General features: G+C 46.4%; 6 protein-coding genes across 6 annotated transcripts in view; all 6 read left to right on the forward strand.

The window, feature by feature from the left end:
* The first annotated feature begins 13,930 nt into the window (after positions 1-13,930).
* LOC135899559 (phospholipase A2 inhibitor beta-like) lies at positions 13,931-19,889 on the forward strand. Its single transcript, XM_065428859.2, has 3 exons — positions 13,931-14,977; positions 18,186-18,334; positions 18,634-19,889. Exons 1-3 carry the CDS (start codon positions 14,208-14,210, stop codon positions 18,804-18,806), a joined length of 1,092 nt encoding a protein of 363 aa, XP_065284931.1. The 5' UTR covers positions 13,931-14,207; the 3' UTR covers positions 18,807-19,889.
* A 7,004-nt stretch (positions 19,890-26,893) lies between these two features.
* Positions 26,894-32,403, forward strand: LOC135899558 (carboxypeptidase N subunit 2-like). The gene is made up of 3 exons (XM_065428857.2): positions 26,894-27,786; positions 30,310-30,458; positions 32,082-32,403. Exons 1-3 carry the CDS (start codon positions 27,128-27,130, stop codon positions 32,360-32,362), a joined length of 1,089 nt encoding a protein of 362 aa, XP_065284929.1. The 5' UTR covers positions 26,894-27,127; the 3' UTR covers positions 32,363-32,403.
* A 3,796-nt stretch (positions 32,404-36,199) lies between these two features.
* LOC135899611 (leucine-rich repeat and fibronectin type-III domain-containing protein 4-like) lies at positions 36,200-41,399 on the forward strand. The gene is made up of 3 exons (XM_065428919.2): positions 36,200-37,691; positions 39,215-39,363; positions 41,020-41,399. The coding sequence occupies exons 1-3, from the start codon at positions 37,039-37,041 to the stop codon at positions 41,184-41,186; spliced, it is 969 nt and encodes a 322-aa protein (XP_065284991.1). The 5' UTR covers positions 36,200-37,038; the 3' UTR covers positions 41,187-41,399.
* Positions 41,400-52,299: 10,900 nt separating this feature from the next.
* On the forward strand, positions 52,300-56,108 carry LOC135899610 (leucine-rich repeat and fibronectin type-III domain-containing protein 4-like). Its single transcript, XM_065428918.1, has 3 exons — positions 52,300-53,031; positions 54,204-54,352; positions 55,659-56,108. Exons 1-3 carry the CDS (start codon positions 52,388-52,390, stop codon positions 55,856-55,858), a joined length of 993 nt encoding a protein of 330 aa, XP_065284990.1. The 5' UTR covers positions 52,300-52,387; the 3' UTR covers positions 55,859-56,108.
* A 3,493-nt stretch (positions 56,109-59,601) lies between these two features.
* On the forward strand, positions 59,602-63,095 carry LOC135899609 (leucine-rich repeat and immunoglobulin-like domain containing-NOGO receptor-interacting protein 4). Its single transcript, XM_065428917.2, has 3 exons — positions 59,602-60,352; positions 61,641-61,789; positions 62,880-63,095. The coding sequence occupies exons 1-3, from the start codon at positions 59,685-59,687 to the stop codon at positions 63,044-63,046; spliced, it is 984 nt and encodes a 327-aa protein (XP_065284989.1). The 5' UTR covers positions 59,602-59,684; the 3' UTR covers positions 63,047-63,095.
* A 5,267-nt stretch (positions 63,096-68,362) lies between these two features.
* Positions 68,363-69,927, forward strand: part of LOC135899560 (toll-like receptor 2) — a 14,662-nt gene continuing 13,097 nt past the window's right edge. The window contains exon 1 of the mRNA XM_065428860.1: positions 68,363-68,875. Within this exon, the coding sequence (XP_065284932.1) occupies positions 68,632-68,875 (244 nt within the window). The 5' untranslated portion in view covers positions 68,363-68,631. The remainder of the gene's footprint in view (positions 68,876-69,927) is intronic.

Here is a 69,927-nt window from a genome sequence, read left to right on the forward strand (position 1 = left end):
AAAAGGGGGAGAGGACTGCCCCTTGCGGGGTGCCTCTGGGTCCGAGATCGAATGTTCTCGAGCCCAGAGCTCCTAGGCAAATAGTGGCTTTTCTATCCTTTAGGAAGGAGCTGACGTACTTGTAGAATTTTTGTCCTAGACCTGCTTCTTTAATCGATTCGAGGATGTGAGAGTGTGTTACCTTGTCGAAGGCCTTTTCTAGGTCGAGTGCCAGGACGGCCCTGGTGTCTCTGGAGGCCTTGTCAATAATCTTATGTTTTAGAAGCAGCATTACGTCCTGTGTGGACATGGATGGTCTGAATCCAATTTGGTTAAACGGAAATAGATTTCTTTCCTCTGTGAATTTAGCGGCCCTATTGAGAATGACGTGCTCGGCGACCTTTCCCACACAGGAAGTGAGTGAAATCGGCCGTAGCGAGCCAAGCTCTAAGGGTTTCCCTGGCTTCGGGATGAGGATTACGGTCGCGTTACGCCACTCCAGTGGTACCTCGCCTGTCTCCCAAACCTCGTTGATTTTATTTGTGAGGAGCTCGATGGCCCCATCATCCAAATTCTTTAAGAGTTTATTTGTGATCCCATCGGGACCCGGTGCTGATCTGCAATTGAGTTCGTATAATACCTCTCTCACCTCCGCGTACGTGAAGGGGGAGCCCAGAGGGTCCGTTTCGTTCTCGTGCGTCGCAGAGAGGTAGTCATTGTTTGAGCCGGGTTCGATACAGAGGTACCTCGAGGCCAACTCGTCCGTAATTTGTTTCTCGGTCATACCAGAGTTTTTTAAGTTGTGGATGAGCCTATCAATAGTGAGCCTCTGATTGGCTTTCGATTGTTTGTCCCCAAGCAGATGCTTGAGGATGTTCCATTTTGCTCCGCTCCTCATTTGCCCGTCGACGGCGTTGCATACTTCGTCCCATTGCTGCCGAGCGAGGGTTTGGCTATGTTCATCTATTTGCTTATTAAGTTCTGCAATCTTTTTGCGTAGGCGTCTATTTAACTTTTGTGTTTTCCATTGTGCCTGTAGCGCGTTTTTGGCTTCTAGCAGGTGTGCTAATCTACTGTCCATGCGCTCTACCTCTTTGTCCGTCTCTATTTCCTTTGTGGAAGCAGCAACGTCTTCTCGGAGGCGGGCGAATAATTCCTCTAACGAGCTGTATTTAGTCTCGTCCTTCCTTCTGATAGCTCTAAAGAGATCCCAATCCGTTACTCTGAATTTTCTGAGAGGTGGTGATGACACTCTTATCGCGAGGCTGCTGATGTAGTGATCACTGCTGAGGTTCTCTTGTAAATTGGTCCATACCGGTTCCTCCGCATTCCTAACCATGGTCAGGTCTGGCGTGGTATCCCTGCTGACTGAGTTGCCAATTCTGGTGGGGTATTTTGGATCGGTGACCAAGGTGAGACCGCAGGCTGCTATCTGTGCCGCGAGGGCCTTGCCCTTGGCCGTATCTTTGATGTAACCCCAATCTTGGTGTTGTGCGTTAAAGTCCCCTGCTATGATAAGCGGATGATCGCCTGCAATTTGACATGCCTTCTGGAAGAGAGCGTTAAACGTCTCCCTTCTGTCGGCTGGCGAGCTGTACACGTTCAGAATGAAAACGGATTGGTTGAGTTTAGCGTTTTGGATGAGCTCGATCATGATGTGTTCGACTTTTAAGTTCGGCCTAACGTCGTGACGTAAATAGGCGAGGCTCTTTGAGACGAGTGTCGCTATTCCTCTTTTGCCCTCCGAAAAGTGCGCTTCTGCATGGTAGTCGCGAAGAGCGATCACATCGGTGAGTGTTTCCTGGAGGAGGATTACTGACGGCCTTTCGTTAGCAGAGCTAAGTAGTTGTTGCAAGACTGCCTTCCTTTTGCGGAAGCTGGCGCAATTCCATTGCCAGATAACTAGATTGCTTGAGTTAGCCATTTTACTTACGTAGTGGGGGCGTACCGAGCAGCGCAAGCTGTCTGTCGGATTCTAAAATTTGGAGCCTCGCTGTGTGCTCGTTCAGTTGGAGCTTGATGGGGCTAATTTCAGAAACTATGTCCGATCTTAGCTGGTCAAGCAGTTGCTTAATCCCCGAGACGTTAAGCGTCTCCTCGTCGTCCATGGGCTCGGGGCTCGCCCTGCGTTTAGCGCCTCTGTTAAGAGAGGCGGCTGCTGCGACAGCTTGGCCGCCGATCGCGCGTTCTCTCTGCTGCATTTCCTGCAATAATGACTTAATTTCAGACAGTTCCTTTTTAAGAGACGCGTTTTCGCGCTCGAGTGATTGAATTTTGCCTAGCGTTTGCTCTTGGAGTTGCCCTTGTTGTGCGGGAGCACGGGTCTCACCTGTTTTGGCTGCCTTTTCCGCCCAGGTGGGTTGTGAGTCGATCCGGACCCGGGATCTGCTCCTGGATCTCGATCTAGAACGTTCCGCGGTGGCGTTCCTGGGAGCGTTCGTAGTTGGCGTTGTGGCTGGAACTGGGGTTCCTCGACCCCCAGCGTTGCTCGTTGCGTTGCTCGTTGCGTTGTTCTCGTTGCCGCGTTTCCTTCCTCTTCTGCGTCGTCTCCTCACGACATAAGGAACTTGATACCTGTTTTTGCAAGTTCGGTCGCCGGTGAGGTGAGCGTCTCCACAAAGCGCGCACTTGGGTTGCACACATTCGTGTCCGTTTGTGGTTTGCAAAGTTCCGCACTTTTCACACACTTTTTCGGTCGGTCTGGGGCAAACGTCGTGCCTGTGACCGACCCGTCCGCAGTTGCGGCAAGTGTCTATTTGCCTCTTGTACAGCGTGCAGCGCACCATGTTGGGGCCGCAGCGCACATAGTTGGGCACTTTCATGCCATTGAACAGTATGATCACGGTAGTCGACTCTTTTATGCGCCTGACTCCGAGCACCATCGGGTTTCTGGGTGTGACAAAAAGGCTTTGCAGTGCAGCTTCGGGCAGATCGGCATCGACGCCTCTGACCACGCCTCTGCAGGTATTACCCGGAGGCGTAATGTATGCCGCGATAGGGTGCCGTTTGTCCGCCAAGATAATCTCTCGGACCTGGGAGTATGCAGTGGCGTTCAGTTCGGAGGGTGTGCTTATAACAAAGATATTCTGCATTGCATTCGCACACACAATATCCTCCTCGGCTGCCACCGGGGGCAGCTTGGCCGCCATTAAAATGGCGTTCGTGACTTTGATCTGACTGCATTTTCGCACGTCCAGCCCTCCCCCCGGGCGGACGACAACTCGAAAGTGGGATTTAGGCAGGCGCGGTAGCCTGGAGGCTGCGGCAACCTTTCTTAGCTGGCTGGCTTGTTTGGCGCCAACGCGGGTGCCTTTTTGCGTTGCCTTGCGCGTCTCGTTCTCGACGCAGGTTTTGTCCGCGTTCCGCTGTTGGACTCGGCGTCTTCTTTGGAGATTTGCTCTCCCTGTACCATTGCCTCGTAAGGCATGGCGGAATGTTTTAGAACGCTCTTGGGCGTCGGCTCAGCGAGCGGCCGCACCTTCCCGCGCTACGGCGGAACCGATGTCGTGCCAAGCCAAAATAGGCTTAACCCTTGGTGTCGGAGAAAGGACACACAAAAAAGGTTTCAGTGGACCTACCGTGTTAGATGCGCCATCCAATTGCTCCTTGTAACTTCCCGGAGTCGTTGCAGCAGAAATCGTGAGGAAAAAGTACATTGGAACAAGTAGGACAACTTCGGTTGGCGGAGCTGATGCAGACACGTCCGCACGTCACGCCGCCATCTAGCGTCCCCGAAAAGGTCCAGGAAACTCAAAAGAAACACCTCAAATGATGTGAGTGACAAAGCTCTGGCAATGACACTTTAGGTGTGTGTGTGTGTGCGGGGGGAGGGAGCTGAGCCCCCCCCCCCCGGAAAACTTCGGAGGGGGTTCGCACCCCGGAGCCCCACCTTAGTCGGCCCCTATGCTGCCCTACGCTCAGGGTAACGCAGAGGGAAAGCAGAAAGAGGAGTGGAAACAATTGTACAGAGATCATCATGGGCTGCGTGATTCTTATGAAGCATTGTACAATACAGGATGCATAGCACTTTGCAAGGCTCATTATTATATATGGCAGTGGTGAGCGAATGTTAGAAATTTCGAATATCGAATTCGAATATCGAATTCGAGTATCGGCTGATATTTCATTTGCCCGTAAATGGACTAACGGCTGTACTTTCCCGTATGCTTACCGAACAATCATAGTGAAATGTTTGACAAGGATATGAAAAATATAGGACACCGAGCTCCTGGACAAAATAGCGAATCCTTCAACCAGCAACATCAGGCAACCAACCAGAATCTTAAACCTTCCTAAAAGGCTTGCATCATATTCGCAAACTATTTGATTTCCTCTCGATTCGATGTCAGCACTATTGAACTCGCGGTGGGTTCGGTTTCGAAAATCACTGCTCGCACACTAAGCCGTATTAGTGAGTCCTTCTGTTGAATCAGTGATTGAGAGAATATTAAAGTAAAGATAATATGCTTCAACCTGGCAGTGAAGAAAACATGCATATGTTCAAACGTGCTTTCGTAGATGGCTCGAAAGCACTTCTTGTGACACCGGCTCCTACCCAAGTAACCACGGATATCCGGGCGACGTCCGACGGACGTCCTTTCTGGATATTCGGGATGTCCGTGGGATATCCATGAATGTCCGACGTACGTCCGAGGGACGTCCCTGGGAAATCCAAAGGTAATCGCTTTGGCATCCGTAGTACGTCCGACGCGGACATCCAGCATGGACATTCAGGGGACGTTCAGGACATATATATATATATATATATATATATATATATATATATATATATATATATATATATATATATATATATATATATATATATATATATATATATATATATATATATATATATATGTGTGTGTGTGTGTGTGTTTGTGTGTGTCTTCCCGGGGATATTCCAGATATACACATGCCTTGAAGCGACAATAGTGGCCGGGACACATTCAAGCACCGGACCATTATATATATTACATTGGTCTAATGCTTGAATGCATTCTTGTTTTAAATAAACGAGAAATGAACTTACACCAACTTCCAAATACAATTAAACGTTTATTGTCACCTTATACATATACATAAAAAGACCAATAAGCAGATATATGCGTACTGTTCAAAGAACAAATAAATACACGGATAAAGAAGAAAACTTGCAATTTCAATAGCACAACAACAAGGTAGAGAACAGCAGAACAAAAATACTTATTGCCCACCCTGCTTTGACATTTGAGTTTGCAGCATGGAATAAAAAGAAAGAGCAAAAACACATCAATTAGCATTATTAAGCAGCGAAAGCAACAGAAATGACATGAAGGAATTAATCTTGACTACACCACTTCACTAGCACTCTGCGACACGGGCACAAAAAATGATATTAACTGGCTAATGCCTTAAACTTTAATGTCATTCGCGGAGTGCCACACGGACATGCTTAATGGTATTGCAGCTTAAATGTTGTTCGCGACGTAGTGCGTTCTCGTAAGTCAACTTGCCGTCAAATGCGTACTCTCGTTCCCAATGTCTCCACATTCTGACGTGGCTAAACGAACTATTAGTGAAGAACAATCAATATATTCTTCATTTTCTTTAAACAATAGCTCTTTCTCGTGGCGTAGTGCGTTCTTACAATTATTAAAACTCACTTGGCCATCGAATGCGTACTCTCGTTTACAATGTCCCCGCCGTGGCCGTAGTGACCATATTCTCACGATATTAAACAAACTTGTAGAAAAAAACAACTAATATATTCTTCACTTTTTTAAAAGGAGCTTTTTATTTTCGTAGAGATCAGCAGGCGATCTTGCCGCTACTTACGGCTACAGCTCTGATCATGAACGCATTAGCCAGGAGAAGCTGTTTGCCAGGAGAATCAAAGGGCGCCGATGAAGAGTCCGCGGTAGCTAAAGCAAATGTAGACTCCGGGGTCCTGCTTACCAGAAAACCCGCATTGACTTGTGCGTACACCTCTCCTAAGGGATCCTGTTCCGTTCTCACAGCGAAGTGAACCATCCGAAGCGTCACGTAGAGTATATCCATCAGGGAAGCAAGGCACATTGTCCTTAGTGCGCGTAGTGTCACAACCACCGTCCTGAACTTCCGATGTCGCCTCGGTGCAGCGACCAGCATCACAAGGCGTACAAATGTTTGCAGGGACAGCCCGAACGCAAATGTGAATGCATGCGTGCGGGGTATGCGCGCCACTGCACAGTTCTAGACTTGCGAATTCTCGAGCTGTTGACTGCTGGCTGCCGGTGCGAGATCCGAAGTCCTCGAATATCGTCTTTGTTTCCAGCGACGCTCTTTTTCGCGCGTGCGGCTTCTCCCGCAGTCTAGGCATCCTGGCACCTGTGAAGAAAACACATTTCAATACCCAAACGAATTAAAAAAGAAATCGATGTAGCTGTCATACCCTGGTAGCTGAGTAGGAGACTTCGGCAGGCACGGAAGGTGACAAACGCTGCTCCGCTGCCCTTAAAACGATCGCAGAATGAAAAATGGCGTGGCGACGATGGCTGACGATGGCTAGAGCTTGGATTGGGTTGGATGACTGCAGCGTTCTGCTTTGCCAAGGTTGTAACACTTCCACGTGCATCTACGCAAACATAAATAGGTTTTTAAAATATTCTATTATTACACAGTGAAATATTTACTTATTCTGGGAATATTCGGTATCTGATTTTCGAGTTTTTAGTTTCTGCTAAAGCTGTCGGCGCCAGAAAAACATAGCCTTTGAGATTACCGTCAATGCATGGCGGCTCTGACGCATTATAGCTTTCGTAATCGCTTTCAACGCACGCAGCCACCAAAAGCGTAGCCTTTGAGATTTGTTTTTGTTACCTATAATGATATTATTGTATGCACAATTGAACACTGCAGACAACTTCCTGTTTTAATAAACCAGCCAAAAACAGGCGCACACAGGAAACATACGAGAAGACAGGAAAGAGGCTGGAAGAGGCCTGTCTTGTGTATGTTTCCTGTGTCCGTCTTTTTTTTTTCTGGTTTTTTCTTAATACAATGCACCAACTAGCCCAACAACGTGTTTTACTTCCTGTTTCAATGATAAACCTGAACCTACATGTTCGGAGGTCAGGACCAAAACTCTATGATCAGGAACTTTTCATAATGAGGGATAACTTGAGTGCTTGGCTCTAGGTCGAATAAGTGGCTTCAAATGGGCGCTTATATATTCTGCTAGTCATCCACAAGCATTTTTTTTAAAGCAAACTACAAATTGTTTGTATGACCCACCGATAGAAAAAAAAAATCGTATTTTAATACTGCGATGTTAAAGTGGGCAGAATTGATATCAAGTTGGAAATATATTTATTTTGCTTTGAAAAAAGAATGAACTGTGTCCGATAGAGAACAAAAATAAACAAATATAATATGAACGAACTAAAATTTCCGGCAATATATTTATGCTAGTTTATATATAACTCACTAGTGTATATCCTGGGCATGCCCATTTATGGACAGCCAGCGGACGTTCAAAATGGGATGTCCCATGGACATCCCGGTGGGATGTCCTTCGGACATCCAAACAGGATATGGACTTTTCCTGTACGTCCCACGGACGTCCGTGTTGGATATCCGGATGGATGGACGTTGGGACTTATGGTGGACGTCCCACGGATATCCGTGGTTACTTGGGTACTTTGTACGACATAGTTGAGCATGCGAGCCACAGCCACGGAATACATACTGCCATCTGTTGGCAAGCTGCAAAAGGAAGCTGCATTCGAGCGTAAGGCAGCAGCACCATGGCGGGAAGCCCCTGCCTTTCTCTGTCTTCATTTATGCACGCGAACTCAAGATTAATGGGACATGGCGAGGATTAGGATTAGCATCACAAAAACGTTGTGTACTTCGCTGAAATATGCAGAACATCATTACGGAAGCGCATACGTGCGTAGGAGGCCACTTCCGCTCAAGAAAACGCACGCAGCACGCTGTGTTGTCTTTCCCTCTGGCTTATTTCCGAAGCACATAACTTAGTTAATACAAAATCAGGTCTCCCACCAATCAGGTTTCCTTTCGGAGGACTGTTACTGAATTAACGTCATTGCCACTAGAACCTTCAAATGGCGAGCAAAATATAAAGCCTGCCAAAGTGTTGGATTAATCATGTAAACCATAATACAGTGTTCACATTTGATATCATTTACCAGCGAAAACTGCCTCGATTCGCCGTTTGGTGCCATGTGCTTCGAGTGTGCCTTAGTGGCGTGTTCCACGTGAGGAGAGTGCGGTTTTTCTTTTTATGCACCGCTTTGAATGCCTACCACGTCCAAAGATCTGTTTCCGACCGATGGAGTGGTATGCGAAGCGCTCGTGCATGGTGGAAAAACAGCGAAAGTTTACACGGACGAAGAAAAAATATGTATACACACATGTCAGCGCCGAATTCACTAGACCTGTGTTGAAGTCTTAGCGATATATACCACTCATCACAAGTAAAAAGTAAACAGGCAAAACGCAATAAGAAACAAGCAAATTCACGCGTACTTATATTCATTTGCAGGTTAAAGACCCCAGCTGGTCAAAATTAATTAACCTGTAGCTTTCCGATATGTTGCTGCTTCGGGTCGCTGCAAACAGGCAGTCGGTCACCAACCCAAAGGCGTCCCCACCTCAATAGCTGCATTTGAGGCGCCGTATGGGAAATGGCCGCCATGGGAGTGGCCCAAACATCACTTTTCTGTTGGACAACCAGGCCTCCCAGAGACAACTCGCAAATCTCTATTGGGCCCTTCTATTCGATATGTGAGCCTCCAAGAGAGCCGGGCACCAGGCCAGGAAACATCTCGACCCATTAGAAAAAGCCGGTGGAGTTTCCGGCGGCACCGGGATTTCAGCTCGTTACCTCCCGCAGACGAGGCGGATGCTCTACCGCTAGACCACCACCGCATGGGAAGTAGACACCATGCGTAAGTCAGTCAAATTACAGTGAACTAGTGGTATAGTGTACATTAGTAAAGTCAGCCAAGTTAGGTGAAGTCAAGCCAGGCGAGTCAGGCCAAACCAAGCCAGCCAGTTAGCCAGTCCCCCTTCTCTTTTCCGAAGGGTGGTATGTGGCGCAGGGGCAGATTGTATCAATCTTGTTTGTGTTAGACGGATGAATTCTTATGGTTGCAAGCTCCCCGATGTCCTCCTACCGCCTAGTCCTCTGCCCCCTTCGAGTGTGCTTTCCTTAGCACCCACTAGTTCGTACTGCAGCAAACCACCATTATTTGCTCTACACACTGCACGCCCGCCCTGTCCAGTCACGCTTCTTCCTCTTAATCTCAACTATAATCTCAGCTACACCATTCTGTAATCTTAATCGGGGCTGCGCTTACACCCACTTTAATTGGACTCGTAGAGGAGCGCGCTGACATCAAGCCTTAATCGATGATGAAGGGTTTCCCGGCTTTTTGGGCCAGCATCGAAAGCCAGCATTGACTCTGTAAGGGACCTCTTGCGTATGGTACGGTTCAAAACAGTGAAGTTCTGACACATACTTCGATGTCCGGGTGTCGAATGCGAAAGGTTAATTTCTGCTCTGTCGCCGACAGTTTGCGTCATCCTAGCTTCTGTGTCAGCTTGCACTATCAGCAGTTCCTGTACTGAAGCGAACATTTGTTATCCTCTGCTTTGTGCCGCGGCCGCCATGGTGACGACATTCACCAGCTGATCCTCGAGTGTCCTATAGAGATGCTACGCACTGGCAGCGCGAACAAGAGATTCATAGAAATGATCCGCATAGACGTTTATCAATAACCAAGCTGTTGGGACCATAGAGTTTCAAACAATAATGACTAGAGGGAACTCTGGCGCTAGTGTCTACGGGAACTGCATGGGAGAGGGTGATCCAGCATGTGAATTATGGGAAGCGCATGGATTTGCCTAAACTTCGTCCTTCTGGCTTCAAGCCGCTTCATGACTTTGTAAACTCGTCATTTTCAACAACGTACTGTGTAATAAATAATTAAATAGACATTACTAAAATTGTCCGACGCCAGGGTTCGAGCACAGGATCTCTAGCACAGAAGCCTGATATTGAAACCGTTATACCACGGACGCATGCACCGACAAGCGATGTGACACGCCCTTATGAATTTATCGCGAGCATGCCACTGCCTTGAGACGCTTGCGTTTCGATTTGGCCACCTCGACAAGATCAATCGTTGCAATTAGTCGCAATAGGGCGTGTTTGCAACGTCTTATGCACTTCTAAGAGAATAGATTGCTTTGAAATTGACGGCAATGAAGGTATATAAAGCGCAATACACAAGATCAGACAAATCCATGTACTTCCCATCATTGCCATGGTGGGTCAACGACTGCCTACAGCGCCAAAGTTCTCTCTAGTATATTGTAGGAAACTCTATGGTTGGGACTGTGGCCGTCGAAAGCAACACAGCGGAAAGTACTGAACCGGCTTCAACGTTTGTTCCGAGGACAATGACATACTCTGCATTTATTATACGGCCGGCTGATGCGTGCTGATGGACGATACATTGCCAGGTTTGTAAATGTACACTGCCACACTGCGCGCAGCAGCGGCTAGCGACGTGCATATTGAACTTTTTACTTTTTTAGAGCGCAGCTCTTAGGAGCCCGTTCCTGCGTTCCGCGTCGGCGTTGTCCCTCGGCGTAACCGAGGGAACGAGCACTGCGAAGGATGAAAGAGCAAACGCGGAGCGCAGCGGGGGATGAAAGACGGCGATAGCGAAGAGAGCGCGAGGAGGGAAGCGAAGGAGGAATGCATAACGAACGCGTGAGAAGAAAAGTGTAGTGCCGCGCAAGAGGGGATCTGCGGCAGGCGACGACCGCTACGAGATGGCGCCAGAGTAGCGTGCCGTCGTCCGTTCACCGATGGCATGCAGAGAGCGCGTCGACCGATACCATATATGGAAACGAAGCACTGCATGAACGGAGATCTGTCTGCGGCGGCTGCTGTTAATCGCGCACACGCGTCACCCACGCGCTGCCTCTCGCGATCTCCCTATTAGCGAGATATTCCCGCTACACTATTTGATAGAGTGCGAGACAGATTGTCCGTGCCAGCCCATAGATCGCGAAATGAAAACACACGTATACAGCTGCGTTCAAATTTCTCATTAGGGAGTATCTTAATCATCGGTGAATTTGTTCATCAATACATGCTTGCGTTACCTCATCTGTGCTGGATAGTGGTAGAACAAGAAATGTCACTGGGGAACCGACGTTTCGACAGACGAACTTGTCTTCATCGGAGTGAAGACAAGTCCCACTCTATGTTCCGGTTAACTTTTTTCGTGTTTGGGTATCTCATCCGTGTACATCTCTCGACGCTGTGTCCATCATCTCAAACTACATCGGAACCTTGTTTACTCTACGTATCTTCGTTCCCGAATTTCGGAAATTGTACTATTTTTTCTATATTATTTTGCCCACTCGCTCCGATGTCAAAAGGAAGAGTCGTCCCAGATTTAAGGGGACTAGATCTCCCTTTTCCTTGTCATTTCAATAATGGAACCAGCAGTTTCATAGTGAGGCGGACTCCGTTGAGGCGCGATATCTCAATCTTGACCCAACTCAGTAAACGGAGAGATGATATCACAGGCAAGCTGACCGTATTTTGTTGCCTGCGTCACGTAACTGCAGCCTATCAGTTATTGCTTTAAAAGGTCGACCTTGAGTCGCATAGCATTTTGCATTGTGTATACAAGAACTTCAAAAAAAGATATGCAGTGGGTCGCCTCAAGTATACTGGCCACTCTGGTTTTGTGCACCATTTCGATTTCTGTGCCTTGTGTATTTTGATCGAGCGGCCATACCCGTCAAATTTCTCGAAGCACTGAAGAATGCCCCGCATAGGCATGCCGGCAACTGATCCGCCAGCGCACCTCCTTTTATCGTCCAGTGCGCCTCCTTTATCGGAGGTCAGGGGAAGGACTCGGCAAGGAAGTTCGTTCGTTCGTTCGTTCGTTCGTTCGTTCGTTCGTTCGTTCGTTCGTTCGTTCGTTCGTTCGTTCGTTCGTTCGTTCGTTCGTTCGTTCGTTCGTTCGTTCGTTCGTTCGTTCGTTCGTTCGTTCGTTCGTTCGTTCGTTCGTTCGTTCGTTCGTTCGTTCGTTCGTTCGTTCGTTCGTTCGTTCGTTCGTTCGTTCGTTCGTTCGTTCGTTCGTTCGTTCGTTCGTTCGTTCGTTCGTTCGTTCGTTCGTTCGTTCGTTCGTTCGTTCGTTCGTTCGTTCGTTCGTTCGTTCGTTCGTTCGTTCGTTCGTTCGTTCGTTCGTTCGTTCGTTCGTTCGTTCGTTCGTTCGTTCGTTCGTTCGTTCGTTCGTTCGTTCGTTCGTTCGTTCGTTCGTTCGTTCGTTCGTTCGTTCGTTCGTTCGTTCGTTCGTTCGTTCGTTCGTTCGTTCGTTCGTTCGTTCGTTCGTTCGTTCGTTCGTTCGTTCGTTCGTTCGTTCGTTCGTTCGTTCGTTCGTTCGTTCGTTCGTTCGTTCGTTCGTTCGTTCGTTCGTTCGTTCGTTCGTTCGTTCGTTCGTTCGTTCGTTCGTTCGTTCGTTCGTTCGTTCGTTCGTTCGTTCGTTCGTTCGTTCGTTCGTTCGTTCGTTCGTTCGTTCGTTCGTTCGTTCGTTCGTTCGTTCGTTCGTTCGTTCGTTCGTTCGTTCGTTCGTTCGTTCGTTCGTTCGTTCGTTCGTTCGTTCGTTCGTTCGTTCGTTCGTTCGTTCGTTCGTTCGTTCGTTCGTTCGTTCGTTCGTTCGTTCGTTCGTTCGTTCGTTCGTTCGTTCGTTCGTTCGTTCGTTCGTTCGTTCGTTCGTTCGTTCGTTCGTTCGTTCGTTCGTTCGTTCGTTCGTTCGTTCGTTCGTTCGTTCGTTCGTTCGTTCGTTCGTTCGTTCGTTCGTTCGTTCGTTCGTTCGTTCGTTCGTTCGTTCGTTCGTTCGTTCGTTCGTTCGTTCGTTCGTTCGTTCGTTCGTTCGTTCGTTCGTTCGTTCGTTCGTTCGTTCGTTCGTTCGTTCGTTCGTTCGTTCGTTCGTTCGTTCGTTCGTTCGTTCGTTCGTTCGTTCGTTCGTTCGTTCGTTCGTTCGTTCGTTCGTTCGTTCGTTCGTTCGTTCGTTCGTTCGTTCGTTCGTTCGTTCGTTCGTTCGTTCGTTCGTTCGTTCGTTCTGGCTATTCGCTTACATTGACAATCATCGTCGATAGTTTCTGCACAATTAGCAATATTTATTTGTTCGGTGGATGGTGACGTTTAGCATTAATTGCTAAACGTTCGCTATATCCGGTAAGACTGCTCAGTGAGAGCAGGCGAGATTTTGTGGAATGGATGCATCGGGACACTTCGGCGTCACCTGGTGCACTCCGCCCCTTCCGGGTGCGCAGTCAAGCTTGCCGTGGTGGGAGTGAATGTTTAACGGGTCATCTACAAGGACGTATTCTGTATGGTGATAACTACAAGCATAGTATAGCTGCCCGAGACCAGCACACGTATGTTTTAAAAGTTATAAAACTTGATTTGGTCTAGCCTCCACCTAGATAGCACAATGCCTTTAACTTACGCTCCTTTACGAGAAGCCGGCCTCACCGGATAGCACGTTCATCGTGCCATGGTGCCATGCCTGGCAGTAATGAAGTCGGTCCGCTTATGTAATGTCGCAGCCCGAAGCATCCGGGCGCTGGGTTATCTGCGTGGTTTGAAAGACGGCGGACGGTCAACGAAGCGCTTCGTTTGTAACGTGTATATGGAAGTGATCGCCTGCTTTCAGTGGAAAAGAGTGAATCAGCCTCCATGATAAGCAGCCAAAACAACTCGAAGCGATTGCGACTCTGCTAGCGGCCTTGTCTGCAAGAGTAAAGTTTCTGGGCTTAACGAAGAAAACCGTATGGCCGTATCTCGAAGCACTCTATGGCTGCTGTCGTGGTTGACGTCAGCCATTCGTCACTATCAGCGTTCTACGAACCTAAAAAGGAGGCCGGACACTTACACAACGAGCAGAAATGCCCCGAGTACCAGGAATTAGTATCAGGCGAGATTGGCGGGTTCTGTCAGGGCCGTGACCTTCTTTCGCATGTGTATTTACTCGCATCTGCTTCGAAATCACCGAACATAGCGCAATGAAAGCGACGTTACGCGTTTCTTTGGAAGTTCAGTTCCTTCCATGGGAGACGATCGCCGAAGCACTCGCTCGCCAGAACACCCTGGTCGACATATCAAAACACACCAAAGTCAGCATGCGTTCGTAGAACTCTGCTGCTGACGAATGGTTCTGAGGAAGCGAAGCTTCGAAGCATGTCAGTATAAAGGACGAAACGTGCGCTTTTGTGTGCGACGACCACAAACTTCAACCCTTGCCGACTACGGGCACTATCTGGCGCCTAGCTGCACAATGTTCGGAGGCCGTCTGGCAGTGGCACTCATCGTCGTCTTGCTACTGAACCTGACGGCGACTCATCCGATATGCTACTCAAGAGAGGGTCCCAGCCATTGTTATTACTTCTGCGAAGATTTCACCAGGGCTCAGGACTTCCTACAAGTAGACCCCTACCATGCGAAGAATTGCACATATTTCATTCTCAAGGACAGTTCTTTGGAGCATTTGCCTTCTAGCGCTTTTGTCGGCACTGGAATTTCTGTGCTGCACTTCAGGAACGTCAGCGTAGGCACATACGGCGATCGGCGGAGGATCGCAGCGAGTCCGTTCGATGCCCTCAAGGATTCGCTGCGCAAGCTGATCTTCAGCGACCAACCGAAGGCCCTCGAGTCCTGGAGCCTGCTACGCGGGCTCAAGAGACTGAACACACTCCTGCTGCTGAACGTGAGAGAGGTAAACCTGACGGCTGACTTCAACCATCTGCCGCCAAGCGTGAAAGAGATCCAAGTTCTGGGAGCACACATAGATCGAGTCGATCAAGACTGGCTGGCCGAGCTGCATGGTCTGAACGCCGTCGCGGTCAAAGAGACGAACCTGGAGAGCGTATCGAGGTCGATGCTGCCCAGGCCTGCGCCAAAGCTGATGATCCTCGACTTGGCGTAAGTTCCTCTGTGCCGATGAGAAGCGATCGTGCACACAATAACCACTAAAGTAGTCCCGATAGGTGACTGATAAATGTTGTAGTCGAATCGCATCACGTGATAGATTAATTTGAAAAGCGGTGAAGGCGAGTACGCCACGTCATTTCCATTGTTCATTAGTGTATCGGTGGTTCACGAAACATTGCGAAGAGGTATTATGAGGAACAAAAGAAATATAGAATTTGGTTATCACACTAGGAAAAAAGTGAGAAATAGCTAACACCTTTTTAATACCGTAACTCTCAGAACGTCATTTCGAGAATCATTCACAATGACATGGTATACTTTAATCCGCTTGATATTGCAAATGACTTTTGCGTTGCTTTCTTCAATAACACTTCTAATTCCGCTTCATGCTGTAACATGTCCTTTAGCCGCTTACAGCATTCATTTCTCCTTTTCCCGACAGCACCTGATGAGGTAATTTTTATATTTAAGGCTTTTAAAGCCATTAGCGCTGGCCTCGATAATATTAACGCTTACCACATTAAAGTTATCGCACAACATATCGCTAATGTTCTATCAGTTATCATTAACCTGATTTTTAAAACCGGTGTTTTCCTATGGGAACTCAAACGCGGTCGAGTCACTCCTGTTTTCAAAAAAGGGGATCGCATGCTTACACAGAATTATAGACCCATTTGAGTTCTTTGATTTTGTCATAACGTTATTGAGAAACTTATCGAAAAGCCTCTAACAAAATATTTAGATAAATTTAGTATTCTTTCCCCTTATCAATTTGGCTTTATTTCTGGGTTTTCCACTAATCTATATCACTTATATTTCTTACTGATTATCTCAAAAAAGCGAACGATGAAGGTAAATTTACATCCTGGATATTCGTTGACCTATCCAAGGCCCTCGAAACTATCACACGATTCTTTGTGCTAAACTTGAAGCCATCGGAATAACTAGTCCGCCCCTACTTCTAATCCGCAGTTACTTACAAGAGAGAAAGCAAGTCGTTAACATTTCTGGGTACTACTCTAAAAAAAACCTACTGCCAAGATTGGTGCACCACAGGGGTCCATACTAGGCCCCCTACTTTTCCCAATTTATATTAATGATCTGCCTAGTTGCCTCTCCTCATCGAAGTGCATTCTGTACGCTTACAACACTGCTTTATTTAGTTCTAACAATTGTGTAACAACGCTAACAAGTAAGCTAAACGAAGATGTCGTGAACATTTCCGCACGGTGTGAACTTAATAAGCTGCATATTAACCATAATAAAACCAGTTTTGTCGTTTTTGCCTCTCATCAGCGATCGCCTGAGCTCCTTCAGTCTAATTCCATCAACAACCACCTAACCATTGCAGTCGATCATTGCACCTATTTCGGTGCGGAATTTAATAGCCATATCTTAAATTTCAACTTCACTTAACTAATGTAAAAAAGAAAATGGCATGTGGAAGATGCGTTTTAATCAAAGCACGACCATGTTTCTCATTTTCTACTGTCCCGTCACATTATTATAGTTTTGTTCATTGTCGATCATATTAACTGTAACATTGAAACATGGGGTAACATTTATAACAGTCACCTAAATTCGTTGCAAGTCATTTAGAATCGAGCTATTCGCCTAATAACGTGTTCACCTCGTAGAATGAGCGCCAATCAGTTATAAAATGCGCATAATATTTGGATGTGACTGATCTTGTTAAATATAACCTGGCCATATTCACTTTTAAGGCAATAAACAATAATATTTCGGTAACCATCATACCAAAGGCATCCCTTGCTAATATAAGCAATACTAGATTTGCAGGCAATATGAAGTTCGTTTTACCCTATGTTAGCACCAACTATGGTAAGCAGTCATTACACTTTTCAGCTTTATCTCTCTGGAACACATTACCATTTCCTTTAAAATTGCTCAAAGCTCACAGATTTCATACAGAACTTAAGCACTTTTCTTTAGCTTCCTCCGACTTTCCTATTTGAGTGTAGTATGTGTTCTGTTTTTAACTTTAACTTTGTTTCTATATTTGTCTCCCGCATTTTTTTTCTTTCTTTAAAGCTCCCTTTGTAGTTTCACTTTATGCTGACTAGTCCAAAGCATTGTTATTGTTTAATGCATTCATCTGCTGTTTTTCCTGTTCATTGATGCCTTGTCTCCTAAAAACCTTTATTATCGTAAATTTTACATGTTGCCGTTGTTTGTATTATTAGTTCTTGTCATCATGCACAGGAGGTCCCATTTCAGTTTCTAACTATGAGACCTCCTTTCGTATATACTTTACATGTAGTTATCCCCATTTTTGTCATAATTAAAGTGATTCTGATTCTGATTCAAGCCTAGAAAATATTTTTCTTTCTTTTCAAACATTCACCTGTCTTCTAACGGAAGTGTGCACCTGTTCGTGTCGTTTTATGTCGTCTGTGTTCCCACTGCTGAGCGACAATTCTCGTCTGAAGAATGCACAAGCTATCCCCAAAACGTGCTTCATTGTGATGTGTTCTAACGTTACGGGTCGAGCTTGCGGCTTGAAATACTGCTCCAGTGTGATAAGTGCTGTTTGACATGAAGAAGCACAGCGCTGACGCCATTCGAGGTAATTGAAGTTGCGGAAAATGTTAGACATAAACACACGGTGCGTGGAGACAAGCTCAAGCTCAACTTTTTTCTTCACTCATCGCGTTTCCAACCAACCCTTGTCGGCAGCTCGCTTCTGTACTCGTGTCAGAGCCTGTGAGTTGTTTTGTGCTCTGCTGTTACAATGAAGTACGAAAACGCCACAACCTACTCTTTCTTATCTGGTTTTTTGCAAAATATTGTAATTATCAACATAAACCAGCGTTCGTGAACCAAGTCCGTCCTCTAACAGGTACAAGGGCTTGGTTTATTCCACGATACGGAGACAGAAAGCTCTGTAGCACAACTAACGACATCGATGTCAACGCTACGTTCCTGCTATGTGCATGGCGTACGCAGCTCGCAAACATTGTGCCGACGCGGTATTGTGAGCTTCTTCGGATCTCGTCCCTCAAAGTTTGCTTAGGACCATATACCCTGGCATAACGGAGTAAATCTTGTACGAATGTAGCGTCCAAGAGCACTGTCATGTCAGGATGGGTGTTTGTGTTCGCGGCCGGAACGCTGCATTGTCATGGATATCGAATTTTCTCCTCGCCGTCTCGAAAACGATGTTGTATCTTCAACACAGGGACAACCGTATCACATCGCTGCCTGAGGACCTCACCACCGATATGCCTGCACTGCGAGAGTTGGACGTCGGCTACAATGAGATCACGACGCTACATGAAAGCACCTTGGCGCCACTGAAGAGAAAGAGAGGTTTCGTGAGATTGATCGGTGAGATGCGTCGAATCCTTTCCCACTGGTGACTGGCACGATCAGGCTTCTCCTGCATTTTCGCGGCCATGCAATGAACATAGTCCGTTGCGAGTTTTATGGCTTGTTAACACGAAAGTAGAACTATTCACAATACGGCGGTAGCGGATTATATTGTCACACGAGGCTTCGCCTACATAACAATAAAAAAGCTCAGAATGTTTGCTATGACAGCGCAGATCACCCGGTATGTTTCCTCATGAGATATAATTTCTAATTGCTTGAGCTAGTCCTAAAGTCCACGCTGAATTACGTCGCAGGAAACCCTTTGACATGCGACTGTCGGCTGGCGTTCCTCCTCACGTACCCGAAGGAGTGGAACTACTACCCATGCGCCAAGCCGCTGTCTTTGGTGACCAGGTCCATCCAGTCTCTCACGGCAGCGGAGCTATGCAGTGACACCGGGGATCATGACCGGAGCAACGCCATCTAGAACAGGGGACATTTGAGCTCCGAGCCCTGACATCATATAGCGGACCTTTACCATTAGTGATGGCGGCGAGCAGCAGCGCTTATCCTGATCTTTAAGTTTGCCAAGCCTCACCAGACAACGGTGAAATCGGGCCACGTGTCGAACGTTGCAGCTGTAGAGGTTCTTATAAGTAGCGAGAGAGACAAATGACGCTGCAGTGCTGGTTCATGCATGGAAGTGCACAGATGCGGAGGCTTCGGGATGTCGCTTTTCTCACAGAGTCAGGACTCCTTGGGGACACGTTTGGCGACAACTGCTCCTTCCTTTACAATAGTGGGGTCTCTGATGAAGCACATTGAAAGACACTGTTTAGCCTTTCTTAGAGTATAGGAATTGCTTTCATTAATACACGCGCACAATAATGTCGAACATAAACGGTACCACTGTATAGGGTCGCTAAAGTTCGAGGAAAGACGCGAAGGTACAACGCTCAGAGAGCGATCATTTCGATTGTATGTTTCAGTTTTCCTCGACTACTTGTTATACTGCATACCCGCAAGTTGTAATGAAAGGTGCATTATAGGAGTGCTAAAGCTTGTTGGGAAGACGTAATTCCAAAGAAGTTTCATGGCTTTATTAGCGCTGCCGTATACCCATAGCCGCCGTAAACATATTTTATGCCAAGCCAGTTACAGCGCAGCCATGTCGTTGTATTACTATCTGTTTTGTTGTCTAAATCTTCCGCCTTTAGGAAGGACTTCTCTTTCGAAACCCAGTTATTATATTCCCAGCTGAATTACAGTCCAGCACGAATAGCAAGAAGCAAACAGACTATACTTTAGACTTTTCCAGGTCATTTGACCATGTCGCTCATTGTCGCCTCATATAAAATTTACCTGCCCTTCAATTTTAGGCCCTTGACCAGATGCTCAGTCGAGTTTCAAGGCCATCAAGGCATTACTGAACTTTTTAAAAATTACCGGCTTGGATTGCAGACTTTGAGCATTGCAAATTGCATGCCATATGTTCTATATCTTCCTTGTACCGTCATCGTCACCCATCATGCACCTCTTTCTTCCCTCTCTCTTTCCCTCTCCCCCTTCCCCCAATGCCGAGTAGCTGGCTAGAGGAATATACCTCAGGCCGACCTCTCGGCATTTCGTATCATTAAACTTTTTTCTCTCTCTCTCACTTCGACTCGACTCTTCAACATTGTTAAATTATGGGGTTTTACGTGCCAAAACCACTTTCCGATTATGAGGCACGCCGTAGTGGAGGACTCCGGAAATTTCGACCACCTGGGGTTCTTTAACGTGCACCTAAATCTAAGTACACGGGTGTCTTCGCATGAGGCCGCCGTGACCGGGATTCGATCCCGCGACCTTGTGTTCAGCAGCCTACCACCATAGCCACTCAGCAACCACGGCGGGTCTTCAACATCGTCTTCATTGATACATTTTTTGTGCCTTCGGCGTCAATGTGCATAAGTACATAGATTCACTTCATCCCTTTCAGACATTACTTCGGGTGTACCACAAGGGAGTGTCCTAGGCATGCCGTTGTTCTTATTCTACATTAGCGGCCTGCCCACTAACATAGCATCTTCCTTGGGAATATTTGTCTCAAAAAAGAACAAACAAACGAAGGTTAAAAATTAAAAAAAAGCACTGAGTACGTAATTTAATAAAACAACATAGAAATAGTGAAAAAAACGAAATGCATTGTGGTACGGGTCTCATTTTTAATCAACATATTTAGATCCACATATTTATCGCCATATATACAGCGCTGCTGGTCATCTACATTGAGTGGAATGGCTCTGAATCTTTTCACTACCTAATGTAACGATTGTGTATTTCTTTGTTTTCTGTGTACAGATCTGTCTGCTATAATTACCACTAGTACGTTTTAATATGTTTATAAGTTGATGTATTGTGTTCCTGCTTTAGAAACTGTTTTTGTAACCTCCCCTATTACCCAATGCTTCCACCCGGGGCCTATAAGATACCGCAAATAAATAAATAAATAAATAAATAAATAAATAAATAAATAAAAATATTCCGTCATTCTAATTAACGCTTTACACGGAAGTCAGTCTATGCTCGTAAGCTTGTGTGCTATACCAAATCCAAATACTATGAATGCTAGAAGTATAAACTTAAACAGATGTCTGAGTTTCATGAAGTCAAAATTTGGAATTGTCACTTCAGATAAACAATATTGTGGTGTAGTTTCTTTATCTAAATAGGTTGTGCTTGCGTAAACTTGAGTGCTTAAATGTCAGCTTGTTTCGCAAATCTCCTAATGTACGTAAAATGGGTGCTCTTTAGATATGCACTTGCATATATACTCGCATACAAAAAGCTGTGTTTACGCAATTCGCATGTTTGTTTGCGTATATATGGAATGTAATTGAATGTTTTAACAATTTATTTCGCTTAAGACCCTTTCCGTATTTATTTTTCTAGCTGCTACTGTATGTGTGTGTTAATTATGTGCATCCACAAGCCTTTGGCAGCTGACCCAACAGGCTCTTTGTACAAATTCCGTGGTATGAATGGCGAATAAAAATGAATGAATGGAAACAGAACTTTCCGTATCCCTGCATAATTCCCGTTGTGTCAAAAGACCATTTAATAGAAAACTACGATTGCGGCTCGGAGCACTGAGGCTCTGCGTTCCCCACAAGGACTGCCTTCGGCGCGAAACACTGATACAATCACTGATACAATAATATTCGCACATCGTAATTGCATTTCACTCGCCACTGTGTTCTGCCCCAAGGGTTTGTTTTCGTGTGCCCTTCTTCATCATTCCACGTACGTCTTGATGAAGTTCTCGAGCATGCAATAATAAAAAAAGACAGACTAAAATTACTCATTTCGTTATCCTAAACACGGCTAACTGCAGTCTGTAATTCGCAATAAGTATGCACACTGATCGAGCATACCGGTGATTTATTCGCCCGATAGACTCGTTTTAACGTGCGTAGTTGTTAAGGACGCCACAGATCTACATGTGGCCTGAGCGTGTCGCGTATCGCTGACGCTACCGAGAACCGATCCCCGCCTTCTCTCTTTATTTCCTCCTCCTCCTCCTACCGAGAACGATGAGCAATGCGACAAAACGCAGCAACACTACGATGACTCCACTCCACCAAGTTCATCTCGCACCAAGTGAGCTGTCTTGCGACGATTAGCAAGTGCACTGTTGAAGGTCAACGCTTCCTGAATAACACAGGGTCTCATAGTTTGTAAACAGGGACAAGGTGCCTCAGAAAGGCCAGCCTTACTGATGCACCTTATCCCTGTTTACAAACTTCATACCACAGTGCGCTATTCCATGTGTCAGCCCCTTTCTTGATTTTGGACAGGGTCTCAGAGGCGCTTCAGCTTCCCAATACAGTGGTGTACATCCGCGTGTACAAGTGACACCATTCTCGTTTTCCTCCTATACGAGGAGGAGAACGAGACTGTCGCCCGTACGCAGATGAAAACCTATCAACTCGCCGAGCCACAGAAAACTCCTGCAATCCTTAAATCATTAGGGAAACTTTCGAGAATCCCCCGGCGTGCAGGAAGCTGTGGCTCACAACTTCTGTTTCTTTTCAAACTTCGCCGACTGCATAATTTTCCATCTAACATTTTAGAAGAAGCGCGCATGCGATCTCTGGCTGCTTGCTCCATACCCCACACCTATACAATTTTCTTTAAAAAATAATAATAGAGGGATATCTCTGGCACTGTAAGTGGGCAATGCAAATATGGAGGTTAAGCAGCGTGGGAATAATGGTTAGTACGTCGATTTGCCTAAATGTATTCCTTCCGGCTTCAAACGGCTTTGTGACTTTACAAATTGATTCTTTTTAGCATTACATATTGCGTTACAAGTGCAACAATTCGCAAATATTACGCATGGGCATGCGCAAGAGTTGACTGTCTGGTTGCGTTTAGAAAGGTATGTGTGTTTGGACATTTATTAAGATATAGAGCGTACTCAGTAATGTCGCAAGATCTTTTGAATCCGCAGGCACGAAGATCCATCTACAATAGCAGCTCTTCAATAATAGCTGAGCGATCGCAGTGGCAGAGTTTCGGATAGTAAAATTTGTCGGATAGTCTATGCCCACCGCGCCGGTGCAGAGGATCACCCCTGCACATGAGGCATGCCTCTGAGGTCATAAATTTCGGCGTGACGGTGCAGGTGGTGAATGTGGTGAAAGGGAGAGAAGAATAGATACGTTCAGCCCATTTCTTATCTAATATAGGACCGTTTCGCAGTAAACTGTGCGAAAAAGAATGTGTATCAAGGAAGTAGTGTCGACGCAGCGAAGTGCTCGAGCACAGTTAACCAGAATTACGACGTTAAATTAAGGAACAATTAAACACACCCTGCACAAATATTTTGCGTCTCAATCTATTGCAGTGGTGGTTCAGCAGTTATGGCGCTCCCCTGTTGAGAAAGACGTCCGGGACCCCCGTTAATTAGATGAGTTCCTAAGGGATGCTGGCCCCTTGCAGCGTACAAAAATTAAAGAAAAAGATAAAGAGGGGAACACATGGCACAGGGTAACGAATAACTCACAGTATGGGTGTTCGTAAAGCGAAATTTTCGAATTGAATCGAATATGAATAGCCGAGGAAAATTACCTTCGGATATGTGACCGCATACCGAATAACTTCTATTCGCTAAAAAAAAAGTGAAATATAAAGGTTCCCTTTGGCGTGTATTTGGCATGAAGGGGCTAACTTACGTTATTTGATGCGTCTAATGCCAATAATCACTCAACTTCGAATCTGGTGATAAGCTTTAAATGAATGGCAAAGAGAAGGTGATCGTATCTGGTGCACCCTGACATTGACAACAATGAACCACTGGAACAAAGAAACAGCACAGCACGAGATGCATGTAGTGTCAGTCGTAAGGCCGAAGTAAAATAATATGCATGATTAGGGCTATAGCTGAAGGGCCAGAGTGCCTGACTCTTAAAGTTGTAGCGCGGTGCATGGCGTTAGTGTGTGCATTTTTTTATTTCTATTTTTCAATCCTACTCTCCTTTTATCACATTTTATTCCCTTAGACCCTTTCTCCAGCACAGGTTAGCCTGCCGGTGTTTACACTGGCTAGCCTCTCGATCTTGTCCTCTTTTTCCTCCTCCTCTACAGTGCGGTACTACAGCACAGCGCATCGTGTTCAAGGAATCCAAACATGGTTAGAGTGATCAAAAAGTAAATTGCTTTGCGTAAATTGAGACGCCAAAAGTACAGACTGCCTTAGGCGGGGCATGCTCACTTGAAGAGTGCAATCTATGATGCATGAGTGATATCCTTCATGCATTCGTTCAGAAACAAGTTCCCCTTTCATAAGTAACTCGATAAATGCGTACCTTACTAACGGAAGTCAATTGGTGTGTCAACCCTTTTTCACCATTTCCTGCTTCTTCCGGCTTCCCCCAAGGCAGCGTCCTTGGGCCCTTGCTATCCTTCCTTCACATAACTGATATTAATGAAATTGCGCAACCTGTACAAATTGTACTTGTTACGAATGATTGTATTTTGCTTACAACAATTAATATCCGGGATGATAAACTGCCACTGAATTCCAACTTTAATCATAGTTATGACTGGTCTAAAAATGGGACATGAAACTAAACGTAGAAGAAGAACAGTCTCCATGAAGATAACCAATAAAATTTACAGCTTATCATATCAGTACAGCCTTTACGCACAGTCCTTTTAATGAAGTAAGTGCGTATAAATTCCTTGGTGTCACAGTGACTAACTTAAGCTAAAATGCCCATATTTCTAATGTACGCGTATCGTCCTTTCATAAACTCTCCTTTGTGCGACAGAGATTAAAACGCGCACACTCAGTTACACTTTTAGCTTACACGGAGGTTAAGACAGTTTGGGATCCATTCACGAAGACAAACATTGCTGCCTTGGAGACGGTACAAAGTAAAGCCCACCGATTCATCTTCTAAAATTTCCGCATTACTGACTCTCCTACATCCTCAGTGAACGACCACGGTATGCCAACACGTGAGGCTCGGAGCCAATACATGCGGCTAAAGTTTCTTTCTCTGCTAAAAAAAATCAGAAGCTGTCAGTAAATCCCGATCCATATATCTAAAGCCCCTAACAACGCGACTAACAAGGCATCTCAATGCACCTTCATTAAACCCTCTCCGCGCTAAACGAACACCTTTAAATATTCTTTCTTCCCCAGAACAGCAACCGGCCGGAACTATCTGCCAACAAACTTGCTAAACAACACTGACATTTTTGATAACTTGCTGTCATAATTTTTGTTATTTTTGTGGGCTAAAGAAATTGCCTTCGTATATATAACCGATTACCGAATAACTTCTCTTCGCTAAAACGAGTGAAATATAAATGTTCCCTATAGCGTGTATTTGGCAAGAAGGGGCTAACTTATGTTATTTGGTACGTCTAATGCTAATAACCACTGAATTTTGAATCTGGTGATAAGCTTATAAATGAATTTCATTGTGTACTGCTCCTCCTGCCTGGGCCTGATGAAGGCCGGCAGTATTGTTTAAACAAAAATAATAAGACCTGGGTAACAACCGCGGTTCTCCTGCAGCATAATTATGCTGAAAAATCTCCGCTTTCGTCGGTCTTTCTCCCTGTAGGGTGCGACAGCTGTTGTTCTCCCTCATACAGTAGTCGGATGGAACGAATATTCGACAACACCCAATGGTCGTTTCTCGAATCCAATACGAATCGAATAGTAAAGACTATTCGATGCGCATGCGAAATTTTGAATATTCGCATGTCCTTAGGGGTAAGTCAACCTTAATAATGTAAGTGACCGAAAGGCACGTTTATGAATTCGCATGAACGCGATTTTAATGAACCAAGGCCGTGCACTGCCACAACGTTATGAAGAGTATACAATTGTTTCTCGCCTGTAAAAAAAGGACCAAGGAGGAGAGATGAATAAAGATGGTGAGAAAAAGTAAGAGAGAAAAAGTATGAAAAAAGTGAAGGCAACGTCGCCCTGTACACAGCAAGGAAGGTGCAGCGCTATAGTGCCGAAAGCTACAAGGTAACACTTTTGAGTCTACTAACGCGAAACCGTTTAGACAACAAATGTACATAAACTTAAGGCTTCTTGTTTTCTCTTTCTTCTTTCCTTCTTTCGTTCTTTTCTTTCGTCATTTTTTGCAGCGTTATACGAAGCCGCATGTATATGTCTACATTATGAAGGTGTTTGATGTTTGTTTGGGTACACATCTCTACGACTTCCACAGTGAAAACGAGTTTGCGATTGGAGCCGTGGCGACGTCGCCTTCATGACCATCCTCCCCACATACTCCTTCCAATTGCCGTGCAGTTCGCACTGCAAAGCGAAAAGTTACGATTGCCCTAACCACGTTGAACCTTGTAGCCCCAGGAAGCGCGAGTTGTGCGATGATTCACCGATGCCGCGCGCAGCACGGATGGGTTGCGTAAGCTCTCAGACTTCGAGGAGGACAGCGCCAGGATTCTGTCAGCTAACGTCTGGCCGGTTGTCCCGGGCCTGCAGGAGTGACAGCGCTTATAACGGCGCAACGCAAGCAGAAGAACTGCCTTCGCAGTACGCGCTCGTTCGCGGTCTATAGTGCCGTGACATCATAGTTTATGCCTCTACTACCTCGGCCGCTTGGCTGCGCAGGGAAATAACGAGTTTATGCTTCCGTTTCTTCGTTGTTGTTCTTTTATCTTAACGAAACCACCGTGTCTCCTGCCAGTCGGCGTTCGCGATCCGTACTGCACGAAACAAAAGCAACACACACGTACAGTACAGTCGAGCGCGTCCCTGAAGAGAAGAGTCGGCGACAGAAAGTTCAAGAGGCCGCGGCAGAGCTAAGACAGTGATGACTCGTCTAGCCGGCCAAGGCCTATTAAGACCAACGCCACGAGGGTTCTCTTGGCGGCCTCGGAGAGGTGCGTCGCGTCCTTCGTCGAACGCGCGAAACTTCCGTGTCATCTCTAAGCTCCTGCGGCGGTGTGGCCTTGTTAGGGAATTCGAAAATAAACGAGCAACGCCACAAACACAGAAAGAGCATTAAGCAAAACGATAGAAAACGCGTAGGGACACAAAGCGCGTGGCTCCGCGCCGTCTGAGCAACTTAGGCCGTGCACTGCGCGTCCACGCCAACCAGCAGCAGCGTACAGGTAAAATCTTTCTTTTTTTCGCCTCACTTTCGGTTCTCCTCCCGACCGACCGCGTTTATAAGGGCTGGCACCCACCGGCACGTTCCCTTTAGCCGATAGGCAGGAGGTAGACAGTACGACGGCGCGGAAAGTGTTTCGGCGCGTGCACAAGTGGCGATCATGGCAGACCACGCGGGAAGCACTCTGCGCTTGGGCGCGATGATGTTCTTGGCCACGGTTGTGTCCTGGACGTCGGCGGAACCTTCCTGCTTTCAAATAGACGGCCACAAGTACCGGCGGCTTATCTGCCGAGAGTTCGAGTCTCCCGATGACTTCAAGAAGCACGTGCCGCGAAGCGAATCGTCCAAGGATACCTGGTTCCTCCTCATCGACAGCGCCCTGGACCGCCTGCCTCCAGCCGCGTTCGCCGGTCTCAACGTTTCGGAGCTGATCCTCAGCAACGTCACTCTGAGCTCGCTGGACGGGCCGGAAGGTGGCGAGGGACCGTTTTCGGGCCTCGAGCAATCGCTGCAGAAGATGGTCTTTCGGAGAGACAGCACGCTGCCCTCTTCGTGGTCGCTGCTGGGCAAGATGGCCGCCCTGCAGGAACTGCACCTCCAGCGTTACGTGAACCTGAACCTGACGCGCGACTTCGGCAAGCTTCCGCCCGGGCTCAAGCTGGTGTTCGTGTTCGACTCTATCCTGAACAACGTGGACAACGACTGGCTCGCGGATCTGAACGACCTGGAGACGGTCATCGTCCGCGTCACCAACCTGCCGGTCTTCGCTCGCTCCATGCTTCCGAGGCCTGCGCCCAAGCTGAGGACACTGGACCTGGCGTGAGTTGCTGCTTAAGCTTAGACAAGAGCCGCGACCGCCGCACCACCTCGGTCACACCTGGCGAAATGCTAGGGGCAAAAAAACCAACAAATTAATAGCGGAGAAAGGTGAGAGTGAAGAGAAAATGAAGAAGATTATTGCGAGTATAAAATAACGATGTTCGCTCCTATCCGATGCTCGCATAGCGCTGTAGTTGTCGACAAGTGACAGTAACGCACGCACAAGAAACTTCTCCCTCTGAACAATCCTCGGTTCTTAGAACCTCGTCAATTTCTCCACGAGGTTTCCAACACGCTTCGCGTGGTACATAATCTGTTGACTGCTAAGCCTTCTAAAGTCGAGTTCAGTAACAGTACCAATATTGTGCAAATTTTTCATCAGAAAAATACATCTGTCAATTGAGCAACCATATACCAGACCAGCGCTTAGCGTTGCCTGCGACAAGATTACCATAATTTTTTTTTTTCTTTTTGGTAGATACCTTCGTCCCCGCAGCAACGTGTTTAGCGTTAAGTGGGACGCGTTGTGCATGCGTAAGTTGTGCGAGCTCGATAGGTCATACCGCGAATAGTATTAGTAGGCTAACCATTTCTTACGAGCTTTAAGTGTCTGTTGACCGACTGCCGGTAGTTACCCGACTAAATGTCTAACTCCTCAGTTCCAGTGATTCTTCAGAGCAATAAATAATTCACCTGTTTAAGAAGAGCAGTGGAATGGTTTAGGGAATGGCCAATATCATCAATATGTATTCAATATTAAAACAATTCACAGCAATTATCTGCAACTAGAACTAAGCGCAAAAGGAAACAGTCAACCAAAAAAGAAAGCGCAATCCATGAGAGCCTTGGCGTTAACGACACATGGCTGCTCCGTTGCCTATCATGAACGCCGAAGTGGAGAGGAATTCCTTTACATGGTGCATCGTTATAAGGACGAGAACCGTTTGTGGCCGGAATTCCTTGGCACGGGACTTCGTGCGCACAAGCAGAAACAACAGGATTTTCCAGCCGCTGGATCATCACTGTAGTGTAAGCAACACTGCACCTAAATGGGCGCATCGTTACTGGAACTTGCAGGGTTGCCGAAAATGTGATCGGCGTTCTTCGGAGTGCGATAAAAGCTACACCGTCCACATCGATTCATTCAAAATTTATCGTGCTGATTATTCGTCTCATATTCGAGTAGAACAACATGTTTCACGATTTACTGGATGCTTTAAGTGACTAAGCTCGCAAGGCATGGCCACAATTAGTACATGACCGGGGTTGTTGGAGAAATATGGGAGAGGCCTTTGCCCTGCAGTGGGTGTAACCAGGCTGATGATGAAGTGATCGCGTTTTGCTTTTGATCTGTATTGTGCTTGCCTCCACAGTTTTACGAGCACGTCGATGGTTGAAAGCATACAAAGCAACAGAAAAAAAAATAATTTTTAAATATCGCTTGACAGGCGTCGCATGTTAATCCTTGATTGACACGTCTATGAAGAACTGCTTAATGTCTTAATGTCTTAAAGTGTCTTAATGCTAAAAAGAAGGGGAGATCAGGCGATTAACTTAATCCGTTGTGATATTCAATAACACTTCCAGGAAGACACCACTTGTCCCAGAAAACAAGATTTGAGTAGAAAAATATTAGTGAGTCACAAGGACTCAAATGCAATCCACTACGGCATCCCTGATAGTACCAGTGTAAATTAGGATCAATCAATCAATCAATCAATCAATCAATCAATCAATCAATCAATCAATCAATCAATCAATCAATCAATCAATCAATCAATCAATCAATCAATCAATCAATCAATCAATAAAAATAATGAAAGCTTTTATCGGATTAGATGAAGTACACGCCGAATTTCTTTATTGGTGTCGTTATATCTCTAGCCGTTATCTCAGCAGAAAGGTAGCCAATTTCTTGAAAGCATTTTAAATAATTTAAGAAGTTTTAGAAAGTGCCGATGGACGTAACTGCCCTTCTTATAAATTCTAGAAGGCGTATGTGACTTTGTTTCTTCCCAGGATATTTAAAATATTCTCGGCGCTTAGGAAGAAAAAAAAAAGAACTCTTTTGAAAAATACTTGACAACAGGACAGGAAGGATGTTGCACAGGAAAGTGTCGTCTTTCTCTCTCCTTTTTCTAAATTTTCATTCAGCCCGCTTATGGGCTAGAAATGTTTCATAAGTCTACGTTCCTACCAGCCCGCGGTTTTCTGCTCTGAGCACTTATACTCTGCGAGGCGCAGTACGAAAAGCTCGTAGTCAGTTCCTGCATTACCGCTTTCTTCTTGTTCACTAAGCTCGCAATCCACACGCTATATATATGGTGAAACTGGGAAGCTCGCGACTTGAATACAAATCTCGCGAAAGCTATCCACATACCTGCAGCTCGTAAACTGGCCATCGGGTATACACGCGGCCGCAAACTGCTCGGAAACCTTTTCCCAGAGACTCCCGAGCCGAAGATCGCGTACTTTGATAAACCCACTGCCCAGAGCAATTTGCATATTTTTTTTTGTACCCAGCGAGAACAACCTTCGCGCATTTCCGCGAGGACTCGGCGACGATCTTCCTGCACTGCAGTTCGTCAACCTCGAGGACAACCGAATCACGACGCTCGACGAAAAGGACGTCGCACCTCTGCACAGGGACTCCGTGATCGTCCGACTCATCGGTAAGCAACGCCCAGGGCGATTGCTGCGTTTTGTTCGCGCGTTTGCTCTGCGCGGCCACGTGATCTGGACGCCCCTTCGCGTTTTCGCAATTGGGAGGGCGTGACGACGTATATGCACCGTGAAAATCCCTATAGCTCGTCCACCCCAGCTTTCTGGCATGGTTCTTAATATTCAAAAGGTCTTAATAATATTTGGGGTTTTACGTGCCAAAACCACTTTCTGATTATGATGCACGCCGTAGTGGGGGACTCCGGAAATTTCGACCACCTGGGGTTCTTTAACGTGCACCTAAGTCTAAGTACACGGGTGTTTTCGCATTTCGCCCCCATCGAAATGCGGTCGCCGTGGCCGGGATTCGATCCCGCGACCTCGTGCTCAGCAGCCCAACACCATAGCCACTGAGCAACCACGGCGGGTTTTTTCGCGCGTTTGCTCTGCGCGGCCGCATGGTCTGGACACCGTTTCGCGTTTTCGCAATTGGGATGGCGTGACGACGTATGTGCACCGTGAAAATCCCTATAGATGGTCCACCCCAGCTTCTGGCACGGTTCTTAATATTCAAAAGGTCTTGCCCCTTTTTCACGGTGGCCGCAATGCCGCGACAAAGCGCGTAGTTCTGGCCCTCTTGGTGAACTAGCCCACGAAGGGAGCAGACGTAGATGTAATTACAATTTGAGAAGGACGCACGGCGCGAGGTTGAAAACCAACAGAAGAAACAGGAGGAGGCAGTTTCTTAGGGTATTTATTCTGTTGGTTTTTAACGTTGCACCACACATCGTTTTAGGCTATGCACCAACAAGCCCGACATAGTACTCTGGTAATTATGATTGTCATTCCAGTGACACAACTTTGACGTCGCAAGTGCCGCAGTAACGTTTCCCTTTTTGTATTGTTTTTCAACCGACAGATGGAAATACACAGGGAAAAAAAAAAAGACAAGTCAATTCGGCTGAAGTACACTGGACTGGCTGGCCAATGTATATATAGCTGGATCTATAGAATGAAGGGTAGGGGGGTGAGAGAGAGAGGGGGGGGAATTAAAAGCAGGGAGGTTAACAAGACTTCGTTAGTTAAGAAAGGCTAACAACAATGTTAGGTAAGAAAGCGCTAGAAAAAAAAAAGTCAGAACCAGTCTATCTCGTAAAAAGAATCCTAGTCATCCTTGCAGGTTTATCTTTACGTGTTCGACTTAACTACAGAAACTACTTAACCACGTAGAACCGACCGGTCAGGGATGACAAGGCCGTCTTTCGCAAATGCGAATTCTCCTGCTGTGTTGTCGTCGTCGGCCAGCATATCACATGCAGAAGGGCAGCGGTTTGGGCGAGTTGGTGTTCCATGGTAACGATAAAATTCAAACAGCGCTAGACGACAGGACGTGTTTGTCTCCTCCTCTTTCTGGTCCTGTCGTCTAGCGCTGTTTGAATTTTATTGTTACTGTCGTATGCCCTAACCGCCGAGGTCTATTCGTTTTCGTCCACGCTTCTCTCCACTCGTTATTCAACCGATTCCGAGGCGTCCCGCAAGCACTCGTGTGCGCACCACCCACGCTATACGTGCTGCGCACGGCGACGGGCGACACTCGCTGAGCCGTGTATCGTGTTTCCATCCCGTCCACGCAGGCAACCCGATCCACTGCGACTGCCGGCTGTGGTTCCTTCTGGACTACACGGACAGATGGCACTACTTCCTGTGCCGGTCACCCGAGATCCACCAGGGACGTTACATCAAGATGCTGTCGGAACCGGAGCTGCCCTGCGAATACGAGACGCCCCCCGTGCTCGCAGACGGCGTCCCTGTCGTCCCCGTGCCTTCCGCCGCGCCTGCGGCTGACGCTTCGCCGCCTGCCACTCAAGCCACGTCTTCGGAGAGTCCCTCCTCTTCCTCCTCCTCAGCGCGATAAAAGGAGTTGCATGCGAGCATAAATATACCAAATGTCTGAGATATTATGTGTCTTTTCGTGCTGACGACAACAACACGCATCCCCAAGAAGAGTGCAGCAAAAATTAAAAAAAAGGAAGAGAAGAAAGAAAATGGGTGGGAAGGGTGTGGGAGGAGTGTAGCAGCTGTAGCTTGGCGACGAACCGCAATAAATCGGTCCAGGGTTCGTATCCTTGCTGAGTATACTCGGCCTTATGCCCATCCCTTCATCATAGTCCCATCAGTCGGCCGGAGAATATGGATCATTCATTCCCAAAGATGTTGGAGAATATGGATCATTCATTCCCAAAGATGTTAGTAATTAGAAAGACGGAGAGCAAGACTGAAGAAGTAGCCCTGACTTAGATCCGGCTAACTAACCCGTACTCGAAGAAAAGGATGAAGAAATTTAATGACGATAGATGGGTGGCTCTGAGATGAGCTAAACGTAACTAAAATAAACGCACAAACTAACAATTTCTTTACTAAGGCTTCAAAAGACTGTAGTGCAATTTTTGAAAGTTCGGCTGCTTTCATTCTCGATTTTTTTATATAAAGCGAGCCTCAACAATGATGAATATTTGGCAGACATGGACTACTTCTGCACAGTCACTAAGCCCTTTTACTTTATTCGGACTGCGCTTTCTCGGACAGCTCTAAAACGTACATCCACTACTGCCACGACCATTCGTTATACTTAATAGAGTTTCGTCCTACGATGACGCTACACATTTGTCCGAAACTGTTCACTGTTGTCGCAACACAGTTCAGTCACATTGCATGCATTCGCAGTGCGAAACTACCCATGAGGTCTGTGGTAAGTAAGTCGAAACTCAAGTCCTCTCTACGCAGTCAGATTTTGTTAAAAACGTGTTAAAAAGTTTATGCTAAGCAAATGCGGCAAGTGGCCACAACATAAAAAAAAACAAGACGAGACGTCACGAGATGCAGACGAGACGTCACGTGCTGGTAAGCGGCCAATTAACAGGAACAAACGAAGAAAAAAAGAAATAAAACCTGATCGGGATGTGCCCTGGATCGCAAGCGATCAGACTTAAGAAAGGTTGGTGTGAAGCTAGATCTACCTGAAAACTTCGACCGTTGGTTGACGAACGATAAACTTGCACAGACATTGCTGCAGTTCACGCACGATGCAGAGTTGGAGGCTTTTATTTGACTTTCTTTTATTTCCCGCATGCCTTGAAAGCAAATCATCTCGAAAAAAGAAAATCGCGCAAGATGACTATATATTAAACAGCAGCGAATTAACAGTGAATATAAATCATGGCGAAATGCAAGAGAGAACACATTTGAAAGCACGTAATTTGTAATGGATATACAGTGCGCACTTAAGTGAAACAATTGGTTATAAAAAGAAAACTGGTTATGCTCAAGGGCTGGCCTTTTAGGTTAGCTTGGAAAGTAAAGTCGGATTGAATTTCTACATTATTTTGAGATGTGCTGAAAGGATTCCACAATGAAATGTCAGGGGTAACTTATCTCCACTCTGAAGTTGTTGGTGCGAATTTCAGTAACGTATCCGAACTTTTGAAGGTGTGAGTTTGTTGAAAAGGCAGTAGCGAGGCTGATCGTGAGAACGACACGCAGAAAAGGAGCGTGCTATACATTCCTGCGCGGTCTCGTGTTCACAAATAGTGCAAATGTGATAGCGCTTTAAACGACTTCGTTCACAGCTTTGCAAACTTCAGGGATAAGCTTATATAATTGTCCTTTACAACCAAATACAGTCGATTCTGGTGCTGACGTAAGTTGCTTTGTTAGACGAAATAGCTCATATAGGCCGAACGTTACCGCATGACTAACACTCTGTAGTCGGTTCTCCGACATTGAGCCCGTACCAGTAGTTGAGGAAAGAAATCGTGGGCCTCCATTACCATTACCATTACCATGCGCTTGAAAGAAAACAACCGCAAGTTCATTTCCAGTGGTTAACTAGCAATTGCGGGATCACTGGAAATGATTACGCCTTCAATGCTGCTCGAGCGACTCGTGAACAAGTGCAGTGCGTTCCCGTGCCACTCTCTACGAGGACAGACGCTGCGAAGCAGCTTCTCCGTCTGGCACACTCTCGTTAGGAGTGGCGAACATTCCAAATATAACACGCGCTATAGATTACACGAACTAAACGCTTCACTGCGACTACGACCCCAACCTGGACTTCGCCGACGGGAGACGTCGCTTCTGCGTCGGCTGTGCTTAGGAGTTGCCTTCACGAAGGATTACGCAATACTAAGTGGAAGGACTGACAGAGCTGCCTGCGATGCGTGCGGCTACGGAGAGAACGTCAAGCATCTATTGTGCTACTGCCCTCAATTTGGTTTGCAAAGAGTCACTCTGAAACGCATCGCGATGACTAGACGATCGGCCCCTGTCCGCGATGGCGCCACTGGAACACGTACCCCTCGTTCGCTGGCCCACAATGCCGTGAAGGCACTTACGTGCTTCTCGAGGGTGACTAGCACGTGCGAACGTCTTTGCATGGCGCACGCGTGTACGCATTCATAGCGCGTCTCTCTCTCTCTCTGTATTATATATATACACTGCTCCCCTTTCCATCCCCTAGCGTAGCCCTAACCGAGCATTGTGTAACACGGTAACCTCTTTTTAGCACTGTTCCTGTTGGAAATTTGTACGTTTTATACCTTTACTGTTTAATGTGCCTCCCTCACTTTATGCCCTGCCATAGGGCCTGTGAGGTTCTTTTGAATAAATAAACTTTTATAGTCAACATCTTTGGCCATCTTCCTTACTTTTTTCATCCTCCTCCTCCCCTCCTACGACTAATATAATGGTCTTGACATACATTACAAGCGGACAGTAACGGAATATGTAAGAGCATACAGGGTGTCCTAACTAACTGTAGCCAGGGTTTAAAAATATGCAAGTGTCGCGTAGCTGTACAGAACAAAGGTAATGTTGTTTGCCGTCGCTTGGAGATACTCAAACTATATTTTTAATTCCGCCTAATTTGATAATTAATCTTAATTAATCAACTTCTCAAACATTATAACTAGATGAAAAGTGTCCATGAGAAAATTGTAGAGCGACATGAAAAACTCTCGATACAGCGTTCTGTTGCTCAGTTCGTGCTACATAAAGGTGCTTTTCTGAGCGTGAAAGAAGCCCGCAAACGGCATGCAAAAGTGCCGCGCGATTGGACGCTCCATCTCCAAGCGACGGCAAACAACGTTAACTTTGTTCTCTCCAGCTACGTGGTACTTGCATATTTTAAAGCTCTCGCTAAAGTTAGCTGAGGAACCCTGTATACAGGCCTGTATGCCATAATTCAGTTCCTTTCAATGGGTTAAACGCTAACAAAGTGACTGTCCTTTTTTTTAATAGTATAGACGTCCCTGCACAGTGTGTTCTCACAAGATGGACCCAGACGGCGCAGTACGAAGAGGCCAAGCGAGCCAAGTTCTCGACACGTCGGAAGGACTCCGCATCACTCAACGCACTGCGTGCCTGCTGTCGGATCACCCGGGGGCCGTCCGTGCATTCTCGCAAGCGAAGTGAATCGACTATCCAGCGCGCAGACGCAAAATCCACGCGCGCACAAAGAAAGAAATGGCGCCGCAGTGGAAGTTTCCACGCCGGCAGACGGGCGCGTGCTTTGTTGGCGTCGTCGTTGCCGCAGGAAGAAGATAGGTCCGCGCGTCGACCGATTACGCGAGCGGGACGCGCTGCTCTAAGCCCCTTATGCAAAACTGCGCCGCGGGCGCGCTGTATAGTATGCATGCTCGCTGCGCGCAGTGTCTTGTTCGTTTTCGACGTCGGAGAGACGAGGATAAAATGAAGAGATCGTGGCCCGCGCCGGCAAATCATCTGACGGCCGCAATACCCAATACGCAGTTGCAGAGGTCAAAGACCGGTTTCAGCCTGCTGGCAGCACGTTTCCATAGGAGCCGGTTCTGCGATCTAGTTGCGTATACAACTATCAAAAACGCCTCCGACTGCTGATAAGCGGGTCAATGGAGCCGAAAAGTGGACGCTCGAGGGGCTTCCTTTAAGTCTGTCTCTTATTATTTCTTATTACGGCAGGTTTCGTAGATGTAAACATCGACCGGGCCTCAAAGGGTGTGGGAACAAGTGGTGCTGCGCTCCTGCACGTTGCGCATACTGCGTTGGCAGTGGTATCAGAACTGGTTACCAGCTTCTCCTGTGGCCCGTGATCCCTCCTAACGAAATATTACCTAACCACGCACCAGAGACGCATCGCCGGGACGGCTGTGGCCCTTGGTTTAGCGATTTATTTTAGTGCACGAGCGCCTGCGGGCCAACAGTAGTGAAAGAAAGCTCCCAAGTTCACCTCACTCGCAGTCAGCCAAGCCGGGGAACAGGTGCGAGTCAAGTGCACCTATCTTGGGGTTAGTGACACGGTCGGAGACCTCGTAAAGAAAGAAGGGGGTGGGGTAGGAGGGTGGGGGGGGCGCACAATCAGAGGCCCAAAACCAGTCCTGGAAGGGTCCTCTCTGGGAGCTCGGACGTGTTTGGTCCGACACGCGCACATCCCGCGCGTATAAAGCACGCGTCAGTCCGGTCGGCGTTCGCATTCTCGCCACAGGGCTCGCCGCAAACTCCTTTGCTAGCATCCACACAGCCCGCCACTTTGGAGCCAGCCGCACAGAGAGCACCGTCATGACGTCGCCTATTCTATGGCTAGCGGTAGCGCTCGCCGCTTTGACGAGTGCAGCCGTCGGCGAACCCTCGTGCACGCTGACCGAAGTCGGCAACGTCCGGAGGGTCGTATGCCGGGACTTCACGTCTGTCGAAGACTTCGCCAAGTACGTCAAGCGCGGAGTCGGAGACGACCTCACAAAGGAGACCTGGTTCAAGCTGAAGGACAGCCGCCTGGACCGTTTCCCGGAGAAGGCCTTCGCCGACCTCAACATCTGCAAGCTGGCCTTCTACAACGTCTCAGTCTTGGACTTCGCGCAGCAGGGACCCACGGGAAATCCTTTCGAGGGACTCGAAGAAACGCTGCGCAAGGTCGTCTTCCACAGCGGCAGCACCCTGCCTCCTTCCTGGTCGGTCTTCCAGGGCGTCCAGAGGCTGGAGGAGCTCTGCATCGACGACTACGAGAACCTGCGGCTGACCAGAGACTTCAACAAGCTCCCGAAGACGGTAAAGAGCATCTACGTGACCAAGTCGACTGTGGAGCACGTGGACCCCGACTGGCTGACGTCACTGGAGAACCTCGAGGCACTGGTGCTGCGCAAAACGAGTCTCAAGGTCTTCTCTAGAGGATGGCTGCCAATGCCAGCTCCCAAGTTCTTCCTCCTGGACTTGCCGTGAGTTCTTCAAGCTTTTACAGCTATCGCATAAGCATGCACACATTTCTATCCGCACGGCTATGTAGTCAAGCCAGCGCCAAGGCACCTTTCTGGAAAGGGCTAGAATTAAACTATGCAGATCCCACGCATTGTGGTAGTCGATGTAAGCGAAGCTTTATACGCTGTTTGCTTTGACTGACGACAATTAGCAGTGATGCTGACGGCGAATGTGTAATTTCTTCGGTGTCCGGTACGAGAGCGGTGAGTTGATGTTAAACGTTACCTTGCGAGCACCACTGCTATTTCTCTGCTTAGTGCACAGAACACACAGGAAAACGTATTTGCTTGAGACGTTGTAGTGTGCCATTGTTTATAGTCTTTTGGCGGATTGAGCAATATCGCTGCCTCACACGGCTTTAAAGATGAAGGTCCTGACAGAGACCGCCAGTATTTTGTAACGTGCGTAAAGAGCTGTTTATATCGTGAATGTATTTTTTGTTTTTTCGTGAATGCAACTTCCGTATTAACCAGGCTTTTTTTCTGTCTTTTCTCTAAAATAGATCTTATCGCCAAGCTTTATGTCATTACACGAGTAATTTGTTTTACACTTCCCTTACCGATACCTATCTTTAGCACGAATCGCGTGCTGTCAGTAGCTAATGAATCTATTCTTTCAAGTGGTTCGTGTAACCAAAATGATTTTGGTGTTTACCATTGGGCGTGTCATATTGCATGGGCCAAGTAATTATAACAATAAGTATAAGAGCTTTGCTAGCTTGTCTACTCGTTGTAGAAGAGATACAGGAAATGGGGAAGGCACTGATTGCTTCGAGTTAATGCAGGTCTTTTTCGACAGTGGGACCACCTGCCATGACAAGCTCCTAAAAGCTTCCTTTCATTATATTCCTTAGAGTTCTATTAATCCTGTGACATTACCACACGTTAAAAGGACACTAACGGCAAGAAATCTTTCACCTGTATTAGTAAATTCCCCTTCTGCGATACCAAGAACGCCACTGTTACCCTTAGAAGAGACTTGGTAAGCCAGAAAAAGCGCCGAAATATAAGACGGGCAGCGACGCCGCCTTGAAGCTCCCACGCTAGCCTACCGTGACGTCACAGATTTGGCGGCGTCTGCTAGGGCCCAGTTAACTTCTTATAGGTAAAACTTTATTAAGGAGCTAAGAACTGAACATGGCAAGTTTCGGAAACTTTTACTGAGACAACTCGGCCCAAATAGAAAAAAAAAAGCTTTGGAATCCGTGAAGTCACACTGGCGTACCAGCGCCGGGGTTTTAGAGCGAAATCTAAAAAAAAAACGGAACTTTGACCATTTTTCTTCTAATGATCAACGACGTCTTATCGCGAAATGAATGAAAATGTAGTTTTTGAAGAATACTCTTTCAGCATTAACTGATTTAGTGTTTTTCTTTAATGTCCCTTTAAGAGACAAACCTAGACGGCAACGTAGACGAGTCCCTCATTTAGGAATGCAGCTGCTGTCATCGCAATTACTGCATACATTGACGTTTGTGCTTCAGAGACAACGAACTCGAAGCATTCCCAGAAGGGCTGGCCGACGAACTGCCTCAACTTAGCGTCGTCAACCTCCAGAGGAACAAGCTGACCACCGTAGACGAAAAGGCTGTGGCTCCACTCAAGGACCGGACCGTCTTCGTCAACTTCGCCGGTAAGCTTCGCTGGACGAGGATCAGTATTTTGTTTGCACGACGAAGGAAGTACTTTCTTTTTTCAGATTTGAAAAACATCTGTAGATTTATCTCCGCAGTGCCCATTGTATGACGTGTGCCTTTAAAAATACAATATTAATATTTTCGTACCTCTTAACAGAAGGTAACTTGATTACGAAGGGACGAAAGGAATGTATTCTCTGCTTCTTATTAGTATTTCCAGGAGACTATTAAGAAAGTATCTGAGGCATATAGATCAATTCGGCTTCTTTTTGCGGGGGGGGGGGGGGGGGGGCATATTTGAAGAGGCAGACGAGCACGGAAAATCACAATGTTTTATTAACTAGTTCGCAATATTAAATCAATTACCTTTCAGTGCCTTAGAAAACATGTCGCCATAACACCGCACAAGTCCGTCAGTAGTGAAGTCATGTCGATTAATTAGAAATCTTGTTTATTCTCGCTTCAGTACACGCATGTGTTGCTAAAATGTGCTAGGAAACACCTTGGTCTTCTAATTAGTATCTTTCTGGAAACAAATTGACACGACTTAACAGCCACACAGCTCCGAATCCGCAATAGTGACAGATGTCCTAAAATTAGAGATTAGAAAAATTCATTAGTGCAACGTTGTTGATTACCAAGTTTGAAATTGCGATTTGCTGTACAAGTAATGTGCGCCTCTTCAAGTTACCCACCTAAAAAAAAAATTGTCGCCACTATTTGCCGCAGATGACTGTCTTTTTAGTCTGTTCGGAACATTTAATTATGATCATATGGCATGTAGTATTCTGAGCGCTACGGGGCTGAAGACAGCGATGCGCACGCTGGAGATAGTTGCAAAAATTTCTAAAAAAGTTACGCCGCTGAAATACTTTGTATGCCACTGAGCACCATGTATGTCATATGACCCTCCGAGATGTCCAATAACACAAAATTTTACTTTCGACGGTGCGAGTTGTATTTATGTCTGCACTGAACTGTGACACCTTGTCTGAGGCCTGTTGGCCATGTGTCATATATCGAATTATGGAAGGAAAAAAAAAACGGGGCGGAAACCAAGACGCAATTGTGTGCACCGAAATCTCGGAGGCAAGCGGCGTCATAATCACCGAGAACATGCTGGTATGATGCCACAATGCCCCGCGGCGCAAGCACACTCTCTTCACCAAGGCACGTAGTAAGGTAGTATGTGTGCCTCGCCAGAAGTTCCCAATGTGCACGCAACGCGGTAATTGATGGTTGAAAGCATGTACAACGGCTTCGCCTGTTCAGCGGGAAGCCTGAACTTGCCATCGCAAGTTCTTTCAGTCGCAGTCTCAAATGGGAAGAGCCAGCGTTCATCATCATCAGTAGCATCATCATCATCATCATCATCATCATCATCATCGTCGTCGTCGCCATTATTATTATTATTATTATTATTATTATTATTATTATTATTATTATTATTATTATTATTATTATTATTATTATTATTATTATTATTATTATTATTATTATTACTACTACTACTACTACTACTACTACTACTACTACTACTACTACTACTACTACTACTACTACTACTTTCTGGCATAGAATTCATTTCATAGGGGGAAAGCTTCAAGCGTCAAGCGCCCGTTGACAGCTCTTTGTTCCGTCCCTCGTTGCAGAAAACCCGGTGCACTGCGACTGCCGGCTGCGGTTCCTGCTCACCTACACGCACAGGTGGCACTACTTCCTGTGCCGCACTCCGCAGACCCTGCTCGACCGCTACTTCCACCGGCTCACCGAGGAAGAGCTGCAGTGCAGCGCCCCCGTGCCTTCTCCCTCCACGTAGACGCCGACGCGCGAGAGCCCACTTGCGCTGTGCGCAGTTCGCCAAAGCACTGCCATACCCCACTGACCCGGTACAACTCCCGAAGTGACGCTGAGCGCCACGGGATCGGGACGCCCTTCGCCACATCGCTTCTCTCTCTCTCTCTTTACGTTCCTTTGCCCGTCCATTCGAACCCCGTCTTCGTTGTCGTCCCTGTACTGCCTCAATAAAGAAAGAGCCCTGTTCGTGCACACATGACGGACCTGTTTTCGACTGTAGCGCCCACGAATGGTGGGTTCTGCCCATCTTTGCAAGAACAGCTCGCTACCAGTGTGAGGGCGCCGTCAATTTCCATGGAGGCACCGCAAACTGCAGTCAAGTGTGTTTGCGAGTGACCAGAGCTAGGGTACGCCTCTTGTCTACTCTACAAAAGTGCGCGAAGCGTCCGTGTTACAGGACCTTTGCGCACAAAGCTTCTCTATATTTATTAGTATATATAGGCAGCAACTGCCCATCACCCAAGTGATCGTCTTAATATCACTGTGATCGGTTGCGTAACCATGGCGGGCGCTCGAGCACCGGAGGAAGCGTATGAGAAAAGCATTGTGAATACGGGCCAACATTTGCCTGAGCAGGCCTGCTCTGTCCTCTTCAAAACGCCGAATGCAAACATTATGCGGCTTTAGCACGGCGTCGGCGCGGCGCCACCTGCTTACGCGCACTGAACCACACGAGCTATGACTAATTTGTTTTGCCTTCCAGTCCGGAGCCCCAAGGGGTTTAAACATTTCCGGCATGTTGACGAAATAATTAAGCTAAGCCGTTCATCAACCTCCCATATAATCAACTAATTACGATTATAATTACTTCGTTAAACATGTAATCGGTTACAGTGACTGACCCGCGAAAGTAGCTGAGTAATTATTAATCTGTAATTGGTTACTTAAGAGTTATTTGAGAGAGAGAGAAAACATTTGTTTGGACCATCGAGGTCGTTGTTCTTGAGGTCGAGTGAGTGGTGTCCTCATTTCAAGACTGCACTGGCCATGGCTGCTCGACGTACTTGCTGGATGAGAGCGTCTTGTCCCGCCAGGATATCGCCGGTCAGCTGTACCTCTCACCGCTCAAATGACTCTGCGTCTTTAAATGTTGAGGTTTGCCCCCGCACCCCCACGATATGTGAAAGAGTGTAGGGCATGTGTCGCCGGCACCAGGGGCAGATGCCGCAGTATGTATGTGGGTACATTTTGCTGTATCTGTGTAGGTTTGGGAATGTGTTGGATTAAGCGTTACCTGAATTCCATTCACTTGACGTTGCACAGATATACTGAATAGAAAGATCCGGCCTAGCTGGCTCTTTCCGTGAGCCCTCTGCGGTTCTTCACATGTGATCTTCACTAACATACCCGCCGCGGTGCTTAAGTTGCTATAGCGTTGCGCTGCTAAGAACGAGGTCATGAATTCGATTGCCGACAGTAATGCAAGAACGCTCGTGTACTTATATTCACGCGTCCGTTAAAGAACCAAAAGGGTCAAAAATGAGCCCGGAACCCCCTACTACAGTGCGCCTCATAATCAAATCATGGTTTTGGCTCGTAAAATCCCTGAATTCAAATATTTTTTTAAACTAATTTTTATCCTGACTAACAAGTGACTCTTAAAAATTTCGTCGGTCATATATTCCCTCATTTTCTTCCGAAGACCGTCGGCGATACTGAATACTCGCCCAATGCACTCACTGGGGGACAAATGTGGTGTTCTAACGCACGAACCTCGCGCACAAAATGTGGGTGTAACTCAGCATCTGGGTCCTCTAGGAAGCGCAGCGCTTCGTTGTCGCTAGTGCTTTGAAAAGGCTCTCTCGGTATATGGCGATTGAAAGTGGGGGGAAAGAATCCTACAAGTAGCCACCGCTATCGAGCCATAGCAATACCAGTTCAAATCGTAGGCCAACATCCGCTGAAGCGTTAAGATGAGGAAACGAATCCTGAGCAACCAGGGTTGCCTGGCTTGAACATGTGCATCCGCGAGGCTGCTGCGTTGTACGACCGTGGGCGTTTTACGGTGTAATTCCCACCGAATTCGTGCTCAAAGCTGTTTCGCCTGTTACGCTTGTCTCGTAAATGAAGCAACCGGTCGCATATAATTGGTAACTGAAAAAAATTAAACGGAACTTCCCTGAACACAAACTTTCCAATGTATGCATGGCATTATGTGGCAGTCGGCGCGGCGCGGAATGTCTTATGCGTGGAAATGATGTGTGTGTGGGGTTTATGCTGATGTAGTATGCTTTATTTATTTTGATGTGTGTGATGAGTACGAGCAGCGAGATGGACATATATACATTTCCGAACATATACATTCCGCACACCACCGTATAGTGCTACGCATACCTTCGACAGTTTCCGTTCTGGAAGGTTCCCCATAATTTGCTTGAGCGATGCCCGGCGCGGCATAACCGGCGCTTAATGCCGTCATATAGGCAGCGAAGAGGGGACGACTGCACGTGCGTGTTTAATTAACGCACGAGTGGCGCATCCTGTCGTTTTGGGTCCCCTTTAGTCACCTTAATTCCATACTCACTGGTGGGGTGCTTATAACAGGGTGTCCTATACTGCTTGCTATACTCCTTTTAGTCTACAGGCTTAGGCAATCTTGGCTAATAAAAATTATGGCGTGTACCTAAATCTAAGCACGCGGGTGTTTTCGCATTTCGCCCCCATCGAAATGCGGCCACCGTGGCCGGGATTCGATACCGTGACCTCGTGCTCAGCAGCCCAACACCATAGCCACTAAGCAACCACGGCGGGTCAATCTTGGCTAATAGGTTTAATGTTTTAACGCCTCTTTTCTACCTATGGCGTATGGGGAAAGGAGACAATGGACGGGCTCGTAGAGTGTTTCGCTTTCAAAAGAGAAACTAAACTTATTTGGGAAGAGGTGGAGAGGAGGTCATGATGTAAAGCTCTTCCAGTTTTCTACTCTCATCAGAGGGAAAGGGAAATAAATGTGACAGTGGCGACGATCAATACAGGCAGTAGGGCACGAGTATTGCTGCGCACGTTTTGTCCAGTTAAAGCAAAATTAAAAGGGTATATATCGCCACCCGATTCTACGCCGAACCCTAGCAACAAGCACGTGCCACTATAACCACGATGAAAGCCGCGGCATACGTTATTTCTCCTTTTTTTAGTGTTTCTTTTTCGTTTGCGAAGAACGGGAGTACGCCATGCAGCATTCCTTCTCGGTTCAGCCCTCGTTCGCTGACTCTTCAACAACTTGCAGGTCAAGGTCACCCATATAGTTCCGATGCATCTCAGTAAACAAGAGCCATTGCGCATAGGGCCGTGCCTTAGGGCAATGCTCATGTTTGTTTGCGCATAGGACGCGAATGGCGGGACGCGGTAGCGTAACGTTCTCGCTTGTTTATGCAGAACGTCATCGATCGCCCTGACAAGCACACAGTGAGAGTCGAGCTATAGAACTATGAACTAAACGTAAAGCGCAAACACCTAAGACGAGCCACAATAAGAAAGACACGACACACACTATAGAAGCATAGAATCATAGAAGCTATAGAAGCAGCCGAGGGGAGCAGAAAGCACGCTATACAGTTGTGCGTTGAGAGTAGGGAAAAAGATGATGCCGTTACGTTATAGCTGGGCAATTCAGAAAGGAGACTTAAGTGGAGCGCCATTTGGGCACATCCCTCAACTATACAGCGCGGACCTCGATCGATTAATGGTTCTATTGGAAGGACCCTGACGGTGTTACGCCCGGTTCCCTGAGGCCAAGCAGCACACAAATCGGGGCAAATGTACGCCCTACTTTTACAGTGCAGTGTCCGGCCCACACTGGCCTCACGTACTGTGCTAGCAGGTTTGTTTCTGGCTCCGAGTGGTAGTAGAAACGTTCAGCGCTATGGCCGAACGAAGTGCATCCCATTTGCACCCTTCGAGAAACGTTGTGTATAGGCGCACACAGATAAGAATACCATGAACGTCCTTCTGCAATTTAGTCCATTCAGATTTTGATTGCCGAAAGCACTGTGCTTGAAAATACGCGTACAATCACGTGCAGTATGACCTGCAACAGTGGTGCCCGTTCGAAGGCGCTCCAAGTACGTCTGCGCAGATGCTGTGTAAGTTCCAGACCTAAACACAGATTCAATTAGTGGTATTTATTAAACCGCTATTTCGCATCTTAGAGCCGCCGCGCAGCACTGGAACCACTTCGACCACGAACAAGGGTGTTGCAAGTCACGCTGCACGCGACTTGCAACAGAAAGAAAGAAAGAAAGAAAGAAAGAAAGAAAGAAAGAAAGAAAGAAAGAAAGAAAGAAAGAAAGAAAGAAAGAAAGAAAGAAAGAAAGAAAGAAAGAAAGAAAGAAAGAAAGAAAGAAAGAAAGAAAGAAAGAAAGAAAGTTATAAAAACTCGAATGCCGGATTTATATGGCACACGCTGAACAAGCCGATAATTATGACAGCAATCGCGACTTTGATTTTTGTGTTGCTTGAGTGGCGCAACCATGTTAGGTTAGTTTATTCTCTTACGCCCTCTTGACTTGTATTAGTGAGTTCCTCCTCTTCCTCCCTTTATACGTGCCATTCCCCTCTGCATAGGTAATATAACCGGGTGTTTTGCCGAAGTTAACCTCCCTTGCCTTTAAGGAAGCTGCCCGCAAGAACTTAACAACTGAGGGTGAGGGTTTCCGCGCTTGCCTATTTATTTATTTATTTATTTATTTATTTATTTATTTATTTATTTATTTATTTATTTATTTATTTATTTATTTAGTTATTTAGTTATTTAGTTATTTTTACTGCAACCCCGATGTGGGGATTTAACAGGATGGAGTTACAGTTGCTAGGCTTCGCGAATTGGCAAACAATAAAACAATCAAACAGGGAATGAAGTACATATTTTGTCAGTGCAACACAATGCTTCATGAGAACCAAACATTTCAAACGAAGCACGTCATGCGGAAACAATAACGGCTGAATTTGTAAGGCAAGCAGGGGAAATGATGCCTGTAAAACCGCTTCATTAGTAAGTTTATTCCGTTCACTTGTTGTCCAAGGGGAAAACGAATGCTTAATAGTGTTATTACCGGTGGAGATATACAAAATGAGTGCCTCTGGCTTGTACCATATCCTGCAGAGAAGAAAAGTATCGGCAAGATGATTACGTTATGATGAACCTTAACTAACTAAAACAAGAATTTCACGTCAATCGCAAAACACGATTTGTATGTGTTAATGTCGGGAGGTTGGCTTCTTCTAACAAGGCTGTGAATGAAGTTCGCCTAAATCTGTTATAAATATAAAACGAACCGCACTCTTTTGTATATTTTTCCATATTGTTAATACGTTTTTGAGCGTAAAGGTACCTAGGTTTTTTTTTTTATTGAAGTGAAATGTTAGGAGAGGTTGGCGCCTTTATGGTGGCACCGGCTACTCCTTGTCACTTGGCAAACGAAACAAATTTACGAAAAAAGGATGAATAGTGACACAAAATATAACACTCAGTAGAACACTGTGTGAATAAAAACTATACGGTCCAACAGTACATGAGTCGCAAAGTTCTGTGCATTAGTTCAGTCCACGTACACATATATAAAGACAGATGTTTTGAACAGCCAAAACACACAGCACATGCAATACACTGCAAGTACAAAACAGAATCATACATATCGCGTAAAAGTTGCGATCTTCACATAAACCAATTATGGACCATGAACAACATTTATGTAACTCATTTAGCGTATTCGAATATCGGGTACCTAATATTTTCCCAAAATGTTGGTGTCCTCCAAAAACTTTTTCAGAGCAAGAAGTGCTCTTTTTTGAAGGCCCGTAGTTGGCCATGGGCCAAGTATCTTTTTAAGAGTGAATGGTCTTCTGTCTAATATACACAAATTAGCTTGCAGTACCGTTCTTTGTGTAGCGTATTTCGTGCATTCGAAGAGAAGATGATGCACATCTTCGTCTGGGTGGCCACAAGAACACTGCGGACTAGAGGCACGTTTTATTCTGCACAAGAAGTGTTTCGTAAATGCAGTACCAAGACGCAGTCGGTGTACCAATGTTTCAAATGTTCTGTTGTCTCTTAGAGTTTCCGGCATTGATAAGTTTATACAAGGGTCTATAGAGTATAATTCCGAGTTTTTAGTTTGTTGGTCAAACCAGGTAGTTTTACTGAGGCGACAAGAAATCTGTCTCAGGATCAGACGGACTTCACTACGCAATATGGGAAGAATGGTCGTCTCTGCGTTATTGTGCGCTCGATTCGCAGCTGCGTCCGCTGCAGTATTACCGGGAATATTGCAGTGCCCAGGTATCCATTGAAATGCAATTACGTGGTTCATTGCGTTTGCTTTAGTAAGTTCTTTGAGCGTCTCATACAATAGCGAAGTGTTCAAAGAATTTTTCTTATTGCTCTGTAGTAATGTGAGAGCGGCTTGCGAATCGCTAAAGATAACCCATTTTTGCGAATGTTTTTGTGATGTTATGAAACGCAAAGCACACAGGATTGCAAATAGTTCTGCCATGGTGGAAGATGTCTCCCGGGATAATTTGAATGTTTGCTCTAGCGCTAAATGTGGAATGACGAATGCTGAAGTCGAAGAATTTTTATGACACGAACCATCTGTATAAACGTGGATGTACTGGGGATATAATGAGTAAATTTGGAAGAGTGCTAGTTGCTGTGCGGCTACTATGAACATGTCTCTCTTTGATATAATCCCGTCAACCGATAATTCTATTTTAGGGCATGTTAACATCCAGGGAGGGTAACTAACATCCACTTTGCATAATTCAAATCTTGGTAACAATGCTCTATGTTCTCGAACAACATCGTGAATTTTGCTTTTGTTTCTTTCGGTGAGCGCGAGGTTTAATGGATGCTTCTCATGTTGGGTTAAGATGCGATAAATATGTCGGCATGTTTCAACCGTTCGTATGACTGGAAATGGAGGGTGACGAGCTTCAGCAATTACTAAAGAACTCGAGGTAGCCTGCGGAACCCCAAGACACACTCGTAGCCCCCTTGCTAGTAAACGTTGAAGACGTTCCTCGGAAGTTTGCGATAATCCATGGAGAATAGGGGCCGAGTAAGCAATTTTTTGTTTTATGAGTGCATTATGAACTTGTAGTAGCGAAGAGACTGATCCTCCCCACGTTGTGCCAGCGAGTCGCCGAAGTACGTTTATTACTGCGTTGGTCTGCTTTTCAATTGCGCGGATGTGTGATGCCCATGTTAGCTGGCGGTCAAGAATAACTCCAAGAAATTTATGCTCTTTCACAAACATCAAACTTTGCCCGTTAAGCGTAAGTTGGAAATTATTCAGCTGTCGTCTAGTGAAAGACTCATGCCTCTTTCTTTTAAAAAGGTGTCGATACTATCAAGACCCTCTTGCAGCGTTCTTTGAATGTCTTGTATATGAGATCCAGAGGCCCATATGCAGATGTCATCTGCGTACAGAGAATACTGTAGACCAGACGGTAGTTTTTGTGGCAAGGCTGCCATGACACAGTTGAATAAAAACGGACTGAGAACGCTGCCCTGCGGAACGCCCTGCGTGATGCTGTGATAATTACTTTCTCCTTCAATTGTTTCCATAAATATTTTTCTATCTTTCAAGAAATTTGATACCCAGCGCAGCGTTCGACCGTGTAGGCCAAGCTCTAACATACCAGCAAGGACGTGTATGTGACTTACAGTGTCGAATGCTCTTTGAATGTCTAAGAATACTGCTATTGTCACATTTACGCAACTTCGTTCATGTTCGACGCATGTGGCAATGTCTAATACTGCATCCATTGTACCTCGATTTTGTCGAAATCCGGTCATGTGGTCGGAAAACACATTTGTGTGTTCACACCACCATTGCAATCGACTGTCTATCATCTTCTCCATTAGTTTGGAAAAGCAGCTTGTGAGACTGACGGGTCGGTAGGAGTCAAGGCAAAGTGGGGTCTTTCCTGGTTTTAGCACTGGAATTACCCGAGCTAATTTCCATGAATCCGGGAGGGTCTCTTTTAACCAGATATCATTAAATATCTCCAAAAGAGTCATATTTCCTACTGGACCTAGGTTCTTTAGCATCACATACGTAACACCATCTGGGCCTGCGGTTTTCTTTGTACGGCATGACGAAAGAGCACTTTTCAATTCATTTAAACTAAACTCACAGTCAAGTTGAGGATGTTGTGACATAAAGCATGCACGAACCTTCTGGTCTGCTAGTGTTGTTGAACTTGCGAATTGTAGGCAAGTGTATGAAATTCCCGGTCTGGATATAAGTTGACAGAATTCGTCAGCATGTGCATGTTCCTATGTTCCTTTTAGAATAGGCTTGAACTCAGCAAGGCGAACAGCAGAAGTGGAAAGTCTGAGCGCGCGGCTCACAAAGAAATGTTTATGGTTTACGCTTTATTGTTAAAGAAAGAAAATTATGGAGCAAATTACAGCATTTATGCGTTTCGTCCAACTAACGTCATTTAATATCCTAAGTCCTAGTTCCTTGTAGTGTTCCACTTCATACAGGAAAATGTGACGAGATGAATACCTACAATTATAACCCCCTTCATTCTCATTTAAATATAATAATTCATAAAAACGGTCTTTTCGAAATGAACGGGTATATTCCAATTACGACACCAACGAATAACCCTTTGAAATGCCTACTTCAAATGGATTTGATGAAGATAGCTTTCTGTTTCAGAGTAAAGGATGCAGTCGTTGTTGTATAAGTTAACTTTTACAGCTATTTTATGTATTATATATCATTTATAAACAAAAAAAATGGGGGGGGGGCGAACACAGAGCCCTGGAAAGCACCAGAGTCAACTGGTACCGTCTGAGAACAGTTATCATTAAAGGAAACATGTCTGCGTTTTTAGCGGTAAGCTGAAATTAAGTTATAAGCCATAATTTTTTTAACATTATATCTAATTTAACGAGTAGCTCTTTGTGTGAGACTTTATCAAAAGCTTTAGGAAAATCCATAAATATTTCATCCATCTCTTTTCCTGAATTTATTATTATTATTATTTGTTTTCAACACATATACACACATACACAGTTAACAGGAAAGGGAAAGCGAGGAGCATTTCCTTTTCTGAATTTACTGCTATAGAAAAATCATGCACGGTGGTTACTAAATACATATACACATATACACAGTTAACAGGATAGGAAAAGCGAGAAACATTTCCTTTTCTGAATTTACTGCGATAGAAAAATCATGCACGGTGGTTAGTAAATGAGTACAAGTAGAAAATCCCTTCCTGAATCTATGTTGAGAACTAGAGAGAATATCGTATGCTTGTGCATTATATATGTTCAAGAAGTTTTCATGAATCTGAAATTAAACAAATTGAACGACAGACACACTCTCTATTTCCATTGATATGAACAGGCTTGACTCTGGCGGTTACCCAGTCACCTGGAACTCGGCCCTCGCTCGAAGATTTAGAAAGGAATTGTGAAATACTTTGAGACCCACTTTTAATACCGCTTCCTTTACTTTTTCAGCATATCGAAGGGGCTGATTGGTTCATGATGTCTTTATAAGCTGCTTCTGCAAAAAAAAAGCATTTTGGTTGCTAGTCAGCGCTCCGTCCTGTGCTTTTGCTCGCTCGTCCTGTTTAGCGCTGGTTCTGTTTTATTCCAATTATTCAGTATGTCATCCGGCCCAGAAGATTCTTTTCAGGTCAAGTTTAAGTAGTAAAACAATAAGCCCTGCTCACAAATCATACTGTCAAGTATAGGTGCTTAAGATTAATTTAAATGTTCAAGAACGCTGTTATACTTAGTAAAGAAAGATTTAAAATGGACATTGAAATCCTTAGCAATGACACAAGCACCTCTTGTTCTACGCCGTTAATTTCAAAAACACCCCTGGTCACTGACGCAATTTAGGCAATTTATTGCGTAATAAAGACGTTTAGACCAATCCCAGATTTTCTCGCTCTCTGAAATACCGTTTCTTTTGCACACCGATGTATGTTTTACAACTCCCTCTGATAGATACAGGAAAAACATATATAACACAGCGCCGCGGGTTCACTGGTGGCGTCTCTGCGGCATCACTGAACTGTAGCGGTAACTTTCTAAAATGAACCGTTATAGATATCGTTTACCATACAGTTGTTCGTGAATGCCAGTAATATATATATTGCACTCATTCCAATTATATTCTGGTGTTTTACAAGCCAAACACACAATTTGATTACGAAGCACGTCGTAGTGGAGTACTCCGGATTACTTTCAACCACGCGGTGTTATCTAATGAGCAGCCAATGCACGCTACACGGGCGCTTTTGCGCTTCGCCCCCATATCCATTGTACTGATGACGACCAATAATTCGCTGGTGATCACAAAATCTTGGCTAGCTAATGAAAGGGACGTGGCGCAAGAAATGTAATTATGGTAATTTTAGTTAATGAAAATTCTATACGTGTCACCCACAGTCACAGCTACAGCATGGATACAAAGCACGATATCAGCAACTTGTACCTAGACACCTTCGGAACGGCTGTAGCTTGTAAGTGGTAACCATTTAATGCTTTCGTTTTGTCCCATACCAAGGGATCGCTTAGAGCTCAGAAATGCAGGCATCACGCGAAACATGACTGCGGTCAACATGTTTAATCATGACCGAGTCGACTTGGCGCATTTGTGAACACGAACAGTTAGACAACTGAAATGTGTGAAACCTTATTAAACATGCACTCGCAAGCCTGGCAATAGCCCTTCATTGCAAGATTGCATAAGAAGCAACTGCGAAAGACTCATGTCGCTTTCATGAATGGAACACAACCGTATACATGTGCTGCCTTTCCGAGCAAACTTCGCAATCTCTCCTCAGCGTACCGAACCCAAGATACAGGAACAGAGGCGCACTCACAGCGCGAAGGCTCGTATCGCGTGCTCAATACGTCGACGTGAAAATATGGTCAAACCCTTCAGCGCAGTTTTTTTGACGCCACGACTTCCTCCCGCGGGCGTTGTTTTTACTCAGATAGGCTCGAGAGAGGGTTCAACGACTCGTCGCACGCTGCCCAAGGACTGCAAGGGGTCGATTCTTATCGCGGCTTCATTTAAGCGGAAGCAGCCAATGTTTACTAACAGCCACTGCGAAACCCACCCGCCGGCTCCACCTCGGAGCTTGTACCAGAGAGAGAATTCGTGAGGTGCGCCAGGCGGTCAAGCCATGTTGTCCGTTGCACTGCTGGTCACCGTAGCGGCCTTCGCCGTCGCGGAAACCGATCCAACATGCACCGAGTCGCACAGGCAGTCTTATCGGGCCCAGAACTTTCACTGTTCCGGCTTCGACAACCCCGAGCAGCTGTGGAACGCCGTTCCGAGGGACCTAGACTTGCCGAAGACGAGAATCGTCCTAAAGGACAGCGTCCTGGACTACTTCCTCCCGCAGACGTTCGCCGGGACCAACGCCACCCACCTCAAGCTGAGCAACGTCACCGTCGGCCGATACGTGCGCGGCTGGTTGCAGCGGTACTACCCCTTCGAAGGGCTCGAGGACACGCTCGAGGTCTTCGAGCTGGCGGACGACAGCACGTTCCCGAGCAGCTGGACCCTGCTGAGCGACATGCGCTTGCTCACGGAGCTCAGGCTGGTCAACATGAACGGCCTGAAGCTGTCGAGCAACTTTGCCCAGCTGCCGCGTACGCTGAGCCACGTGGCGGTGATAAGGTCAACCATAGAGACCGTCGACGACGATTGGCTGGCGTCGCTGACGAACCTGGAGAAAGTGTCCGTGATCAAGTGCAACCTGATGAAGTTTTCGCGCACGATGCTGCCGCGTCCTGCGCCCAAGCTGTGGAGACTCATACTCGAGTTAGTGGCGAACTTGCCGGAAGCCTCGAATGTAGTTTACTTATTTTTACTCTTTACTTATTTATCGTTTATGTTTCGATGCTTATTTCATGGCTGGTATTACCGTTATTCAGACGTGCAGCTTGCGGCCCATACAGGGGCCGCAAGCTGCACACAAGGGATGCTTGTGTCATTGCTAATGCTTTCAATGTTCATTTTAAATCTGCCCTAAGTATTACAGTGTTCTTGAACGCACATTTTTAACATTGCCTAAAGCGTGTCGAGTACGATGCTTAAACGTATTGCGAGTCCAGCGTAAAACGAGTTGAAATTTTTAAAAGTTATCACACAGTGACGCCTGAACTGATGCACAAATGAACTTGAAGAATAGCATGACGTGCTTAACACGTACTAAACGGGAGAACGAGGTGAGCAGACTCAAAGGCACGGTCATAGCTGAGTCGTGTTGCTAATTTAGGTGTTTTTTTGAATAAATTTCCGTGTAAGGCTGTCGAGCTTGGCATATATAATTGTGCATCCTATTAGTCAGCGTTATACCAGGGAGCAGCTTATCTGTAGCAACTTCACTATGCACTTAGCGTGGAGCCCGTTCGATCCACTTGAGGCATATCACATGTGCGACGGACGGGCTTAACCGAACAGTAGACAGATTGAATCGAGATTTTTAAAGTTACGCTATCTCGCATTAGGATGGGTGCTGGCCCTATGGATTAATCCCAAAGCGCATATACGCTTACCCCAGTAGCCAGTCATGACTCCGCTTTCTCTGTTTTGAGGGGTGGGAGAAACAAATAAAATATACCTTTATTTTCCAGAAAAAAAAAGAAATGGGTGGTCATTTCGAGCTACAAGCTACGACAGTAGCTTGATAGGCCCCAAAGAACCTTAGATGGCAATAGAAGCTAAATGCGTAGTAAGACTGCTTACGTAACAAGTTAGAAGTAGGTAAAGTTCCGTACAATAATTGTTATACACAAATAAACTATGGATGCAACACAATTTGCAGTCACAGTCTTAATTATATTAGAATCCTTTTCTGCCTCAATCGTTCGATCAAACAAGCCAACCCTGCACCTAAGCGCCAAATATTTAAACTTGTTGCCTGTCTTGTTACCTGATCAACGCATTCGTCCGCCAACCTGTTTTACGCGCATGTGGTTATCGTTATACAGCCACGCCAACCTGACTTTGCTGCCGCTGGACTTTGCCGAAGAGCTACCCGAACTTCAGGAAGTCGGCCTGCGACACAACTCGATCACGTCTTTCAGAGCCCCCACACTTCTGCCGCTAGCTCGAAACGGAACGAGGGTCAGCCTAGTAGGTGAGTTGGGAGTATTAGTTGACTCGTTTTGCCTCTGGCATGCTTAGTGCTTGAGAGTGCCGTCTCTCGGCGAATTGTAGCAACAGAATGCAGCAAGGAGCTCAGCTGTCGTCGTCCCTGCGTGTGCTGTCCCCGTAGTGCCATAAACACGCGCGAACGAGAACTGAACGGGGAGGGACAAAGAAAGACAAAGTTGGGGAGGTTAATCATACTGGTATATGGCACGGCCAGGAAGGGGAATGGGCGTTAGAAAGAATAAAGAAGGCAGGAGAACATATATTTTAGGCACGCCGTATACAAGACGTAAGGTACACGCGCAACAAGCAAACACGCGTTTGTGCACGCCAGCTGCAGTAGCATAATCGAAGATGGGCTACTTCGCATGAGCGAACACTAAAGAGCATTGTCGAAGCTGCGGCACTTCGTTGTGCTCCAGCGAGATGAAATGAGTGAGTGCGTGCTGTCATGAGGGAGAGATGCTGCAACGTCCCCTATGAAAAAACGAGGTATATCAAAGATTCGCGTTCTTTTTTTTTTTTTTTTTACAGAGGATATCTGCGTGCAACGAGGGACCTGGCCTTTCTCCCTGTATTATAATTTTTCGAAACGTGAAAACATGACTGCTTGCACAATATTAGAAGTGCGCTGAAAAAAATATGTAATCGCGGCCAGGCCTCGAACCTCTGAACAGGGTGCGTGAGAGACAGGAATTCGAACCGCGAAACTAATGCCGCCGCTAGTAAAGCGTCGCACGAATCAGCACAGCTGCGGTGGTATCGGCTCAGAAATCTCGTGCCTATAGGAGTGCTGGCTGCAGATGTACCAGCTTTTTTTATATCCTTGAGGCAGAGGACGCATACTTGACCCTGCTGGTTATCGGTTGGACGCAGGCATCACCCAAGATGTTAGATGACGGTGCAGGTTGACAAGCTCACGCGTGAGTCGACTCACTCACTGAGGCTCAGATTGACCACGAGTCTCAGTTTGAGTGAGCCTGGCTGGCAAGTATGAAGCCCGACTGAGCCTGGCTGAAATAGAATTTTGACGAGGCAGAGTCCGAGTGAGGCCCTAAGCAAAAAAAAAAAATGTATTTCGTGAGTGAGCACGAGTGAGTTTTGTTTATTTTGCCGAACTATGCATGACGGCGCGGTTTTTATCGAGAATTCGTGCATATTTCCGAGCCTATTTAGCTGATGCATGCAACTAAATGTCACGAACTACTCAGAGTTCCTACGTTTCTTCTTTCGACGGCAGACGATACAGTTTATCTACTTATAGCACGTACGTTGCTCTTTCTTTGCTCCAGGAAACCCCTTGCACTGCGACTGCAAAGCGGCGTTCCTCCTCGACTTCCCCGACGACTGGCACTACCCTACGTGCGCTGCTCCAGATTCTCTGCTGAACAGAAACGTCAAGGAGCTGACCTCTGTCCGGCTAAGCTGCGACGCCACCGCAGGTCCTTTGGCTGAAGCGACCTCTAAGGAAGAAGGAAACGAGACTTCTTAACCGCAAAACGCCGGTGTAATTGCTTCGAACACGCCATAACAAGGGAACGCTTTAGCGTATATCGCCAATGCAGGTGCTGCAGACCTTCGCGTCTTCCAGAGATGAGCAGAAACTCACTTTGCTTGTAGTTTACTAGTTATAGCTCACTAGTTATAGCTTACGCCATAACTAGAAGCTGGGTATGCGCTCTGCGTGACTCAAGGCCTCTTTTCGGCAGCGAGGAAATAAACGAAAATCATTCTGCGGTCAAGCGTGTTTCTTGTGTCCAAGAGTAACATCAGATCACTTTCTAAAGCTCTCGAATTTGCTTTGACGCCATAGGAGATGCAGTTCATAGCGGAAAGGTAGTATCAGCTTCAACTAATGCTGAAAACGCCATAAAGGCGGAAAAAAATTAACGCCACGCAATAACTTATAGGGCACATTTTTTTTTCAAAATTGCTTTATTGTGCAGAGCACGTCATTGTCTCCGCACACTGTCTCGGAGCATGCACTGGCCTAGACAAATATTCAGCATAGCTGCGAAGGTAACCCTAAATCGAAATCAGAGCAATTAGTATCTAACCATAAATATTTACCGCCTGCGGAGTTCATCAAACAAGAGGTAGCTCGAGTACAGTTGTAGAGAACAGGCGTGGTCGACGACACACACTCACAAACACACACACACACACACACACACACACACACACACACGCACACACACACACACACGCACACACACACACACACACACACACACACACACACAAAGCTCATCAGAAAGTTATCCCCCATGCCTAAATATTTCTACATTTCAGTTTAAAGATAGCAGTTACCTTCCTCTTTGCTTTCCTTGACTCCAATTTCTGGTGACTTTCTATGGGTGCTACCTACGTTGGTGTTTTCGCAGCGAGAAATTCTACGAATCGCAGAGTGCTTCGCCTAGAACGTCCTGAGAGGAAGCAAAGGAGGACTGTTTTGATTGCCAGTGCACAACGGACACGTACGTCAAATAGCGTTTTAAAAGACCGAACAGAAAAAAAATTTACGCGACGCACAGTCAAGGCTACAGGCGACGACTCGTGCAGAGTCGTCGCCCCGCGCCACGCACGAAGGGTAAGGGTGTACGAGAGAGAGAGAGAGAGAGAGAGAGAGAGAGAGAAAATGATAAAAGAAAGGTAGGGAGGGTGTACGAGGTCAAGAACGGCCCCCATAGAGCCGGATTTAATTAAACGACCACTCGAGGGCGCTTCCACCTTAGTCGGCAAGGTTTCCTATACTACTCGCTCTTGCAATTAGTATTTTTTTATGCGAAGCATACTAGCCGCACAACCACGCTCTTCCTTGCTGCGCCGCGCGCGGCCGCGTAGCTACCATATGACGTCATAACATCTGCAAAAGCGGAGGCTCAACTCGTGCGCTCGCTTGCGGCCGAGTAGCTACATAGCCGGGCCTCAGCTCGTGCGCTCGCCTGCGTGAGTTGTTCCTTCGTCTAGCCGAACCAAATATAGCCAAGCAACAGCAGTTCACCAGGCTAAAGAGTGGTTCAACAACTAAAATAAAGGCTAGTATGCTTCGCATCCTGGGCTTAACCTTAGCTAAGCCACAGTCATTTTTTAATCAGAAAGGAAACCCCCGCTGACGCGGAGCAAGGGGTTTCATTTCCGACGAAACAGCTTACGGCGCGCGCACTGCACGACCCGTAGGGTTGCCGGGGGTAAACTTTAATAGCGGTGCTCGCCTCTCGCTGGAAAGCCGGTTTGATGTATGTTAGATGGCATGGAAAGAAAGAGAAAATGAAGAAGAGAAAGAACACATGCTAGGAATAGCTGCCTTTCCGGAAGAAAATCACAACTTTTCAGGAGGAAACTGTTCAACTGGCCTTGCACGAACGGACGAAGTGAGCTATTTGAGTGTTTCGCCTCCTTAATTTTGCTTTCTTGACGAAATAAAAATACGTTCAGGATTCCTAGTTATTGCGCGATGACAGCGGCTACTCCTCGTCAACTTTATTATTAATATTTTTTTTTGTAATCTGCGAATCGAATTCGCGAATGAGTCTCACCAATGCGGAAAAGAAATCGCTTTCGAGATTGACAAGCACACCAATGAAAAGCAGGTCAATAAGTTCAGTGCTGGAAAACGCAGTTCTGCCGGAGAGCGGAAACCACTCCCGTCGTGTCAACTGTATGAAAGGCTAATGCAGAAGTCCGCGAAATCCTGTAAAAAAATGTGTTTCGAATCAGGGCTTTCTCGGCGCTATCAAAATAATTCTTTATGCAACACTTTTTTTTTTCATACATTTCCCTCTGACCTCATTAACTAGACCTACTTCGATACCAGGGACGGCTTGTGCGAACATTTAATAACGAAAATAATAAAGAATTTAAGAACGCGTTCTTGTGCGGACTAGGCGTTGCCTATGGAACATTTAAGAACGCGTTCTTAAATTCGTTATTATTTTCGTTATTAAATGTTCGTGCAAGCCGCCCCAGGTTAGTCGTTATTGCATTAGATGCCACGGTGTCCTGCGGCCCCTCCTACAATACTTTTTGTAACTGACGACGACACGCTCATAAGCGATACACAATACCTCTGTATTGGTACACAACGAGATTTCTGGACATTATTGGGCTGATAAACGGCGGTCTATTCGACTGGATACAAAGACAAAAAAAATGTAAAAGGAACCATCAAATACTAAAGAACATATCAATTGGTCCTGCGGAGAGCCATGGATGCCAAGAATGTCAACAGTATGGACGTTAAGGGAGGGCAGTAAATGAGGTCAGTTGCAGTGTTGCTAAGAACCTGCTCGGCTGCCTATAAAAAAAAAGTAGATCGGATGCTTGCGGTCGGATGGATTAGCTCGCGCTCAATGAACGCGTGCTACCATTAAAAGAGAATAACAATTTCGCTCGAAATGTTTTGCACACAAATAACCCATACATAACGCTTCGCTCGCAGAACAGGGGTCTCGGTAATCCGCCGATTTCGACGGTAGTTGCCACATCAACTTAATATATTCTCCGTTGTACTCGAACCACACCCATGGCGGTGTATCCCGCTTGGCTTCTGCATATGTTTGGTCAGAGCACGAAAAAGAAATGAAACGCCTCGGGGCTCCCTGGACGACACACTTATTAGATAAACGCTCAAAGTACGCTTATTATGCGCTCAAGAGGAGGAGAAGCTCCAAGCTTTGGGGGAAACAATTTTTGTCGTTTCCGTTTTCTCTCTCCCCGTATCACTTGCTGCCGTGCCAAGGGCTCATGCCCAAAGTTTCTGCGACCAAGGAAGCAACGGCCGTAAGCTGTGAATAAAGGCTTGGTAATCCTTCTTACCATTTGCACAGCATGCTCGTGAATTATTTACATACACCGCCTACTTGCGACACATAAAGTCGCACTGACTCTGCGTGGCGCGCTGTATGGTTGTGGGCGAGCTGTGTGGTCTACTACGCTGGGTACGTAGGAGCCTTCACGACTATTTGGCATTCAAGTCCGCACGTCGACGGCATTCTTTCCCCATGACGGCAGCTACCGGCAACGTTCCTCTCCGGGACATATAAAGAAATCAGAAGAAAGTAACGGTAAACGAAACGCCCATTATAGCTTCATTATCGTTTCAAGGTCTCCTCCCTTGCCCCCAAACAAAACGTTTTTATTACTCCTGAACGACTCTCTACCGTTCATTTCTTTTTTTTTTCCTCTAAAGCCTCCTGCCAAATGCGCACCTAGCGAAGCTATTTAAACGCAGCGCCACCTTTGTGTCCCCGTCAGAGTCACGCAGTTCATGTTTGAACGGAAGCCGTAGTCGGCTGTCGGTCAACGCAGCCTCCACAATGCGAGCTTCTGAGTGGCTCTCTAACCGCGTACGAGTGGCTTTGTTTCTCGCCGTCTGCTCCATCGTCTGCGCCGTCTGCGACCCTTTGTGCCAAGAGACAACGCCGTTCCACTACGACCAACCACAGCTGATCTGCTCGGACTTCAACAGCGCCGACGAACTAGAGAGCCACGTACCCGACAGGCCGAAAAATGGCAAGCTAGAGCTTGTCCTAAAGGACAGCCAGCTCGCGTACATACCGCGGTCTGTATTCCAAAGAGTTAAACCGTCGACGCTCATTCTGAGCAACGTGACAGTGCGCAGCTACCGGACACCCGATTCCGACTCCTCCGTGTTTGCGGAGCTTCGAGACACGTTGGAGAAGCTGGTCTTCCACAAGAACAGCAGCCTGCCGGACTCGTGGAGCTTGCTCAAGGACAACCGACTGCTCAGCGAGTTGCTACTCTTCAGGATGGCCTCGCTTCGACTGGGCCACGACTTCGACGAGTTGCCGGCCAGTGTCAGGGACGTGGCCGTGGTCCAGAGCACGATCTCAGGTGTGGACCCCCGCTGGCTGTCTTCCATGGCCAACCTGGAGAGCCTCCGCATCGACAAGGTAGATTTGGAGAAGTTCGAAAGAACAATGCTTCCGAGGCCCGCTTCCAAGCTTAAGTACCTCACGATAACGTGAGTATCGATTTCTTTTTTTTACATTACTTCGTTTGTCGAGTCAGAAAGTGAGACTGCGGACTTGACGTCTTCACCGATTGCGTCAAGGATAGCGTGACGCTTCAGCCTGTATATATGTCGTCCATATTCACTCAGAAACATCTGTTACGGCATCTCCCATTGTACAGATGTAGCTTAGACGCGTAAAATTAGTACAGGCAAGCGGTTGCAGTATAGCTCATTAATAACGACAGCGCCAAAATTTGACACTTTCCGAGGTAGCGCAGTGAAAGGGCACCCTTCTTCATATGCGTGGAGCACGTTGCCTTCAATCTTCACGTGGTTTCGTCAGCCTTCTTCCTGAATCGCCGTGTTAGCTTGCGGTCCCGTATCAGAATTATTAATTATCTATGTTTATATGTCTTTGTATAGGCGCAATATCCATTTCGTCACATCATGCGGGTTGCACTGTTCAGAAGAATGCGCGAGTTGCTATTTTTTGAGTCTGTAGCTGTAGTTTAGATATTTCGTAATAAACGGACCTAGTGCTGATCTTAAGCCAACGAAGCTTTATTTTCTGCAGCAGAGGTCACAATTATTTACCGCACCAACTGCAAAATAAAGTCTTCTTGAGCCGCGGTAAAGAATCTTGATTGGTGTAAACTCGTCAGAATACTCCGAAGTTCGAAAACTGCTCATTTCGTACTTTTCAAGCTCCTTTGAAGAGTCAAACGCTCGTCAAATGCATGCTCGACTAATTAACAAAACCACTAATTAACTTTTAGCCAATTACCTTATATGGCCCATATTGCAATTTATAAATTGCAATATGTTGGAATATCCATATCCAACCGATATGCAATATCGTTTGGAAACACGGCCCACTTGGAACAAAGCGACTATCGGAATTATTGCCACTTCGATACTGCAACCACTTGCGTGATTGTTGCACCGTTTATAGTTAATGGCTATTGTCAACAGACCACGTTTATCCTTATCGGCGCACGCTGGGTGCGTCGTGTTTTTTTCTTTATTTCCTTTTCTTTCTTTTTTTTTGTTTCGGCGTCGGTTAGCGTGCACGACTGAGTTAAAGCCAATTCGACAGCCAACGCTTTTCATCTGCCAGTCAGTTCGAACTGAGCGGATAAACGCCTTTAGTAGCACCCCTACCGGTCTACAGACCTGTAGACGCCCGCAAGAAAGCATCTATCCAAGTGGCATCAGTTGTCGGTTGGAGCTCTTAACTCATCGTTCCTCTATTTGAAGCTTCAGGCAATTTTCACACGGTGCTTCTTTTTTTTTTCAGTGGTACATCTTTGTCGGCGCTAGCCGAAGACTTCGGACAGGACCTGCCATCTCTGGAGAAGCTCAACCTGAGAAGGAACAAATTCACCACTTTTCAAGAGGCCGCGTTAGCTCCCCTCAAGAACCGCAGAGTGGTCGTCGAACTCGAGGGTACGTACTTCTGCTAAATCCTAAGGCTGGCGCTTTGCTTTTTTTTTCTTCCTTCTTAATTAATAGAATCGTACGTCATAGTCTCTGCAGCCGTGAACTAAAAAGAAAAGGCTGCAAAAAATTACTTCTTGACGTTCAGATCGATGAAATGTTTGAGTAAAATATCCATCACTCATTCATCAAACTGACCACACAACAGGTGGCCAAATTCACAAAGATTTTCGTTCATGAGAAATGGGGGGCTATTCTGTAAGAGTTCACCTAGTGGACTGTCCATTTCGGCCACTGCTGATTGGCTAGGGCCGCCCGTGTCCTCCTCTCTCGTACAGCTTCAACCAATCAGCAGTGGCCGAAATGGACAGTCCACTAGGTGGACTCTTACAGAATAGCCCCCCTGTACCTTATTCGTCGGCTGCCTTCGGTTAAAATATGTTTGACGTTCCTATTGGATGGTATTTCTTCAAACAAAGTGATGTGACATAAGAACCGTTTCGTGAATGCTGGCCCGGAAGGCTTATAGTGACCAGCACGGACACATGTTTACTCAGCGAAACAGTAATTCTTTATTTATAGCGGAAGTACAGTGATTAGCACGCGACTGTTAAAAAGTATGACAGCGCATTCTGCTTCAACGCCACTTATTAATTTCAAGATCGCATCATTCCAGCAGAAAGCCTCGCCTATAGTAAGAATACCGCTGAACTGCATGCGGATTAAACGGCCTTGTCTTTCGCATGCACTAGCACCAAAATTCTGCAGTTTCGACAACGCTGGTATGTAGATCGAAGCGCGCGTACAGCGGCCACGTCTCTCATTTCACTTTCCGTCGCGACGTTCTTTCTTTTGTTTAGTTATTTTTTAAAACGAAATTGCCCGAATAATCGCAAGACGAGCTAGAAGGGAAAGAAAAACAAGTCTCGGGAGCCACTGACAGATAGACGGTCTTTGCACCTTGCGAGCGCGCGTTCTTTTTTCTTCATTGTCTCTTTTGCCGAGAGAGAGAGAGAGAGAGAGTGGCCGGAGTGACCGGTTCGCGCCTCTCCTCCCCGTCGTCTCCTCACTTCCGACGCGAATGTTCAATTCGCCGCAGGGAATCCCCTGGAGTGCGACTGCAGGATCCTCTTCCTGCTCGGCTACCCGGACAGCTGGCGGTATCCCAACTGCGAGAGGCCCGAAGCGCTAGCCAAGACGCCACTTCGCCAACTCACGCCGTCCAGCCTGGGTTGCACTATGGCCTCACCCGGACGTGAAGAATAAACAAATAAAACACGCACGCGCACGCGCGCGCGCACGTCTGCGTCTTGTGTGCCGTTTTTCCAACATGCAAAGTAAGTCATTCACAATGGCCATGTCAGTTTGTTCCGGCAAGCGTCTCGTAAGCGCTTTTTCTTCATCCTTGTTTTTTTTTAATTTTTTACAATAGTCCTGTTTTGCTTCATTCTTCTCTTCCGCCTTGATAGCTTTAAGCTTGTCTCGCTCTTGTTGCTGTTGTTCTCCGACACGAGTGGGTTTTGTCCAGACGCCAAAAGTCGAGGACGTAAGCACCACTAATAAACTGGGAAAACTTCCCGAGTATAGATGCTGTGATGGGACAAAGCGGTTGTTTTAGGCGAACTATGCGTAAAGGCGTTCCCACCTTCAGTTATCTCGTTTTATCATTATCATTCCTTTTTTGGAGCCCACCCATACTTGCTTTCTATCGTCTGAATATATATATATATATATATATATATATATATATATATATATATATATATATATATATATATATATATATATATATATATATATATATATATATATATGACCGATACATTAACCTACAATCTATAATTTGGAGTCGCAGGCTAATATATATATTGAATTGTGGTAAAATGGGTGGGGTGGGGGAAGAGAACTAGACAGGACATATACCAATCTATTAGATGCTCGAATGCGGCGTGGGGGAATCGGATAAAATGAAAGCAACCGAACATCTGTTAGTTTTCCGCTCTGCTTACGCGTTGAGTACCGTTGTACTGCAAATCTTCGTCCACTCGCTTCTAGCGGGCGTAAATTGTAAGAAAAATGCGAATGCGCCACATTCGATGCTTGGCAAACGTTTGTCAGCAGCTTGAGCTTATTAGAAATCGTTGACGAGAAAAAAAAAATCACGCAGATCCAACGCACGGCGGAATTCGGCGTAATGCGAAGAGTTTTGCAGGTAGTTGGCTATTCAGCATCGTTTGCAAATACAATGCGGACGAAAAGGTATTGTTTAAGGAGAGCACTTGCGTGCCTGACGCGAATGCGTGAGGGTGTGACGACAGCAACATGGGGACAACGGCGACGACGAGATGACGAATATTTTGTGGCACTCCGGCGAATGAACATTACTGTGTTGCGCAGCATAGGGCACGAAATTACTGTCATGCACTCTTTATGCCAATGCAGTACACACCGTTCACAAGCAATGGCGAAATGCAACCACCTAATCAGGTGGAGGCGCGGTGTGAGACATCCAGGCACCGACGCCACGGGAACTACAGGGCAGTATGTGATGCTTGCCGCCTGTACATGTAGTCTTACGAATAATGTGGGTGCAGAAGTGTGGGCACAGAGAAATAAGACACCTGTCTAAAGATATGTAGGCATTCTGTACCCTTTGTGTCATCTGTGTGGTGCACGCCCACTCTGAGGCATTGGCGAACAGTGGGCACACTTACAGTTTCCAAAGAGCGAAGTAGCCCAATTATACGAAATTCAAGGTAATCGAAGAAGCCTTTGAACATCGTGCGCTGTTCCGTAAAGAGATTTCAGCGATACCTATAAGCTGATAGTGTGCGTACTTGTTTTATTCGCGACTTCTTGTTTTGTTACGCGTAACTGAGATGCGCTCCACCCACCGCTGTTGCTTAGTGGGTAAGGTCGTTGAGCTGCTAAACATGAGGTCGCGGGACCGAATCCCAGCCACGGCGGCCGCATATAGATGAAGGCGAAATGCAAAAAAAAAAAAAACAGTGCACCCTTCATTGGGTGCACCTTAGAGAACAAAAGGTAGTAAACATTAATCTGGAGTCCCCCACAACGGCGTGCTTCATCATTAGATCGGGGTTTTGGCACGTAGCACCCCAGAATAAAATAATAAAAATAAAGGAACTAAAATCTTGCGGCTCTTTTTTGTTTTAGTTGATTCTACTACACCTACACAAAAAAATCACGAGCCATTCCACTCTTTGAAGGTGGATGACCAGCGAAGCTGTTTAGCACTCGACAAATAGGTGACGCAGAATTTTGTACAAAGGTACGAACCGATCTATTGACCTGTGAAGATAGGCACGCACACACATCCTCCTACTAACTCTGTTAATTTAATTGTGGGGCCTTACGTGCCGAAACGACTTTCTGATTATGAGGCACGCCGTAGTAGAGAACTCCGGACCACCCGGGATTCTTTAACGTGCACATAAATCTAAGTACCACGGGTATTTTCACATTTTGCACCCCTTAAATGCGGCCACCATGGCCGGGATGCGATCTCGCGACCTCGTGCTTAGCAGCCCAACACTATAACCACTAAGCAACAACGGCGGATTCACCTCTGATAATAAATTCGTAAGCATTTCTATGCCTACCCAACGAGAAATTTGTCTGTCACGCAAGACAACAAATGGCTCATACCCCCGTAAGCAATGGCTCATACCCCCGTAAGCAAGCAAAAAAAAAAAAAATACATCTACCTGAGAGTCTACTGTCTACTGAGGGTCTACCTGAGAGTGCCTACTGATAACTGATCTACTGAAAATGCGTATCCATGTGATGAGACGTACAAGTTTCTACATAGAATGAAGCATTTTGCATCAAATACGGGAGTCGGGTTTTTGAACACGCAGATTTGTTGACGGTCACGAAAAATCCACGGAATCCTAGCCATAAACAGCTTTGTTGTAAAATAGACGCGCTAACTGGCACTACTTTGTCGGTCAGTGATTCGTGCTACATAAGTCGGAGCATCCCGTAGCACATACCCAGTTGCTCCAAAATTGTGTAGCCCAAAATAAGAAATCAAAGAAGGGGTTGAATACCATGCGCTGCTCCATTATATATGACTGTGTGCGGTGACATACCCAACAGCCAACGTTTTAATTGCAGGTTTTATGTCGCGCTTTATTGTTTGATTACGCAGAGCCGAATTCCAATCACTGGCACTTAGGTCGAAATTACGAAGAAACTCGTGGATTAATCGTAATGCCTCGCATAAAAAAAAACGGACCTTGCTTTTGTTTCATGCAGTGATGGGCGATGAGTCGGAGTATATATATTATATTAAACCCGATCTTAATGCCAGCTTATGAAATAAGTACCATACTTTCACTGCAGAGCCGTCGGAAAAAATGCATTTTACTTACCCTGACTTTCTTTTAATGACCATGCACGGCGTCTCCAGTGCTCAAGAGAGCTAAATTAAACCTACTGCCATATGATACCTGTCTAAAGCGTAGCATTTCTACGATAAGTATTTCAAAGCTGGTGTTATTCTGAGAATGTAAATAAGCAGTTATAACTTGCACACCGGCATTCATGGAGTCCGCAATTGCAAGATCGGCCTAACTAATGTTGAAATATTTTTTTTTCGGTTAAGGTCACTAGGCTGACAATGGTGCATATTACATACATACTAACATCCGTCTCGGGCAAGAGAGAAGAAAAACACTTTTATATCTCTACTTGACTGCCTTCAAAGATTTTCGCCGTCATCGCTGAAACACGCGGTACAAAGCTCGGCGAAAAGGATCTCCTTCACGCCCGCACAGTGGTCACGTGGGTGGCTCCGGGGTTGCCGATGTCGAAAGTTACGTCCGTGTCGCTAACCTTGCACAAGCGCAAGCCAACATCTCCGAACGCTCGATTCTCGTTCACCGTTCTCGCGGTTGCGTTACCGGCGACATGATGAACCGCGTGCGGTTTCCTCCCACGGAGTAGAAGGATGTAGGCGCAACGTCCTCCTCCCCGAGCTCCTTTAATTGACCCGCGAGGTATGACGTGTGGGGAATCCCGCAAAGTTTTAGTCCCACTCCTTCACCTCTAGCACTCCATCTCCTTTCAGACTGCCTCGCCGTTCCGCCTGCCGCCAGCTATCACATCCGCGAGTGTTTATTTATTCGTTGTTCTGGAATGAACGTTGCATTACCTATGCATTGTAAACAATTGTGCGAGACGTACACACGAGTATGACGAGTACACACGAGTATGAAGGTGAGCATTCGTCTAAAACCAGACTGGCTTGAACACACTTGAAATTAGACTGACTATTGGTTAGTAGGTTTATTATCTTAGCCGAACTCTTTCCGTGTCTTTCCAATTTCTTCATGATGGGTGACGGACGTTAGGAAGCTGCAGCAGCTTCTTGTTGGTCCAGCTTGTGACCCTGGTGACAGCTTTTTCTTTCATTTTATTTTTTTCCCCGGGAGGCGACATTGCGAAGGTACTGCACGGTACGGCAACGCTCCCAACGAACGGCTTATTGTCCTGGAGGTGACCTGAATATGTAAGGACTCAAGATAGAGCCACTTCCATATAGGTTCATCCCGGTCTTAAGGGCCATTTTTATGGTCAATCTCTCTCTCTCTCTCTCTTTATGTGTACTCTTATGCTAAGTGCGCAGGCACTAGACAAGAGGCGGCAAAATTGATTGTCTTCAAATTTCACACTGATTTCGTAATATGAAACTCGCCTGGAGTATGAAGGGATGCGCGAGCACTCACTGGCTCACAGAGCTAGCTGCTTGGCTGAGTACATAAAACAGCAGTCGTTTCGAAGTCAGTAAGCGGCGAGCCGGCCACTCACCCCCCCAGCCCCCCCTTCCATCCGCAGTTACGACGCCATTGCGTCTGTGGCTCTAAGTGGCTCAGTGTGCGCAGTATAGCGAAGGTGCATTTAAACTCTCCAATATCGCCCTTAAGTTCATACAATTATTCTTCGATAAACTACGGTCCTGTAGACCGCTGATATTCAGAATGATCACATGATACTATTTCTGCGAGTTCTCACACCTCGCTTTTTCATAAGTCATTATGTCATTGATATACCCTATATCGTTCGTCTTTTACTTTTAAACTTTATCGCGACACGCTCGCACCTAGGAAATTGTACACCCTATACTGCTTCTTGTTTGGAAACTATACATTGCCGAGGTCGAAGCGTTAGCGAGAACACAAAATGGTCAGACACAAGACGGGCGAGACGGGCCACGTGGCACATGGCCCACGACGACACGGAAGCGGCCTCCGTATTTATAGCGACCGCGTCAGCTCAAGCATGCGCACGCCATGAAGGTCTCCTCCTGTCAGGTCCCTCCGGCGCGCAGTAAGAAAGAAAGAGATCCTGTATAAAGCGTGTCCGTACGGCGCTTCGCGAATAAAAAGAAAAAGTTAAGCAAATCGAGAGAAGCCTCATTTGCGTAAGTTCGCGAACCGTGCCGACACCAAGGGCGCCTGGCAAAACCGCCCACATGGGCGGGCAGCTGGGTTATTGCAACAGAGCACCAACATTAAAGAAGACGCGATGCCTTCCCGCTTGCACCCGGCCACCCCCTTCGCGTCACTTAATAGGCGCGAAATGCTGGCGCCTCGTGTCGATCACGGCCCGGCTCGGGGAGGACGCGCACACGCACGCACACACCTGTCTGGCCTCTTTCTCTCGACCTGACACCAAACGCGACCAGCGACGACCACGGCGACGCACGGACGTCCGCAGACAGCATCTGAACGACTCTCAGCTCGGGGCCAGGAGGTGCCGCGAAGACACCGTGTCGAGAGACTGAAGAAGCTTCGGTCCGACCCATAGCCGAGACGCACCGAGAGATGGAGACGAGGGTCATTAGTGCAGCCGTCTGCTGCATCGTAGCGTTGGGCGCCTTGCGCGGCGTGAGGTGCGAAGAGCCCAAGTGCGAAGACACGACGCGCCGACACGCGCTCGTGCCCGAGTACACATGCTCCGGCTTCACCAGCGCGGAGGACTTCGCGAAGCACTTCAAGAAGGCAGCCGAGCCCGGGGCGGACCTCTGGTTCATCCTCAAGGACAGCAAGCTGGATTACATTCCCGCAGGTATGCAACCCGCGTGTGCCATTGTTTGCGCTTTCGCATTCTAGTCGTAGAAGTTAACTAATCATGCCTTGCCGCTTAAAGAGGGGAAAACAGAGGTAAGTGATTTGAATGGAGCCAGGAAGGCCACTTCGGTCCTTGCATCCGATTATCCGCAGGGCCAGTGGGTGATGTTGCACAAGAGATAAAACATCTGAATCATTGCTTAGCGCGGCTAGGGTTCTCGACGCTGAATGAATTAATAAGCGTTTATTAAAACAGCCACTTGTCATCGAGGTAGGAGGGTCCATTATTCCAGGAGCCCTCTGGCCTGGGCCGCCCGCCGGTCCTGGGCGACGAGTTGGCTCTCGTCAACCAGATTCAGCTTGGAGATCGCCGCCTCCCATATGATGTTATTTTTTTTTTACGATCACCTGAAGTGGCTGCGAAGTCTTGCTTGACCACTCTTTAAGGGTCTATCGTAGTATGCAATCCGTAAGGTCCTCATCCTTCGGAGAGAGAGAGAGAGGAACACGTTTCTAATTCGCTCACAGGCCGTACAAGCAGTGTTGCCACAAGTCATAAAAAATAGTAGTAGCTTCTTGCTTGAAAAATCAGTAGAAATCAGTGGATTACTTTATGCTGGCAAAAGGGGAACTTTAATAGAAGTTCTTGCCTATATGTATCCAGAGTTTATTGTTAGTTCCACAGTGTGCCATCCGCGAAGCAGTAGCACCCTCCCCCCCCCCCTCTCTATAGCTACCCGGCCCCCTCCGATACAGTGGCCTCCAAACTTTTTGGCTTATTGCGCAATTTGAAAAACCACATGGCACACTACGAAGCTTTAACACCATAACTGTTAAAAGGACGCCTCGTTCCAAACTTCGAAGCTGCTTTGGAAAGGCCTCGGGTGACATAGGTACATGAAGTCTGAAGTGTTCAGTGTGTTTTGGACTGTGCTTAAGCCCGAAAAGAAGAAAGGCGCATATCGCTTTTTGCTCGCGCACAGTAATAAGTGATGGCGCCTTAGCAGTTACTTATTAAAAAAGTAGTAAATTTCGTAGATGGTAGTAGAA

Source organism: Dermacentor albipictus, chromosome 4 (assembly GCF_038994185.2).
Source record: "Dermacentor albipictus isolate Rhodes 1998 colony chromosome 4, USDA_Dalb.pri_finalv2, whole genome shotgun sequence".
In the NCBI taxonomy this organism is placed as follows: Eukaryota; Metazoa; Arthropoda; class Arachnida; order Ixodida; family Ixodidae; genus Dermacentor; species Dermacentor albipictus.

What these genes read in the sequence shown, in the direction of transcription:
- LOC135899559 (XM_065428859.2), top strand. Translation starts at nt 14,208, where the DNA reads ATGGTTCTGAGGAAGCGAAGCTTCGAAGCATGTCAGTATAAAGGACGA. An exon ending in CTGATGATCCTCGACTTGGC is followed by an intron (nt 14,978 to 18,185) that starts GTAAGTTCCTCT and finishes TCTTCAACACAG; the next exon opens with GGACAACCGTATCACATCGC. An exon ending in AGGTTTCGTGAGATTGATCG is followed by an intron (nt 18,335 to 18,633) that starts GTGAGATGCGTC and finishes ATTACGTCGCAG; the next exon opens with GAAACCCTTTGACATGCGAC.
- LOC135899558 (XM_065428857.2), top strand. Translation starts at nt 27,128, where the DNA reads ATGGCAGACCACGCGGGAAGCACTCTGCGCTTGGGCGCGATGATGTTC. An exon ending in CTGAGGACACTGGACCTGGC is followed by an intron (nt 27,787 to 30,309) that starts GTGAGTTGCTGC and finishes TTTTGTACCCAG; the next exon opens with CGAGAACAACCTTCGCGCAT. An exon ending in CGTGATCGTCCGACTCATCG is followed by an intron (nt 30,459 to 32,081) that starts GTAAGCAACGCC and finishes CCGTCCACGCAG; the next exon opens with GCAACCCGATCCACTGCGAC.
- LOC135899611 (XM_065428919.2), top strand. Translation starts at nt 37,039, where the DNA reads ATGACGTCGCCTATTCTATGGCTAGCGGTAGCGCTCGCCGCTTTGACG. An exon ending in TTCTTCCTCCTGGACTTGCC is followed by an intron (nt 37,692 to 39,214) that starts GTGAGTTCTTCA and finishes TTTGTGCTTCAG; the next exon opens with AGACAACGAACTCGAAGCAT. An exon ending in CGTCTTCGTCAACTTCGCCG is followed by an intron (nt 39,364 to 41,019) that starts GTAAGCTTCGCT and finishes CCCTCGTTGCAG; the next exon opens with AAAACCCGGTGCACTGCGAC.
- LOC135899610 (XM_065428918.1), top strand. Translation starts at nt 52,388, where the DNA reads ATGTTGTCCGTTGCACTGCTGGTCACCGTAGCGGCCTTCGCCGTCGCG. An exon ending in CTGTGGAGACTCATACTCGA is followed by an intron (nt 53,032 to 54,203) that starts GTTAGTGGCGAA and finishes ATCGTTATACAG; the next exon opens with CCACGCCAACCTGACTTTGC. An exon ending in AACGAGGGTCAGCCTAGTAG is followed by an intron (nt 54,353 to 55,658) that starts GTGAGTTGGGAG and finishes TCTTTGCTCCAG; the next exon opens with GAAACCCCTTGCACTGCGAC.
- LOC135899609 (XM_065428917.2), top strand. Translation starts at nt 59,685, where the DNA reads ATGCGAGCTTCTGAGTGGCTCTCTAACCGCGTACGAGTGGCTTTGTTT. An exon ending in CTTAAGTACCTCACGATAAC is followed by an intron (nt 60,353 to 61,640) that starts GTGAGTATCGAT and finishes TTTTTTTTTCAG; the next exon opens with TGGTACATCTTTGTCGGCGC. An exon ending in AGTGGTCGTCGAACTCGAGG is followed by an intron (nt 61,790 to 62,879) that starts GTACGTACTTCT and finishes AATTCGCCGCAG; the next exon opens with GGAATCCCCTGGAGTGCGAC.